Below are 72,089 nucleotides of genomic sequence, written 5' to 3'. Positions count from 1 at the left end.
CGGTTGTAACAGGCCCGGCGGCCCTGGGGGGCCCGGCGGCCCTGGGGGGCCCGGCGGCCCTGGGGGGCCCGGCGGCCCTGGGGGGCCCGGCCGCCCGGGCCCTACGTGTAGCGGCGATACTGCCGCCGGTGCAGTTGCACCGGGGCCCGCACGCTGATGGGGCCCATCGGGTGGCCCACGCACTTATGGCCACCCGATGGGCCCCATATCTTCAGGGGCCCGGTCAGCGCTGTGGCTGTTGTATAGCACGACCGGGCCCCTTTAAAAAAAAAATTGCCTGCCGATGAAGAGGGAGAGCCAGCCGACGGCCAGTCCCATCAGCCCCAGCCAGCCACCCTCCTGCAAAGACAAGGTAAGAAACAGGAGGGTGGCTGGAAAATGAGCTGTGTGTGTGTGTATGTCTGTCTGTATGTATGTCTGTCTGTGTGTATGTATGCATGTCATTATGTGTGTATGAATGTCAGTGTATGTATGTCTGCATGTCACTATGAATGTGTGCATGTCTGTCTGTCTGTCTGTATGAATGTATGTCTGTATGCATGTATGTCTATCTGTATGCATGTCATTGTGTGTGTATGAATGTCAGTGTATGTATGGATGTCAGTGTATGTATGGATGTCAGTGTATGTATGAATGAATGTATGTATGCCAGTATGAATGTATGTCTGTATGTATATCTGTATGTATGTCTGTATGTATATCTGTATCTATGTCTGTATGCATGTATGTCTACCTGTATGCATGTCATCATTATGTGTGTATGAATGTCAGTGTATGTATGTCTGCATGTCATTATGAATGTGTGTATGTCTGTCTGTCTTTCTGTATGTATGAATGTATGTCTGTATGTCATTATGAATGTGTGTATGTATGGATGTCAGTGTCTGTATGAATGTATGTATGCCAGTACGAATGCATGTCTGTATGCATGTATGTCTATCTATATGCATGTCATTATGTGTGTATGAATGTCAGTGTATGTATGTCTGCATGTCATTATAAATGTGTGTATGTCTGTCTGATACCGGAGAAACTGACGGAAGCCAAGCACAGAGAGATGGACACAGGTTTTTTCAGGAAGGAAGAGATTCTTTATTGGATCACCGATCGGGACTCAGAGGGACTAATGTCACCAAAATACAGCAAGTTCTGAGCCCCGGACAATAGTGCAGGCTCCTTATATAGGCACATAACTCCTCCCATATTAAGCTCCACCCGCACATTCTCTTGACCAATCAATACAAATAAGAATTAACTTCCTGCTTGACCGCATGGCTTGTCCAGCACAATGGAGGAGGGGAATACTACATCCTGTATTCTTGCACATGCTCCGTACACTACTGATCGTATCTTGCCTCGTGCAACCAACTGATCGATACGTCAGCATATGCACGTACACATGCCACGTGGTAATCTCGGCCTACTAAATTTATTTTTACCGAGATTCCACCACATTCCCCCCTTTGATGCCTCTTGATATTTCACAATTACTTGAGGCATCACTTAACCTTAGTTTGCATACACCGCAAGTTACCTTGAACCAGACTAGACTTATCTTATGATGTGAATCTTCAACACTCATCTTCCTGCATTGGTTCTCCCTGGTCTAGAGCCTTATATTTATAAATTGCCATTATCTGTGCAGCAGCCTTCCTCTCTGCTATATTTTCTATCAGGCTTTGCACAGACCTAACTACTAAGGGTATAAGACACGGCAGGAGTAGACACAACATTAAAATCAGTAGGACTCCACCTACCACTGCCTTAAGCCCTCCAAACCACTCATACCAGCTACCAAACCAACTACTTGGATTATACCCTTTCCATACCTGAGTAGTCACATGCGCTAGTTTAACCATATGGCTAGTAAGCTCAGCTATTGCTTGCCCTTCGTCATCTATTTGAAGACAGCAATTGCTCAGGTTAAACTTCCCACATACACCTCCCTCTACTGCCAAAAGGTAATCCAAGGCTAATCTATTTTGGTATACTGCTGTCCTCATCCTGGTATTATGCTTCGCTAGAAGATTGAGCGCTTGTGATGTCTCATTAGTAATAATCTCAACCACTGCCTGTAATCTTATAATACGGTTGAGCATATAAATAGGGGTTCTATAACCAAAGGTACCATCTTCTGCCCACGTGGCTGGCCCATAGTAATCTATAATACGCTGGGGAGGCCATTCATTATCTTCCCAGGCGCCTATCTCTATGGGTCCCCTTTTCTTCCTATGATTCACATCATACACTTTAACACCTAAAGTCTCACCTGTTTCAATAGGTAACAAGAAGAAGGATGGTTTGAGCATACCCAACACACATGCCCCTTCCCAGTCCTGTGGCAACTCCGAATAGGCTTTCTTACCACAGATCCAGTACAAATTTGCTGGGGCTCTCCAGGTAGATGTGATGGATAGGTCAAACCACACATCCTTTAAATTGGCGTATCTAGCAAACGGGTTAGATGGTTCTGAGACATTTGAAGCCGACCACCAAGTTGTATTCTTTGTATCATCATCATAAGCTTTTTGCCCTAGACAAGTTAATTCTCCTACAGAAGTATTATACATCATTCCTTTCCTTGCTATGCAAACATAACCTATGATGGAGGTCTTTAATCTCCACTCAGATTTACCTCTAACACTCATATGATAATCGGCTTGTGTAGTTATTAATTGGTCAACTGCCTCAGAACCGGACATTACCTCCTTTGCTTCCCAAGGCCATTGGTCTCCCATGTTAGTACCTCCACACACATAGCAGTTGGTAACATTAAGACTACCGGCAATACTTTCAGCTAAATCAATAAACAGGTTTTTAGCATTATGGGGGATCTTATTATCTATGCTCATCTCTTCATAAAAGGAATGGTATACTTGATGAGTTTAGGAGGATACCGTATCAGTCTCTATCCCTATAAACAATACTGTCCCAGGATCTAAACCCGTCCCATATATTTGAAACCCAAATAAATTACCATATTTATCTAAGAACTTGTCGGGGTTATTTATAAGTATTGCATTCCATAGACTTACAATATGGGCTGGTAGGCAACTTAGTCACAATCATGTCCTTGTCTACTGTCTGTCCCCAAGTTGCCCACCCCACACAAGACCAATATGGGCAAAAGTTATAATCTCTATTTGGGCATCTAGGACTCACATATTTATTTTTACTACTGGGACAAATATATTTATCGTTAGACCCATACGTCCTCTCCCATCTAAGATCCCCACATACATTCCACGGCTTTCTACCACTTGATATCGCCTTACACGCATCAAATAGCAGAACACCCGAAGAATGTACGGATTCTAATACCGTCTTATTAATTAGGGTCCCCTGAGGATCTCCATTCCTGAGAGTTAACCAAATTGTACGAGGTTGATACTCTGGACTGAAGCACTTAGGTTCTCCTACTCCTAAATGGCACACACTATATTCTATATTTAGGTATCTACATCTCGATACATCTCCTTTACACTCGTATTGTGAATGCCAAATTAGGGTTTGGGAAATATGGTTACCTGTTCTTGTAGTCTTAATGCATACCTCACAGCTAGGAGTGTCGGTACCTCTACCTTCCTGAATATAAAAATACACATAAATAAACATTATCAAGAACACATCTTTCGTCGTCATCCTCAGTCTTCGTCCGTGCGAAGGCACCTCAGCTTCCAGGATGTAAGGGCTGCAGGGAATGGAGTTCTGCTCGTCTTCACAGGGGTCCCTTCGGGACTTTTCCTGGCTTATATACTATACGTCGGTGAGCGGACAGGCTTTATTATGGCCCTCTCACTCACTTACCAAATCTCTGAAACAATAAAATTTGTAATCCACAAGGTTCCTCGTCACTCCGACTGAGTCGTGCGCTTTAACCGGATCTTGCAGGGATTCTCTGGATCTGCTGTAACTTGCCAAGAATCGACTGCTGCTGGTTTAACCCTGGAGTGATGTATCCACGGAGTCACTTCGGCTACTTTTATGGCTGTAGGGGTAGACAAAAGAACAACATAAGGACCTCTCCACTTGGGCCCTAACGGTACATTATTCCACTCTTTAATCCACACTTGGTCTCCTGGGTGGTAACTATGAACTGGGGGATAAATATTCACAGGTAATCTATCTTGTACCCATTTCTGTACCTCCTCCATAGTCTTACCCAACTCTACAACCTGCTGCCGGGTAATTCCTTCTCCCAACTGACTCAAATCCCCCCTTAAGTTACCAAGTACGGGAGGTGGTCGCCCATACATGATTTCAAAAGGAGAGAGGCCCATCCTTCTGGTAGGTGTACTGCGGATTCGCAATAGAGCTATGGGCAAGAGAACGTTCCACTTAAGTTGGGTTTCCTGACACATTTTAGCCAACTGATTTTTAATAGTTCTATTCATTCTCTCTACCTTACCAGAACTCTGGGGTCTATATGCCGTATGAAGCCTCCACTTTATACCAAGCATATGAGTCAGTTGTTGTAGGCACTGATGAACAAAAGCTGGACCATTGTCCGATCCTATAGAGCAGGGTAGTCCATATCGGGGTATTATTTCTCGTAGCAGGAATCTCACAACTTCTCCTGCTTTCTCTGTACGAGTAGGACATGCTTCTACCCAGCCTGAATAGGTACACACAACCACCAGCAGGTAGCGATGTCCACCCGATTTAGGCATCACTGTATAGTCAATTTGTAAATCGGACATGGGGAGTCCCCCCATAAACTGGACTCCTGGTGGCTTTACCGGTCCTTGCCTTGCATTATTTTTAGCACACGTTACACATCTTCGTACAATGGCCTGAGTCAAGTTGGACAATCTTGGTATGTAGAAATGTTTTCTGAGAGATTCTTCTGTGCTGTCTCTCCCAGAATGTGTCCCGTTGTGATAGTTTTGGACAATTTCTACCGCTAGTGATGCTGGAATGACTATTCTTCCATCTTCTAACTGATACCATTTGTTCTCCAAATACTTTCCAGGTTCAGTCTTTAACCACTCCTCTTCTTGAGCTGTATAAACTGGAGTCCATTGAGACAGTGGAGTTGGTATAAGAGCAGCTATATGCCCCACATACTCCTGTCTTCCCGATTCAGCGGCACGCTTAGCTGCACTATCTGCCATCCGATTTCCTTTGGTTACATCACCATCTCCTTTCAGATGCGCTCGACAATGTATAATACCGACTTCTCTCGGCTCCCACACTGCTTCCAATAGTTGTAGGATTTCAGCTGCGTACTTGATTTCCTTGCCTTCTGAATTCAATAGTCCTCTTTCTTTATACAAAGCTCCGTGGGCATGAGTGGTTAAAAACGCATACTTGGAGTCCGTGTAGATGTTCACTCTTAAACCTTCAGCCAATTGTAACGCTCGTGTCAGTGCTATCAATTCTGCCTTTTGTGCTGATGTTCCTTTTGCCAGTGGCCGAGCTTCTATCACCTTGTCTATTGTTTTTACTGCATATCCTGCATAGCGGATCCCTTCTTTCACATAACTACTGCCGTCGGTGTAATATTGAACATCGGGGTTCTGGATGGGAAAATCACGAAGATCGGGTCTACTTGAAAATACTTCATCCATTACTTCCAAACAATCATGTTGGCTTTCAGTAGGTTGTGGCAAAAGGGTAGCTGGATTTAAGGTGTTTACAGTCTCTAAATGCACTCTTGGGTTTTCACACAACATTGCTTGATACTTGGTCATACGGCTGTTACTAAACCAATGATTTCCTTTGTAATCCAACAACGTCTGTACTGCATGTGGGACTCGTACATAAAGTTCTTGACCCAGAGTGAGTTTATCGGCTTCAGCTACTAGCAGGGCGGCTGCAGCTATGGCTCTTAGACAAGGTGGAAGTCCGCTGGCCACTGCATCCAGTTGCTTAGACATGTAGGCAACAGGTCTTTGCCATGATCCCAAGTACTGTGTCAATACTCCCACAGCCATTCTTCTTTGCTCATGTACATACAGGTAGAATGGTCGTGTGTGATCAGGTAGACCTAATGCTGGAGCACTCATCAAAGCCTTCTTCACATCTTCAAATGCCGTTTGCTGTTCTTGAGTCCATAAGAAGGGGTCGTGCTCTGTACCTTTGATAGCTGCATACAGAGGTTTTGCCAGTATCGCGTAGCTGGGAATCCATATCCTACAGAAGCCTGCTGCCCCCAAGAATTCTCGCACTTGTCTTCTATTCTTGGGTATCGGTATTTGGCACACAGCTTCTTTTCTCTCTGGCCCCATAATTCTTTGACCTTCAGAGATATGGAATCCCAGATATTTGACAGTTGGCAAACACAACTGAGCCTTCTTTCTAGACACCTTGTATCCTGCCTTTCAGAGAATGTGTAGTAGATCGTGCGTTGCTTGCTGACATATTTCCTTTGTAACTGCTGCTATCAACAAGTCATCTACATATTGTAACAATACACACTCTCCTGGGATGGACTCGAAATCCAATAAATCTTGACTTAGAGCTGAACTAAATAGGGTAGGTGAATTTTTAAACCCGTGGGGCAGTCTTGTCCAGGTCATTTGGCGCTTTGAGCCCGTTACAGCGTTTTCCCATTGGAAAGCGAAGATACATTGACTTTCTGCGGCAATTCGGAGGCAAAAGAAGGCATCTTTGAGGTCTAAGACTGTAAAATAAGTAGCCCCACCCGGAATTAAAGCAAGCAGGTTATATGGATTGGGTACAACTGGATGTATACTAACAACCGCATCATTGACTGCTCTCAAGTCCTGCACAGGTCGATAATCATCTGTACCGGGCTTTTGAACAGGCAGCAATGGGGTGTTCCAGGGGGAAGTACAGAATTTTAGGATACCATACCGTATGAACTTATCCAGATAAGATTGGATGTTCTTCTTAGCCTTCTGCGGGATGTGATATTGTCTTAGGCTCACTGGATAAACCCCAAGTTTTAGTTCGATTTTAATAGGTGGAATATTGCGGGCCAGTCCTGGTGGGTTGTTCTCTGCCCAAACTCCTGGTATGTTGAATAAGGATTCATCACTCCTAGGGTTTTGGCTAGAACGTAATCTGCGCTTGTAACTTAGATAGCATATCACGTCCCAGCAATTGGACTGGACATTCAGGCATATAAAGGAATTGATGTTTTACTACGTGGCCTCCCAATGTACAGAGTCGACTTTTAAGAACCGGTTTTGCAGCACTTCTTCCAGTTGCTCCTATTACAGTAATAGTTCTTCCAGATGGAGGAGCAACTAGGTCAGTCACCACCGAATGTTCAGCATCAGTGTCGATCATGAACGCACTCCTTTTTCCCCCTATTGATACATCGACCATAGGCTCCGCTCGACCAAGGGGGATGGAGCCCGGTCGGTATCAATAGTCCTCCATGACCATGTCAGCCAATCCTACAAAGTCCCTACCTTCTCTATCGCGGGACCTTTGCGCTGCTGGATAGTACCTATCTTCCCTTACACTTCCTCTGTTCCCATTACTCCCTCTATTACCATTGCTCCCTCCGGGGCCTCCTCTACCTCTCGCTCTGCCTCTAAAGTTTCCGGAACCTGTCCTAGGTCTGTCTCTCTCATACTGTTCTCTTCGCGGACACTCACTTCTCCAATGCCCTTCTTCTCTACAGTATGCGCACTGATTTCTACTCAGAGGTTCCTCATTCCACTTACTATCGCCTCTATCTGGGCCCCGTCTATCTACGCCTGCGATCGCTACCGCTAGCATATCTGCCTTTCTACGCATCTTGCGCTCTTCCTCTTTCTTAGTCTCTGTTTCCCTGTTCATGTATACTTTATTCGCTACCTCCATTAGTTGGGTGATAGACATACCTGCAAACCCTTCTAACTTCTGTAGCATGCGCTTAATATCTCCGTAAGCTTGGCTGACAAAGGCGGAGTTCACCATTCGGGAATTATCTGCGTCTTCCGGATTAAAGGGGGTATACAAGCGGTATGCCTCCAATAATCGGTCATAAAAGACACTGGGCGCTTCATCACTTTTCTGAATCACCTCAACTGTCTTCGACATATTAATGGCTTTCTTCCCTCCGGCTTTCATGCCAGCAATTATAGCGTCTCTATAGGCTCTGAGTTGAACCATATCTGCGCCATTTACATTCCAGTCGGGATCGGTGTTAGGATAATGTGTTGCGGCCCATGCTGCTGGATTGGCTTGATTCAAAGCACGGGCTCTATCCTCTAGCGCTTTAATGGCCGCTTGATTAATCCTTGTCCTTTCCTCATTATTAAACAAAGTCATTAATAACTGCTGGCAATCAGCCCATGTCGGATTATGTGTCTGAACTATCGAGGTGAACAGATCGGTCATAGCTTGTGGTTTCTCAGTGTACGAGGAATTGTGGGTCTTCTAATTCAAGAGATCGGTAGTCGTGAACGGGACATATACGAAGACTGGGTCAGCATGTACCATTTGACCTGCGGCATCGATATAGGCTGATCCGGGATTCAGACGAAGAGGCATCTGATAATGTTTTAATTGTTGGGTACCGGTCAGTTGTCGGGTTAGTATGGGGCTACGTGGAGGGGCGTCAGTTATGGGTTCCAGTCGGGGGGAAATAGGGCATGAGGATGTGGGAGCTTGATTTTGGGAAAAGTTAGTAAATAGAATACTCCCAGCCGAGCTAGAAGAAGCTTGACCGGAAGTTTGAAGTGGCGCCAAATCAGGATATTTAGATCTAACGGGGGTTGGTTCTGGTTCCGGAAGGGGAGGTTTAATACGAGGGGGGGTGGATTCTGTACTAGAGGAGGAAGCGGAAGTGGATGAGGGCAATGAGGGGAGGGGTATAGAACTTCCTGCATTCGTGTTACCTCTTCCTGTAGGGAAGTAAGGAGGCGGCAAAGGGATCTCGGACTCAGGGGGCGTGTCCAAAATGGGCCTAACCACAGTCCTAGTGGACAAACAAGTCCTGGCCACCATGAGGCGACATTGCTCCTCGTGGCATATCTGAATCCATTTTGGCGAGTCATTTACGGCCTGTCTCCAACAATCAATATATGGAAACTGTCCGTAAAGTTCAGGCCTACCTGACACAGCCACGTGTACACGCTGTATCAGGGTTGGATCCAAACTACCACGTGGCGGCCATGCCGCAACCAAAGTAGGCCACTCCCTAGTGCACAAAGTAACCAAACGTACAGGAGACATTTTAACCCCAAAATCACATGTTTTGAATCCCTTTTTAAAATTCTTTACCATACAACCTAAGGGATCCGGAATCGTTGACTCCGACGCGCCCATACTTATCAATGGAACGTCGTTGACAACGAATACTATGCACGCGTACTATTCAACAGTCACACCCGTTTCCTCTGGCAACAGCACCACGTGGTACGGTTACCAAGTGAAACGTACACAATAACACAATAAACACTCAGGGAATTCCCGTACACACACAGCTGTTACACCAGTCACTAGATAATCAATATTATGCCCTTTGGCAAAACTATACAGTCACCCACGCTATAATTCTCTATATATGAATTACCCGTCTATAACACACCCCAGTAACATCGTCTTTTACAAATAGCGGTTACAGTACGGTTAGCATAGGTCAAAGCACAATTTAAGGTCACAATACAATTATTAGTGGTTATGGTGTTAAACATGCAATGGACGACAGTGATTAGTACTTATATACAGTGTCAGTAAATATACAGGGTTATGGTACCGTGCACTATGATACAGCAACACACTATTAACACTCTCGCTAGACGGCTGAGAGCGCGCTATCTAACAAGATATACACTTTACTAACAATCTTTAACACATTTACAATTCCCAACTAAACTATTGGCCAGTACCTTGATGGACTACCTAAAACTATCTACATCCGTTTTGGTTAGCCACACTGCCCAAGCACCACATATAGCGAGCTAGAGGACCGAATTTACACAGACGCCTCTTAGTCGATTACTATCAAAAATCTAGTGGGTTCCAAATTTACACGCCTTCCCACTTAGCCAAGATAGGTTGAGAGCTAGCGAACCGAATTTACACAGACGCCGCTTAGTCTCCCGGTCCCTCCGACCTAGCGAACAAAATATACACCCTAGAACGCTAGTCTAGACAAGACACCGGTGTCCGGCTAGGGCTATTTACACCAGAACCCCGCCTGACTAACCAAATCAAACGGTCTGACTAAAGAGCGGTGCGCCTTCGCTCCTTCCCTCCGACAGAGCGGTGCGCCTTCGCTCCTTCCCTCCGACAGAGGGGGCAGATTCCATACACAATTCAAACCCCTTATGGGCCTACCGCACAATCGGTATACCCCTAGTGGGTCTGCCGTCTAAAACAGCAGTTGTCTTACCTCCTCGTTCCTGAACCTGAGTTCACACTCATCGACGGGGACACCCCAGCACTTCTTACGTAGAGGCCGATGATCTCCTGGACAACAGACCAGTGGCGCCGAGACGAAGGGAGGTCCACGCAGAAGTTCAGGGGTGCAGCCGTAGAGAACGTGGGCAAAGATAGACCGTCTCACGCCTCTGCCTCTCAGCTACCGTTGAACGATGAGCTTCCCGGCCAATGCACCAAATGATACCGGAGAAACTGACGGAAGCCAAGCACAGAGAGATGGACACAGGTTTCTTCAGGAAGGAAGAGATTCTTTATTGGATCACCGATCGGGACTCAGAGGGACTAATGTCACCAAAATACAGCAAGTTCTGAGCCCCGGACAATAGTGCAGGCTCCTTATATAGGCACATAACTCCTCCCATATTAAGCTCCACCCGCACATTCTCTTGACCAATCAATACAAATAAGAATTAACTTCCTGCTTGACCGCATGGCTTGTCCAGCACAATGGAGGAGGGGAATACTACATCCTGTATTCTTGCACATGCTCCGTACACTACTGATCGTATCTTGCCTCGTGCAACCAACTGATCGATACGTCAGCATATGCACGTACACATGCCACGTGGTAATCTCGGCCTACTAAATTTATTTTTACCGAGATTCCACCACATGTCTGTATGAATGTATGTATGCCAGTATGAATGTCTGTCTGTATGTCATTATGAATGTGTCTGTGTCTATATGTCCTTATGCATGTGTCTGTATGTTATGTTATGTATGTTAGTATGTGTCTGTCACTATGTACGCCTGTGTGTCTGTATATGTGTGTATGTCTCAGTATGTGTGTGTCAGTATGTATGCCTATATGCGTATCAGTATGTGTGTCTGTTAGTATGTATCAGTGTGTGTGTGTGTGTATCTGTGTCCTTTTGTATCAGTGAATGTGTTTGTGTATGTGTGTGTATTCCTGTGGGCGGGATTTGGAGGCGGTCTATGTGGGCGGTTTTGGAGGGGGGCCCCCAGGGGCCCAGACCCTGAGCTCAGTTCGGGGCCCCAAAATTTCTGGTGGCGGCCCTGGCCATAGCAGCTTGAATTGGGCCTGTCACATACTTAATTCACTACAATTCAGAGTTTAGTGAATAACGCTAGGAGTTACTCAATAGTGGAAACAAATTGTTTTGTTTTTTTTGCAAAATAGCAATTAAAAGGCTTTCAAACTGCATTTGAGCCCTTGCTCAAGATGGAATATTTTAGGAAGAGATGGCTGCATAGTGAAACATCTGCTTGATTGTGAATTGGACATTCTCTCTCTCTCTCTCTCTCTATATATATATATATTTATTTTGAATCAGATGTGTTCGTTTATATGTAGGGGTGGGGGGAAATATTAATCAGATAAAACCGTTATATTGCTGTTACTGGACTTCCAAATTGTTAAAAAAGAATAAAATAACAAAAATTCTTCTTTTGTTTTTTAAAACATATTAATTATAAACAAAATATAAACATTTAATTGAACTTTCTTATTTTTATGTTCGAAAAAGTTAAATTCAAAAGTTTAGTTACAGAAACCATTGAAGGCATTGTCCAGTGACAGAGGTCATCACTCACATAACGGTGCTGAGAGCAAGCCTTTCCTTTATTCCCATTGGCTAACTCCATAACACCAGCCGCACGCTATTGGATGACATTCACTGGAATCCTCCCTCGCCTTCATTGGCTGCAGAGCTTTATCCACACGCATTCTCATTGGTTAGAATTTCTCTTCTCGCCATTCTATTGGTTGCAAACAGGATACGTGTTCTCTGATTGGCTGTAGCGCCTCCTCCCCGTGATGTCAACTGTTTGTGTATCAGCTCCGAGGACATTGTCGCCGTTGCCGGTGTTTGTGGTCGCTGTGTGTCTGTGCGCGGCTCGCCTGGAGGAAGTAGCGGGCAGTCCAGTCCAGCCCAGCCCTTAACACGGTATGGCCTCTGTGGACTCAGCCGCTGCGTCAGACCGGGACCTGCTGGAGGCTGAAGGGGCTGAGGCCTTCGGGACCCCCGAGCACTCCGAGGGGCGGAGAGGCGGGAGGAGTAAGAGGGGCCAGGTGAGAGTCCGGTGTGTGCTGCTCCCATAGCTGTAGGACACTCACTGAGTACAATAACCCCGCTCAGATACACTGGGGGGCTGCAATGGTACCCCCCAAACCAAGAGAATGACCTCAATCCTATTAAAGAGTGTATTCTGGCTGCTCCGAATTCCCATTGTCCACAATTCTCATTCTAGAATTAATTAGAACCAATGACAGAATTCTAATACTCAAGCCCCCTGTATTGTATTCGTTATAAAGCGCCTACATAGTCCCCAGCGCTGTATTATTTATTATTATTATTATGATATTTATATAGCGCCATCAAATTCCGCAGCGCTTTACAGTGGGTGGATGAACATGTAGTTGTAACCAGACAAGTTGGACACACAGGAACAGAGGGGTTGAGGGCCCTGCTCAATGAGCTTACATGCTAGAGGGAGTGGGGTAAAATGACACAAAAAGGTAAGAATAGTATTAGACTAGTGACCGTTGCAGAAGAGGAATCAGTCAGGAGCTATTAAAGGGAAACTATAGTGTCAGGAAAACCACTTGGTTTTCCTGACACTATAGTACTCTGAGGGTGCAACTCCCGTGGTGCTGATCCTTTTCCCCAGCTGGGCTCGCTTACCTCTCCTCCCCCGCCGACGTCAGCATCCTTGTCTGACGTCACCGGCGCCGCGCATTCAAAGTGTCCGTAGGAAAGCATTTTTCAATGCTTTCCTATGGACGCTCTGCATGATTGAGGCATAATATGCCTCAATCATTGCCGATGCGCCTCTAGTGGATTTCTGGAAGACAGCCACTAGAGGCTGGCTTAACCCCAGATGTAAACATAGCAGTTTCTCTGAAACTGCTATGTTTACATCAGGTAGGGTTAACCCTAGAGGGACCTGACACCCAGACCACTTCATTGAGCTAAAGTGGTCTGGGTGACTAGTGTCCCTTTAACAGTTTAATTGATACGCTTTTATGAAGAAGTGGGTTTTTAATGATTTTGTGAAGGAGTGGAGACTGGGTACGCATCTAACGGAGGAGGGAAGCGAGTTCCACAGGAACGGTGCAGCCCTCGAGAAATCTTGAAGGCGAGCATCAGAGGTGGGCAGATAAGTAGTTATCTTGCAGCAAGGCAGACAGGAACAAAAAGTGTTGCCGGTTTATATAAATAATAAGCTTGCGTTATTGAGAAATGAACTGGGATACAGGCCATTCAGGGGAGACAAGACTGGCGCTATTCTTGATAAATTTCCCTTTAGTCTTTATTCATACAGCAGCAATATATTTCACAAAAATGACCTGTCAGCATAAATGGATCATATTTAAGGACCAGATCACATTTTAGACATACTTGCTTAGAACACAGAAGACCACTCCCTCTCACTTAGAAGCATAATTAAAGGACCACTATAGTGCCAGGAAAACATACTAGTTTTCCTGGCACTATAGTGCCCTGAGGGTGCCCCCACCCTCAGGGACCCCCTCCCGCCGGGCTCTGAAGAGAGGAAGGGGTTAAACACTTACCTTTCTCCAGTGCCGGGCGGGGAGCTTTCCTGCTCCTTCCTCGTGATGTCATCGGCTGAATGCGCATGCGCGACAGGAGCCGCGCGCATTCAGCCGGTCGCATAGGAAAGCATTTACACTGCTTTCTTATGGACCCTGGCGTCTTCTCACTGTGATTTTCACAGTGAGAAGCACGCAAGCGCCTCTAGCGGCTGTCAATGAGACAGCCACTAGAGGCTCTGGAGGCTGGATTAACCCTCAGTATAAACATAGCAGTTTCTCTGAAACTGCTATGTTTAGAAAATAAGGGTTAATCCTAGAGGGACCTGGAACCCAGACCACTTCATTAAGCTGAAGTGGTCTGGGTGCCTAGAGTGGTCCTTTAACACATTTTATGAAAAATAGAGACAATAGATGCTGGCTCCACACCTGATTTGCCTCCTTTGCAGACATCATCAGTGATGACCTGAGCCAATCACAATTCTTTCCAATAGGAAAGCATTGGATTGGCTGAGATTGTGCTAGTTTGCTCCTGCATTCCTTCATCCTCCCCTTGTCAGTGAACTTATGGCTCCAGCAGTCTTCTCCATGGGAAGCCTCTGTTTGGAGTTAAAGTGGGATGTTTTGCAAAGGCTCCAGACAGCAGGTCTGCAGCTCTTACGAGCTGTTGTTTTCATATACCCCCAAAGAAAACATGCAGAATGAAAAATACATTGCATATTTTTCATGTAGTTATTGCTACGAAATTGTAATATAACATAACAAACGGTCCTTTAACCCCTTAGTGACCAGACCATTTTTCAACTTCTTACCGTTAAAGGAGCGCTATAGTGCCAGGAAAACACCAGTTTTCCTAGCACTATAGGGTTATTAGGTACCCCTCCCGCTGGGCTGAAGGGGTTAAAACCCTTTTATCCGCTTACCTTAATCCAGCGCCGGGCTCCCTCTGCGCTGGTGACCTCTCCTCCCCGTCCGACGTCGCCTCCCGAGTGGAGTCAAATGCGCATGCGTGGCCAGAGGCATCTAGTAGCTGTCAGGGAGACGGCCACTAGAGGCTGGATAAACACAGCAGTGTAAACATAGCAGTTTCTCTGATACTGTTATGTTTTAAGCTGCGAGGTTAAAACTAGGGGGACCTGGCACCCAGACCCATTCATTGAGCTGAAGTGGTCTCGGTGCCTATAGTGGTCCGTTTAAGGACCAGGGTTGTTTTTACATTTCTGCGGTGTTTGTGTTTAGCTGTAATGTTCCTCTTTCTCATTTACTGTACCCACATATATTATATACCGTTTTTCTTGCCATTAAATGACCTTTCTAAAGATACTATTATTTTCATCATATCATATAATTTACAAAAAAAATTATAAAATATGATGAAAACATTTTTTAAAAAAAACACACTTTTTCTAACTTTGACCCCCAAAAACTGTTGCGCAAAATCTTTGACCCCCCCCCCAACATACCCGTGCTAAATGGCTTTTACATTTTTTTCCTGGGTTTAGAAATACCCAGTGTTAACATGTTGTGGTTTTTTAGCTTTTTTTTTGTGGAAAGTTATAGGGCAATAAGTACAAGTAGCACTTTGCTATTTCCAAACCACTTTTTTTTTTCAAAATTAACGAAAGTTACATTGTAACACTGATATCTGTCAGGAATCCCTGAATAACCCTTCACATGTATATATTTTTTAAAAGAAGACAACCTAAAGTATTAAACCTGGGGGTATTTTGACTCCTTTCATGCAACCATTTTACCACCAATCTACGCCAAAAAAAATAAAAAAAATGGTGCAATGGTGGACAGACAAGTAGTTAACTTGCCCCAAGCCAGACAGGTACAAAAGGTGTTGCAGGTTTATATATAATAAGCTTGCGTTATTGAGAAATGAACGGTGATACAGGCCATTCGAGGAGAATTATCAAGACAAGACTGGCGCTATTTTGGGTGCAAAGTGCTAAATGTTAAGACATTCTATAGGGGCCAACACAGTTTCCCAAGGCTTTGTTTTATAAAAGTTTTAGAGTTTCTCGTAGAGAAGCATTATTTATTTCTTTCTAGCATTTTTCCTTTTAAAAGGGAAGTCGAAGTACAGTAATCACTACATCCAATGTAATGGTTATGTTGCTTTTAAGCTGTGGGCACAATCCCCCAGGCTTGTCTCAAATCTTTTTCAAAGAGATTCACTAAAACCTGGTGTGTCCAGGCTCCAGAAGCCCACCTCCTTGCTTGCCATCTTGCTAATGTGCAACTTACACTTGCATGTTGAGAATATAAATTTCATACATATTTTGATTGCAGTGAAAGGCTTAGTGTCTGCTGTGCTCAGCCTATCACCTTTTTAAAAAGCTTTTTTTGTTCCGTATTGTCATAAAGGATCACTATAGTGTCAGGAAAACAAAGCGGTTTTCCTGACACTAAAGTGCCATGAGGGGGCCCCCACCCTCAGGGTCAACCCCTTCAGCAGCTTACATTATTCCAGCGCCGGGCTCCATCGGCGCTGGTCACCTCTCCTCCCCATTCCTAGTGGAGCGGAATGCGCATGCGCGGCAAGTGCCACTCGCGCTTTTCAAAGAGTCCATAGGAAAGCATTTCTCAATGCCTTCCTATGGACGCTCTGCGCAATGGATGCGCATCCAGCGTCGCAGATGCGCCTCTAGTGGCTGTCCAGAAGACAGCCACTAGAGGCTCGATTAACCCCAAATGTAAACATAGCATTTTCTCTGAAACTGCTATGTTTGCATCTGAAGGGTTAAAACCTGAGGGACCTGGCACCCAGACCCCTTCATTGAGCTGAAGTGGTCTGGGTGACTATAGTGTCCCTTTAAGGATACCACCAACAATGGATATTAACGTCTCCTGTAGTGGTTATTATGCAAGGACTACTTTAGCTTGGTTTCGTGGTAATGTTTGCCCCCCTTACCTTGGTCTCCACTGGATTGCCATGCTCCTTGGTGGTGCAGGGATGTACTTCCGGCATCAACATTCAGTGGCCGAGAGCATCAGCTGACCACACTCAGCCACTGACTGTCATTCTGTGCAACAAAATTTAAACAGAATTGACGTTGCCCAGCCTGCCACTCTAGTTACTCGGCTGGCTGATAACACCCAATGACACTGCTGGGGGTGAAGTTACACCTCCAGCAGTAGAGGGGTTAATCTCCGTTTGTACATTGTTTCAATGTGAAACACTGCACATAAAGACTGCAGACACCATGGCCAGTTAAAATTACTGAAGTTGTCTTGGTGCTTGGAAAATACTTTTTAAAGGGAAACTATAGTGCCCCTTTACCTCCCCATACTGTAGAAGGGATTAAAAAACACCTTCTGTCCCTCTGTGTGGCTCAGGGTCTCCTCCACTTCTCCCCTGCCGATGTTAGCCGGCGGAGGAAACCTAATGGGCATGCATGTCAATGGCCGTGCTCGCGTTATACAATGGGGATTCGGGTGACGTTGGATGTCCTCATGGATAGCGTGACGACGTCTAGCGTCAGTTGTCCAAAAGTCTGGTAGACAGCCACTATAGTGGAATTTTACACACAAAGGTAATTTTTTTTTTCAGTTAACCAATAACTGCAATAATTACCTTTTGCAGAGTTAAGGGAAGTCGGAATATGCACTCAGACCACTTTAATGAGTTGAAGTGGTCTGGGTGCCTATAGAGTCCCTTTAAGAAATAGTATGATTTCATAAGGTAGAAAATGAAGTAGCTACAAAAAACAAAACAAGAATAAGTCTAGTAGAGTGAGGGAATGTACCGTAAGTTTTACCAAAGGACAGGGCAAGGTCACAAGAACAGCTAAAGGGATATGAGAGGGGTGAATGTGCAAATTAGATGTTAAATGCTGCTTGCGATAACTTTCCAACTTAGGTTAATTATTTTAAATTGTGACCACAAAGGCTTCATGAGAAGACAAATGTGTGCTCTGAACAGTGGGAGGTAAGATATATTTAAGTTTAGTAATACTTAGAGGTTTTTATAAAAATAATTCATTTTCTCTAGTAATCCCCTCTGTGCTGTCCACCCCAAACGTACCGTCCCCACCCCACCCCCCTGATCCTCCTGCCTGATATCCCTTCCCCTTAACAGATAGTGCTTGTAAGTTTTCATGGTGCTTGGAGTAACCGTTTAATAGGTCTGCCTATTTTTACTGTTTTTGCCAGATGTAGAGACTGTACATGTTTTCTGTACATTCCCACCAGTGATGTTTATTGTGCTTTATCAGAAACATAGTCTGAATGTGGCAAGCCTGCTGCTTACTGGAACAAAAGCCTGTTTATCTATAAATAGTAACTTCAGTGTCAAGGATAAAGGCCTCATGTAATCCACACAGAACCTAAAGATAAGTTTGCTTTACCCCCCATGTTTGAATGCTTTTTCCCTACAATATATGTAAATAATATTTGTCCAGAAAAACTTGATGGATATAGCAACTCTCATTAAAGGGATAATGTAAACACCATAACCATTTCAGTGTGCTATGATGCCAGCAGTCCCTTGGCGCTGTACCAGGATAAGCTGTCAAACTGTTCTACAAATGGTTTTACTCTTAACTGGCTCTGTCAGGCCTCCACTGTCTTTCTGACTTGTACAGCTATGTGAAAAGTTGAAGTTCATAGTTCCTCAATAGTATACAAATTTTAAACATAATTTATTGTAGCTGTTTTGCTAGTCACAGAGCTGTGTGCTTTTTAATTGAAGGCTCCAAAATCCACGCTCTATTACTTGGGAAAGTTGTCAAACTAAGCAAAGTTTGCATTCACATTTGCTCCAGCATGACTGTTAACATTTGCAAAGTTAGCAGTGGCAGCAGGCTGCAGAGCAGTTGTAGCAAAGCCCCAAGGTCACCGAGAAGGTCAAACAATTTAATTTCTAGAGGTTGATGGTGTTGATGCTGAGGCTGGTTGCATGAAACAGGAGACTGACTTGGGGGTTCCCTTGTTCAGCTGCAGTGTTGGAGCGGAGTCTCCCAGGATTATTTTCAGTGGTTTGATTTCAGGAGTACTGCTTGCGCTGCTAGCAGAGGATCCTGAAATCGATGCATGGACAGCGGCCACCACTCTTCTGAAGGAACGTACCACCGCTTTCTCTTGTACTTTTCCTGAAGGAATTCTTTCATTTTCTGTGGGTCTCAAAAATCTGGGAGTGAAGATGCTCTATCATCAAATAACCCAAGCCAGATCTGTTTACACACATGATTCCCTTGCTTCTGAAGAAACTCTATTTCTTGCTGTGTAAATGTGGTCATGGAGATTGAGTTAACTTTATGGGCTGGGTTTAGACTGCGCAGGAGGTGCACACGAAGGCCCCCGCCATCATGTTGGCGTAGGTCGGGCCAAGTTGGTCATAGCCAAAGCACTTGCGGTTGTCAGGGAGACTGGTCATCTCTCGGAGGAGCTTAGGGTGCTTCTCCTCCTGCTTCCGCTTGGCGCTGGTGGCCATGCTGGGGACATAGGGAGGGCGAGAACCATATTCTTAATGTCTCTTCAATAAATTAGTGCTTACGTATCATAAGGGAAGTCTCTCCCTTTTCTAACCACACTGCTATTGGAATTGTATCTCCATCAAAGGCCATGCCATCGTGGTGCATACATTATGCCTCTTCACTTTTCAAGCTAGTTGAGCTGCCTGTCGGCACATGTAAAATATGGATAGATACAGCCCTATAATTTTCTTTGGGATAATGACGTTTTGCAAGTTGTAGTCTGCATGCTTTGTTTCCAAACGTATCAAAACCGCATTGAATTCAGTGACGAATAGAATGCACAAGGTCTTACTATGGGGATGATCTGGCAAAAGTAAATAACCTGAGGAATGAGGCTTAATTTAACAGTTTATGCAGCCAAACCACATCAAGTGTACCTGCCAGTATTTTGATTTTTAGACATTGCAAGGAAATTGAGAGCTTTATTTGTCTTTGGCAAGGGTACCCATTAGTCTAAATGTGCGAAGGAAAACTAATATTCTAAATAAATATATTGTAAGCTGCAAATTTGTGGGTGATTATATATATATATATATATATATATATATATATATATATATATATATATATATATATATATTAGAGATATATAGATTTTTTTTTTTTTGCCAGCATCTTGTTTGAAGGTGTTCCTGACATCCACACATTTCATTGGTGACATGTTAATTTTTTTACATTTTATTTTTGCTCTACTAACTGGTATGAGAGGGCAAGCGCATAAAGTTTAGGACATATACAGCAATTTTAACCTCGCTGGTGGTCTGATTTATGTCAATATTTTCAAATGTTAAAGCGGTACATTGTTTTATATGGAAATTTGTTGTTTCATGTTGTAGGCTTGTAATTCTTAGGAATAACTCACTTAAATCTGTCCAAACAAAAGTCTAGTAGACATCCCGGGTGTGATAAAGTTTGAAACACGAAATTATAATATAATTAATAGGTCATTATAAAAAATAATACATTTAATATGTTACCAAACTTAAAAACACTGACATTTATCCAGACAAGGATGCAGTATTACTAGACACTGCATATTGGTTTAGTAAACGTCCCGGGTATGATACATTTTTTTAAACATGGGACTGCACAAAGTCCGACATCACAATCAGGACAATGGAACCTGGTTTCCTTTCTGATTTTCTTTCCATTGTCATCTTGCTTTGAGCAACAAACCACACACATCCTTGTAGGTGCTGACTTTTTCTAGGTTGGTGGGATGAAGTCCATGAAGTGACGACCAGTCAGGCTATTCCGGGTTTACAACGCCAACAGCACGATGTTCAGCTCTGTTCATAGCCATTGATGGTGTTTGGTGGTTCACAAAGATAAGTTCGGCCACTTTCCAAATGACATTAGAATGAATCACAGGCTTGTCACTTTTTTTTTTTTTAACAAAATGTAGGCATTCTACATGCATCGCTCAAGAAGATGCTTTAAGATCTTCTTGTAGTACTTCTTTTGCTGATTCCTCATTGCTGAGTAGAATGTCATTGCTTGGTCGGCTCTGTCGACACCTCCCATGGTGTTATTGTAGTCTCTCACTACTTGTGGCTTCATGATTTCTTTCCCACCTTTAATGCGTACCATAACAGTAGAGATATTATGAACTGTACTCATTAGGAACACATCTTTCTTGTCACGCCATCGCAGTGCCAGCATTTTGCCTTTTTTTTCCCCAGGCAACCATTTCTCCAGTCTTCAGCTTCTTATTGCCAAACATTGGCAGCATGTCGCGCCGGTTAGCACTAACAATTCCATAGGTATCTGTTTTTTGTTTTGCAGAAGAAACTCCTGAAGTTCAGGAGATTTATAAAAGTTGTCAGTTGTTACGCAATAGCCCTGATTTAGCAATGGCTCAATGAGTGAAAGAACTGAAGATGTTGCCATTCCATAGTTGCTGTATTTTGGATTGAATGTTGTTCCTTTTCCAGTGTAAATGACTGAATCTCAAATTTAGCCAGTTGACGATTTGCATAGCATGTATAATTTTACGTCAAATCGTGCTCTTTGATGTAATGTATTGTACCCACCTGAGCCTTCCCTTGTAGGCTATTAGACTTTCATCTATGCTGATGTCTCTTTCTCGCACATAGCTCCATTGGAAATTCTTTAGAATCATTTGAGATACTTCCCAAACTTTCTTTAGTTTTGGTGCAGGATGAGTAGTTTCATCAAATTCTTCGTTGTTTTCGAAGTGTAAAAATGTCATGATCAGGGAAAATCTGTACTCTGACATGACCGTACCAAAGAATGGAGTGGCAAGTAATTTATTAGTTGTTCAATACCACTTCTGCAGGGTTTCACCACCACTCCCTGAAGTATTATTAGTCCCAAAAATTTCCAAATGTCATCTTTGGTCACTGGTTCCCACTTTCTGCTTCTTGAAAACTTCTGATGCAGAGTAGCTAATTGTTGCTCTTTGTACCGGTTTGTCTCAGTAACTATTTTTTAAAAACCTCATCGGTCAGAAATAATTGTAAGTATCCCAGGGGGTTGTTGTGTTCAATGTCTACTTTCTTTTTATTTTTTTTTTGTCAATCTTTATTTTATTGAGGCAAGTGGTTATGGTGGTACAGAATGAAGAGAGGGAGATTTGCAGGGGTCATACAGGTGAGATACATCATGACTATTTACAAAATCTCGTAGGAGTATCAGCCTCATTTTATATTATATAAACACGCTGGAAAACAAATTATATAAACACGCTGGAAAACAATAAGTTGCGTCACATTAACATGGTTTCATGCTAGGTTAATTAGGCATTGAACTTCGGGTAACAGGAGGAGGTACATTTATGCTTATAATGCAGTTTGCAATCTTATGTTACGTCGATAGGTAGGGAATAAGATTAACACGATTTACTCACAGGTTACAGACTGAGGGTGCAGACCCAGAAGAGAATTATATACTACTGATACATTAGTTTGCAAGTTAAGTAAATGTCGGTTATGACAGGTAATTTAGGCCGGTCTAGGGTAAATGAGCCTATACCATTATAATAGGAGAGACTAGAACCTGCTGATTTAGCTCTGTGCTGACTATATTTATCGTTCTATGTTGCTAGCTTGCTTAAATCCGGTTAGGTCTCATGTTGAATGGGCCCTTGTTCTGACACATATAAATTTAAACTTAAAATTACAACGGCATTAGAAAAAAGTGATAAAAGAAAAAGGGAAAAAAGTAAGGAGACACGGGCTCTGCTTTACGTATTGTGAGGTAATGTTAGTCACAGTCAGCCAATGCCGCTCGGCCGTCTTTTGCCTGGTTCCCGCTGCTCTGCTCTCCTACCCTGGTGTGTCCAGTCGCAGATTGAGGAGGGTGAGTTAATATCAGTGTAAGTCCCAGGTAGGAGGTTGTGCTGGTCTGTAATCAGGGATTCGGCTCTCCGTGGCTTGCAAAGTTCGATGTAGGGCTGGGGTCTGTATCCCGGCAGTTTTCCCCTCTGTGTTGCTGATGGCTTCGCTGGGCTCAGTGTTTTGTGCGCTGGAAGGGTTCTTACCACAGATGCGTGTTGCCGCGCCCTTTGAAGCTTGCGTGGGGTGGCATGGAGTTTGGCGGTCGGTCGGGAGCTAGTCAGTGGTGCCCTCCCGCTCCGGGCCCGTTGTAGAGCCGGCACCTTGCGGCCGCGGACTCGGGGGCTATCAAAGGCCGAGTCCTTCCCTTTCGGGGTAGGTCTGGAGATCCTGGGGTTGAAGGTATGCCGCCTTCGGCGTACGGGTCTCCGCCTGCGTGGCCGATGCTCCGGGGTTGATCCCCTGGTGGCCCTAGGCCCAGATGGGCTGGTTTGGAGTGTCTTGGGCTGTGGTTGCACGGCTTCGCCCGAGGGCAGCCTGGTTCCGCTCCGGTCTGTGCCGCCATGTAGGCCCTCCGCATCACCGCTCACTAGTAGCTGGGTTCGCTCAGACTTATGTCGGGCCGCGATCTTAGCCCAGAAGGCGTCAAATAGTTTGTCTAGGCGGGTATTAAGGGAGTCAGGCGTGGTGGGGCTTCGTAGTGAAGGCCCCGTTTGTCCACGAGGTTGCTTGTCCGCCATTTTAATATCATGGATTGCTTGCAAGTTTGGTGCTGCTAGTTTCTTCTGGGTTTTGCCAGTCAATGTGTGTGGGACCGGGATAACCCCCACCGGTCCGAAGGGGGGGGGGGGGGTAGTCGTTTGCTGCGGGTGCTGCGTGCGATTATGGGCTGGGAGAGCGGCCGCCTCTCCGTTGCCCTGCTTAGTATAGGCCCCAGTCCTTAGCTCGGTCATTCCTGCGAGTTTTCCTGGCATATAAGGTGTCCCCTTGTTCGCCGGTGTCTGCAGAGTAAGAAGCGGTGAATGAGGAGCCAGTTTAGTTAAGTTTGCCCCCAATTTTAGCAAGTTATCTGCTTGAGGCCTGGGAGCTCTAGTTTCATGCGACTGCACTGCTTCCCAGTCAGGCCACGCCCCCCTCAATGTCTACTTTCATACCAGATGCTCCAGAAAATGGGAATCTTGGGGGCGCTGCTTGATCCGTACCACAGTCAATAGAGCACCACGTTCGCACATCACTGAGCTCAGTTGCAGAATCGTCGCTGTCGTCACTTTCAGTGTCTGATGACAAATTAAACCCATTCATTTTCAAATTTCTCTTGGATTCTCTATAATTAGCTTAAAGAATGTTGTAATCTACATTGCAGAGCCTCATATAGCAGATATATGTTAGAGGCATATACAGTATCTCACAAAAGTGAGTACACCCCTCACATTTTTGTAAATATTTTATTATATCTTTTCATGTGACAACACTGAAGAAATTACACTCTGCTACAATGTAAAGTAGTAAGTGTATATACCGTATATATGTATAATATACTAATCAGATAATTTAATTACCTTATAATATATTATACATAAAATAAAAATATGTAATGTCAGCATATCTTGATTAGAGATGTCGCGAACTGTCTGCCGAACCGTTCGCGAACATTTCGCCGGCGAACAATAGCGTGTTCGCGGCGAAACGAACATACGCAATTTCCGGTCCGCACCCTTTGAACCGGAACCTCACAGTCAGCAGACACATTCCAGCCAATCAGCAGCAGACCCTCCCTCCCAGGAAGTGTCTGCTGACTGTGAGGTTCCGGGCCAAAGTTCACTCAATGATGACGTATAGGGGGCAGACCGGAAATTGCGTATCTTCGTTTCGCCGCGAACACGCTATTGTTCGCCGGCGAAATGTTCGCGAACGGTTCGGCGGACAGTTCGCGACATCACTAATCTTGATATATCTCTCTATCTTTATTTTTAGATATATATATATATATATATATATATATATATATCTCAAAAATATTTATATATTTCTAATATAGTGTGTGTATCTATACCTCTGTGTGTGTGTGTATTTATCTACTATATTTACATAATTCATTTGACTAATTATAATTCAAGGCACCTGCCTGACAACCCAAGCAGAAAGTCCATTGAATTTATAGGGATACTGTAGGCACCCAGACGCCTTCAGCTCATTGAAGTGGTCTGGGTGCCAACTCCCATCACCCTTAACCCTGCAAGTGTAATTATTGCAGTTTTTATAAACACTAAAACCTGTGATGATGATGATGATATCATCAGTGAAAGTGCAGTTTTTGTGTGAAAAATGCAAAAAACAAAACTAACTTTGGCTAGCGTTTGGACTAAGTGACTACTACAAAAGTCTGGACTTACCCAATTCTGAATACCCTGGGTTGTCTACTTTTGTGAATGGTATGCCATGATGTGGGTAATTCTCATTTCTTTGCTGCCATATAGTCTCAAAGGCAACATAGGCTTCGCAAACCAATCTGGCAAACTGAAATAGGAAAGCCCTATATTTGTCACTGTAAATTTCCAAAACCCCATAAAACCTGTACATGGGGGTACTGTTTTACCCATGAGGAATCCCTGAACATAAATGAGTGTTAGAGCATTAAAACCTATATTTACAATGATATCCTCCTTTAAAGTGCAGTTTCTGTTTGGAAAATATGCACACACAAAAAAATTATGAATGCTAACTTTGGCCAGTGATTGTGACTAAGTGGCTACTAAAAAGGCTGAACATACCCCATTCTGAATCCCCATGGTTGTCTACTTTGGTGAATTATATGCCATGATGGGGGTAATTCTCATTCCTGGGCTGCCATATGGTCTCAAAGGCAACATAGGCCACCTAACCAAACTGAAATGGGAAAGCCCTATATTTGACCCGGTAACTCACCAAAACACCATAAAACCTGTACATAGTGGGTACTTTTGTACTTGTTAGACATCACTGAATACAAAAATAGATGTCATTTATTGCAGTACAAACTAACAGTATTATGAAATTAACAGTTAAAATGCCATGCAGAACTTTAAAAAAATATATATTTTATTTTTCAAGATCTTTAATTTTATTCATATTAAATTATGTTTCATATATAAATATTTGATATGAAATAAAAGCCCTGTTTCTCCTGAACATAATGATATATAATATGTGTGGGTGTACTTAATATGAAAGAGTTGAATTATGGTTGAACAGACCTATAGCGCAAAATCCAGGTTTTGTTTACGTATTGTTTTGATCACAACTTGTACAACGGACTCCGTCCTTAAGTGGTTAAATTGTCTAATCAAAGAAAACTGAAAACTTAAATAAAGATATATAAAATGCTAAAATAATTCAGGACAATACATAAAAAGTTAACCAAATTCCAATTTTTTTTTGGGGGGGGGGGGGGTTCTCTCTCTCTCTCGTCCAAAATTGTATATCTGTTATCTCTTTTAGTTTTTCTCATGACTGTTTTTTAAGATAGTCTCTTAATGTTGCTATTTTTCAGATGATTCCAGTATGGGAGAACAAGCCCTGTGGTGCTTCGCGTAGTCTTGTTAGGAGAATTGGATCTCATCTGCCGTTAAAGCCCTGTCCCAGAGCCTGTTTTGAGGTAATCTAGAGAGAAACTATAGTGTTAGGAATGCTCAGTTGCACTAACCGAAACGAAGTATACAACTTTTGAAATTATGTTTTGCTTAGTGTCAATTAAAACTTTCCTCAAAGATACCTTTTGGTTTAACACAAATATTCAAATTCTATTTCTATTTACTACAGTGAGAATTCAAAGGGACTTTCAAATTTAACATCAAAATAGCTGACCTGGAAAAACTCTCTAATCCAGTTATGCTTCCATTTTAGCTATATTGGGTTGAAATTTGAAATTCACTTTGAATTAACCCCTTCCCGCTGAGTGACGGACCTGGATCCGTCATGGCGGGGAAACTGTTAACTCCAAATGACGGACCAGTTCTGTCATATGGTAAAGTTAATGCTCCTCCGGCTGTCAGAGCGAGCACATGTGTTGCAGGGACTGGGTTCAGTGTGAAGTGCAGGGAGACGGATCAGTGATGATCTTCTCCCTGTTAAAAAAAAAAAAAAAAAAAAATTAAATAAAGTTAAATTAAAATCCCACCCCCTTTACCTATTTTAAATAAAAATTAACCCCTTCCCTGCCAGTTGATCACTGACTACAGTGATCAATTGGCAGGGTATACATTTTTTTTAACCCCTGAGGGTCAACAGGGGTTAATTTTATTAATTAATTTAAATATATTAAAATTGTATATTTAGCTAGCTGTGGTGGGTGGATGTTAGCGGGGAATTGGGGAATTTGGTGTTAGGCTAGCTAGGGGTTAACGTTAAAAAAGTAAAAAAAAAAATGTTTTTAAAAAGTTAATTCCCACCCTCCTTTACCCAGTCCTCATAAAATGAACCCCTTCCCTGCCAGTTGATCACTATCTATAGTGATCAAAATACAGATCACTGTATTATACTGTGATCCGATATTTTTTTTTTTAACCCCTTAGGGTTAACATTTTTATTTTTTTTAACCTTCAGGGGTTCAATTTATTTTATTAATTTAAATATTTTAAAATTATATATTTTGCTAGCTGGGGCGGGTGGGAGTTATGGGAAATTAGGGAATTTACTGTTAGTGCTGCTTACCACTACACCTGGAACAAACTAGAGAAAAAAATTATCCCACGCTAAGGTTCAAAATACACCTTTTGAATTACCCCAGGGTGTATTCTTTAATACATAGTATGTGTTTGTGGGGAAGTTTTAATAACCAACCATCTAAACTACTCGAAAATGAACACAGCGTAAAACTGAGCTGAGTCTCAAATGTGCCCCTTCAACATCCACATATACCTGGCAAAGGTAAATGCAGGGGTATTGCTGTACTCAGACGACATAGCTGAGCAACATATGTATTATTATGCAGTCGTAGCACACATAAGGTTTGCAAAATATACTGCGCAAACTCACTTTGTGTGTCAAAAAGGCATAAAAAACGCTGATTACCACTACACTTGGTACAAGTTAGCGGAAAAACTATCCCACGCTAAGGTTCAAAATATGCCTTTTGAAATACCCTGGGATGTCTTCTTTAAGAAATGGTATGGCTGGGGGGCGTGGTTTGCAGCCGAGCGAGCTGGACGTGTCCGGATAGAGCTCCGCTGAACCACGGTGCCAACGGCCTATATTAGCAGAGATATACTCGTATAACTTACGGATTTAGGTGGGTGACCTGAGATGGATAGGCGGGTCCAGAGAAAGCAGCAAAAAAAATCTTCGGAACCGGGCGCTACGGTGTCGGAAATGTTTGCGGCCTCTCGCGCCATGCGCATGGCCACTCAAGATGGCGGACGGGATGGCCGGGGGACGCCTCACTCACCATCCAGCCCGGGGAGCGGAGTCTCTTCGGTGGCCCTGGAAACCGACACAGGCCAAATTCTGGCGAAGCTGGCGGAGGTTCGGTCCTACCTAGCCACGGAGATTGCCAGGAACACGGCCGAGGTCAAAACGGAGATTCAGGCCTTGGGCGTCAGGACAGCTGCCCTGGAACAGCGGATGGAGTCTACTGTGGTAGCCCACAATGCAGCTGCAGGGCAAATTAACGTCCTGACGTCCCGACTATCCCAAGCCGAGTTAGCTATCGAAGACCTCGGCAACAGATCACGGAGAAACAATATCCGTCTTCGCGGCCTGCCGGAGCAGGAGGGGGAGGGGTCTCTCCTTGAACTGGTGGTGAGCATTTTTAGACCGCTTCTCCCTGACATACCAGAACATCTGTGGCATGTTGAACGGGCCCATAGGGCACTGCGAGCCCGGCGGATGGACGACAGGAGGCCAAGGGATGTGATCATCAGGTTCCTGTCGTTTCAAACCAAAGAAGCTATCATGACACATGGTAGGAATAACAAGATAATGTATAATGGGGCTGAACTGGCTGTTTACCAAGACTTAACGCCTGCTACGCTGCAGAAACGGCGCGAGTGGCGCCCTATTACTGAACTTCTACAGAGCAACAACATTAAATATGCTTGGGGCCACCCTTTCCGATTGATGGCGTTTAAGGATGGCCGCACCAAAATCTTGCTGGCTGATGGTGACCCGGTGCCTTTCTTGCAGGGGATGGGTATTCCGGTTCCAGTGGATCTGGCGATACAGGCTACTTCGGCAGGCACCTTGACTCCTCTGCCTCGTGACTGGCTCACGGCGGGAGAGTGAGGGAATCGGCTTATTTGGCGATCTACCGATTCGGATGTCCGTAGCTATGGGCTCTCAGGTGTTCAGGGGGGGCTCTCGCTGTTTGGGTGGGTAGATCTGGGGGGTTCCCTGATCCTTTTACTTGTTCCCTCCTCCCCCCCTCCCCTCCCCCCTCTCCCTTCCCCCCCTCCCCCCCCTCCCCCTCCCCTCCCCTCCCCCCCCTCCCTTCCCCCCCCCTCCCTTCCCTTCCCCCCCCCCCCCTCCCCTCCCCCCCATACCAAGGCCCTGGGTCGGCCCGACCCTATTTGTTTTTCAAGCTTCCCTTTTTGTTGGGGTTGGGACATCTTTATGGGGTGGGCTAGGGCTTACTTTCACTACGGCCTGTCATTTTTGGGCCCGACGAGCTGATGGGTGTGAGTGCTGTATTTTAGGGGCAGAGGTGGCCGTTCACATTCGGGACAACGCTTCTCTCTGGCCCTGGCCCTCCCACCGTCACACACTCTCTATTTGAGCGACATTGACAAAACTTAGGTGGCTTTGGATTTATTCTGTGCGGTGGGCGGCGGGTGGGGGTTTGCGCTAGTTATTGGGGACCGGCAGGGTAGATTTTACTTGTTACATAGTTATCGGGATATACTCCAGATGAGGTTATTTTTCTGCAATGTGTGTATGTCGGGTTGACCTGGGCGGTGGGAGCCTGCCTACGCGGCGGAAAGGGGTCATGTATTTAAGTTTAGGTTTATGTTGTACTGTGTTGGGAGGCTATCGCCCCCCCCGCCCCCTCTCCTCCTTTTTGTCTTTGATGGGAGGTTCGGGTTGCCGTGGGCGGCGGGTTGGCTTTTGCGCAATGGTTTCGGGTTGTATGTACTAATTCAGATTTTTATGTGATGTTGGGACCCCTAGCTAAACTTGTCTGGCTCTGCTCCGGGCGGTAGACGGCTCTCTCCCTACTCTCCAAGTTTTTCATATCCCGGTCCTGTTTCTGGTCGGGTGGAGGTGGGGGGCGGCGGGCGGGGTTCTTATTTGGGTCATGCTATATTACTGTTCAGGATATGCTATGGAATCATGGGTCTGTGGCAGGGAGTTGGCCCTTCCCCCCCCCCCCCCCTTATCCCCTGAGCCGATCGATCGGCCGTGCCGCACTAGAGGGCCCGGTGTATGAGGGGTTGCCCACTGGGGGAGGGATGGCTTCGTTGCTTCTGAAATCATGGTTGCGGGGGTGGAGTCGCGGGGGTTGGTTGTCTGCCTGGGCCTTCAGGTAGATTCCTGGGGGGGAGGCTGGCGGGGCGGCTTTTAGCTGCGGGGGCAGACCCCTTGGAGTTGGGGTTGGTAATCCGCACTGTCACCCACCTAATGGTAGTATATTTAATATCTCTTAATTAGTTGACATTGGCACCCTTGTGGTGCATTCTGTTGTTGGTCTATGTTCCTAATCCGATGGATCTTCATGGAGGTTTTGAGGAGGACGGAGCTTACACCCCAGACATGCCTGGCTATAGGTAAGACCAGGCTTATTTTTTTTATGTTCTATTTTTCATTTTCTCTTTTTCTTTCTGTCCTTTTTTCTCCCCCTTACTTCCCTTTTCTTATCCCTTCCCTTGTGCTATCCCCTCAGGAGGGGGGAACGGGTGAACCTAACTGTGCCACGTACTATTGTCCTAGTCAGTTGGGCCTGGGCCTATTAATGTTTCTGAGCTACGTTATGACAGACCGCGCCTCTTGGCCTCAGGGCGAGCTGGCGCATGGGTTTAGCTGGACAACATGTAGAATAAGATGCCTCTAAAGTTATTATCATTGAATGTGAAAGGCCTTAATGCTCCGAACAAGCGCCGCCTTATGTTTCGGGAACTTAAGCGCCTTAATCCTGATATAGCATTCCTACAGGAGACACATATCCCGGCTGTAGCTAAGCTGGCCTTGAAGGACCATACCTTTCGGACAGCCTATGAGTCCAGGGCTTTAAACAAGAGAAATGGGGTCGCGGTGCTTGTCCATCATAGATGCCCGATCAGAGTGGGATCGGTCCAGGCGGATCCAGGAGGGCGTTTTATTTTAGTGACGGGGAGTGTTCATTCGCACCCGATACACCTGCTTAATATCTACGCACCGAACGCCCCCTCCACCGATTTTTGGGAGGACATGGCTCGATTGGTGAATTCTTTACCGCATGGCATGGTGATAGTTGGAGGCGATTTCAACGCGGCTCCATGTCCGGCGGTGGATAGAGGGCCATGCAGGGGACTCCCTCGATCCCATGGGAGAGGGGGACAGGATAAACTGTTATATGACTTTATTCGGCGTACGGGTCTTTTGGATATCTGGAGAGCACATCATCCCGATGTTCGGGACTACACTTTTTATTCTGCTCCCCATGATACCTACTCGCGGATCGACCTTTTTCTTGTGAACCCCCATGTGGTGCCCAAGGTATCCGGCGCCACGGTGGGGTCGATAACCTGGTCGGACCACGCGGAGGTCACAATGACCTTGGACAATTTGTGTACGGCTTCTCCGTGGTCTTGGAAGCTGAATACCTCCCTGCTCCAGGACCCGATCGTGGTGGAGAAGGTTCGGGGGGAACTGGCAGAGTATTTCGCTAGAAATACTGAGGTTGGTGTCCGTCCGCCCACGGTGTGGGCAGCGCACAAGGCGGTTATCCGGGGTGTTCTAATCCGAGAAGCCACCTTGAAAAAAAAGAGAAAGGTTCAACGGTTAGCGGCGCTCCTGGAGGCTCTTGGAAAAGCAGAAACGAAACATAAACTTAACAATTCGCCTCGCACACTAGCTGACGTTAAAGCCTTCCGGGCATTAATACGCGAAACTCTCCTCGACGAGACGGCCAGGGCTATTGTTTGGTCCAAGCGAACTTATTACGAAAAAGCAAACAAAATGGATACACTATTAGCAAGGTCTCTCCGACCGAGACAGAGAAGCACGCACATTACGAGCATTAAAGATGCCTCGGGCACAGGCCATACGGACCCCTCTAAGATAGCTCAAGTCTTTACGGAATATTATTCCAAATTATATAACCATTCTAGGGGGACTGGCAATGACCCCTCTAAGGAAACTGATGACACCCGCTCTTTCCTCTCCCGATTGTCCCTCCCGGCCTTACGGGGTGCAGACTCCGAGGCCCTAGGAATGCGGATTTCGGCTGAGGAAATTGACGCGGCTATCTCCTCGTTAAGAGGCAACAGGGCTCCGGGCCCTGATGGCTTCGATGGGGGTTACTATAAGATCTTTCGGGAAGAACTGACTCCCCATTTGGAGAAATGGTTCAACGATCTATTGGAAGGGGGCGCACCGGATGGAGACATGTCATTGGCTGATATTGTTCTATTGCCAAAGCCAGGTAGGGATGACTCGGTGCCGGAAAATTTCCGCCCTATCTCTTTGATCAATCATGATTGCAAAATCCTGGCAAAAGTTCTGGCTCATAGGCTGAACCCCTTGCTGCCAGGCCTAATACATCCGGACCAAGTGGGCTTTGTCCCAGGTAGGCAACTGTTCGAGAATACTAGGCGCAATGTTGACCTCATCTGGCGACAAACCGCTAGGGACACCCCAACCTTGATACTATCACTCGACGCCGAGAAGGCTTTTGACAGGGTGAAGTGGCCGTATCTGTTCGAAGTACTTCGACACTTTGGCTTTCCAGCCCCGTTCCTTACATTGATTAGAGCTATGTACACGGATGTTAGGGCACGGGTAAGGATAGCGGGGGCCAGGTTAACGCCTTTCAGTTTGGGGAACGGTACCAGACAGGGCTGCCCTTTGTCGCCCCTGCTGTTTGCCCTTTCCTTGGAACCCCTTTTGCAGGCTGTCAGGGAAAACGCGGATATCAAGGGGGTTATGGTTGGAGGGCAGAAGTATGTCGTGTCGGGCTTTGCTGATGACATTCTGCTTACTCTGACTGACCCATTGGAATCTATGGAGGCATTGACGCTGCTGCTGGATGTGTATAGTGGAATAGCCGGCTATAAGGTTAACATGGCCAAGTCGAGCGTGCTTCCGGTGAGGGTGGGAACCGCGGAACTAGACCTTATAGGACGAACGTACAATATACGTATAGCGAGGGATTATATTACGTACCTTGGAGTCCGACTTACGGCAGACCCTGCTCAGCTGTTCCAACAAAATTACGCCCCTATGATGCGAACACTGATTGACGATATGGAGAGGTGGGTGGATAAGCCGATCTCTTGGATCGGCAGGATCCATTCTGTCAAGATGAATGTCCTCCCCCGAATCTTGTTCCTGTTTCAGGCACTCCCGGTCCGACTGACTAGAGCGGACTTGGGCGCGCTTCAGAAGGCGGTGGGTAAATTCATTTGGCAGAATAGGAGCCATAGGATCTCACGTAATGTTCTTTATAGAGCGAAAACGAGGGGAGGTTTGGGGCTGCCTAACCTTTATTTTTACTATCTGGCAGCCCAACTGACCCAGATAGCCATGTGGCACTCCCCTGTCGGGGAGAGGCGATGGGTTGATTTGGAATCTGCTATCTTGGGATCAGATTTGCCACAATTCTACATGTGGGTCCCTCGGGACCGTAGACCAACGACCCATGTAGCATGCCCGGCTATAAATAACTCTATAAAAATATGGGATGCAGCAGCTTTAAAGTATGGCTTGTCTCCCCATGTGTCCCCTTTGACCCCTTATTTGAGGAATGCGGCGTTCCTACCTGGGATGGAGGCGAGGGACTTTCGAGGTTTGGAGGGCACTGGGGTCCAGAGATTTTACCAACTTTATGAAGGCGGATCGCTTGTAACATTTGAGGAATTGAAATCCCGAGCCCCTCTACGTCCGTCTGACTTTTTCAGATACCTCCAACTAAGGGATTTTGCCCTGACCCCGGAGGTAAAAACGGCCGCATTGACCCCGCTCACGTTCTTTGAACGGATGTGCGTGAAAGAACAATTCCCGAAAGGTCTGATTACTAATTTATACGCACATCTAAGCACGACCACGACTGAGTGGGGGGATTTGACCTACACGGCCCACTGGGAGGCAGACTTGAATGAGGAGCTAGAAGGGGTCGAGTGGCAGGAGATTTGGGAGGCCGCGGCGGCCTCGTCAATGTGTGTCTCCCTGCAGGAACAGGCTTACAAGACCATGTTTAGATGGTATACCACTCCGGTAAAGCTTTACAGGATGCATAGGGCGCCCAATGATCTGTGTTGGAGAGGTTGTGGCCAAAAGGGGACTTATCTTCACATGTGGTGGGATTGCCCTGAGATACGGAAGTATTGGAAATTGATTGCAGACCTGCTACGGGATATTTTTGATAGAGAAGTCCGCCTAGACCCCTGGGTCTTCCTCCTGGCCAGGTCCATGGATGATTGGACCAGGAATGAACAGAAACTGGTACTTAAGGTGAACTTAGCTGCTCGGAGGGCTTTGGCACAGGTCTGGCTGCAAAGGGGGATCCCCTCGCGAGACCTGGTTATTCAAAAGATTAGAGATAATTACCTAATGGACAAGCTGACAGCGCAGGTCAGGGGTACATTGTCTAGATTTGAAAAGGTCTGGGGCCCGTGGATAGAGAGTGGAGTCGGCGAATAGGTGATGGGGTGGGGGGAGGTCTCTCCCCCGGCCCCCTGCGTCTCTTGCCGGCCGTCATCCCCTGGCCTTGTTTCATCCACCCGGCGCTCCTTCGTAGGGACGAATGTTGCTAATTGCTCGAGTTCCATTGTGGGCCTGGGCCGCGTGACTCTGTTGGGGTCGTGGCGATTGGTTCCCTGGTCTACCCCTTCCTGACCCCCTCCTTTCCCCCTCTTATACCTTCCTCCTACCCCTATCTCCTTTATCTTTCCTTCTTGGAAGTTTATGTGCTTCCACTTTTCTATAAGTCACCTTCTTCTCGGTCCTGACCGATAATAGTGCTCCTTTATCGCCAAGTAGGTGAGCTCAGGTGAGCAGGTGTGGAGTCTTAGGCGGTACTGGCGTAATGCTGGCAGATACGTGCTGACGACTCTGGGGAAGTTTTAGGCTCCCTCAAACATTCTGATCCCACCTGTACTTTATATGGGTAAATACATATGAGCATGGTGTGAGAGGATACGGAACTTGATAGCTGGTCGGATCACGATAATTTTCATCTTTTATATTATCTCTCTTATAAAAAACCCTGGCGGGGCACTTTCAGAACTTGGGATATGACAGTCTGCACACGATTTACGCATGCACTCGGAGAATACCTTATTACACTGTTTGTTTTTCTCACTTGTGCAATATCGGATGTATGCTATATTACCTTGTGTCTTACTGTATTGTGTTGTTTGTATCATTATTGGTGCTCTGCCTGGATATAAATAAAGAATTTAAAAAAAAAAAGAAATGGTATGGCTTTATGGGGTATTTGGATTATATAGCCTGGTAAAATACTATAAAATGGGGCATGGACACAGCGTAAAAATTCAAAGTTTGGAGAAAAAAACTGGAATGACTGTGTCTCAAATGTGCCCCTTCCATGGCCACATATACCTGGCAAAGGTACTTATGGGGGTATTGCTGTACACGGACGACATAGCTGAGAAACCTACGAAGTATTATACAGTCGTAGCACTGTGCAAACTCACTGTGTGTCAAAAAGGCAGAAAAAATGCTTATAACCACTATACGTGGTACAAGCTAGTGGAAAAATTATCCCACGCTAAGGTTCAAAATATGCCTTTTAAAATACCCTGGGATGTCTTCTTTAAGAAATGGAATGCGTTTATGGTGTAGTTGTAATATGTAGTCTGCTCAAGTGCTCCAAAGCGGGACATGGACTCCTCAAAACCCTCCATATGCATTCCACCAGAGCCAATTGTGTGAATTGATTCTGCATCATGTTAATTGGTTCTGCATATATATATATATATATATATATATATATATATATATATATATTCCAGTAGTTCGTTCTCTCCCTCTCTCCCTCTCCCCTCAAAAAAATATTTCCTGAACCCCCCATACCAGTACCCCTGTTGGTCGTCACTTCTCTCAGACTGGTCACTCCATCCAAAACCTCAGGATTAAAGTTCTTAAAGGGAATTTCCAAGACTCTCATGAAGACATTTGAGATGAAAATGATCACACATTTCAGCACCAGAAATGAAGGACTTAATGTAGACTCTGGCTTTCTCACACACTACCAAAACTTTATATAAACCCACATCTTAATGTCTTATATAGTTATTTTTCAATATGCTTGCTTCACCTTTATTGGATCAATTTATATACATACATACATACATACATACATACATACATACATACATACATACATACATACATACATACATACATACATACATACATACATACATACATACATACATATATACAGCTATATACTTGCATGCACTGCTGGCTTATTGACTCCAATAAAAAAGGTATCTTTGCATACTGCAATAAGCTGGGAATTTGGCATCTTATATAAAATATTATATATTTATTTGTACTTTCGTTTTGTACATAATTTATTAGTGGAATACGTACTGTTAGTACATGATATATTCTTTGCATTCCAGCTTTTTATCTTGTGTACTTTTTAGTGAATAAAAATGAACTGACCAGTTGAAACTGCTTAAATTTTGTTTACTTTGTGGCAGTAAGTAGCATGCATCGTTGAATACCTGTTGAGGTTTTGAAGTATAAAGTTATAGAGATATTTTGGCCGTAACTATAAAAGATCTAAATTTAGAGTTCTCATTTAAAATATGTTGTGAATGTAAAGTTCATATTGTTCACATTATTTATTCCTGTGGCAGGTTAAATTCAAACCTGCATACAAAATTACCACAAATTATCATTCGTTATACAACTCCTACTTAGAGCAACCAAATACAGTAAATGCTTGTGAAAGACCATTGAAGTAAACACACTCCGTTTCTGGCAGATCCATTCCATCAATGGCTTCTCGATTTTGATTTCAATGGTTTTCAAAACAATATAGTTCTAAAATAAATTGCTTTGAATTTTAAGAGTTCTGTACAATGTTGTGTGAATCTGGCAGTTTTTGTTAAGAAAAGGAAGACAATGGAGGGTGTGAATACTAGTGGAGTAACAATGGGTTACAGCAAGTAAAATAAAGAAGCAAGAGGCCGAATAAATGAATGAACCTAAGTTTAATGAGGTTAATGTTCTTCCAATTCAGCTGTAACGGGTAAGATATAGCCTGTTAGCCTTTTGAGGAATAGAGGACTTAATGGGCTGTACCTGCTTCAGAAAAGAGGGGTTAGGAAAAAGGATGAAAAGGTAAGGGTTGATGGGGAGTCTGAAATGTCAACAATCAGAAGACTATTTGAATTAAGCAGGAGTCTATTGCGATGTGATAAAGCTGTCCTTTCCACAGGGAGATAAAATCAATCCACAGTAGCCATATAGTATGAAATGTCTGCTCTCTCAGAGAGGCCATAAGGGGCTCTGCATGATATAGGCGCAACTTTAGAGACCAAGTGTTTAAGGGTTTGGGTGCACTGTTGGCTCCAGAGGGAAGACACCATAGTAAGTATATTTGTATTGACTTTTTGTATTTTGAAATTGAGGAAACTAATGGGTTGTAGCAACATGGTCATAGACTGGAATGGGGTGCAATGTCTCGCTATGGTTAAGAAATTAACTTTTTACTCAGGACCTGACTCCGGCCACCATATGGGCCGCTCATAAATCGGTCATCAGAGGTGTCATAATTAGAGAGGCGACCAGAAAAAAGTTAAGAAAAACGACGCACTTAAAATCCCTTTTACGCGACCTCCACACCCAAGAACAGAGACACAAAACTAACCCCTCCCCCGAAGGACTCACAGCCCTACAAATTACCAGGCGCCACATTAGGGAAACCCTACTAGATGACGTAGCTAAGGCAATGACCTGGTCCAAGAGAAATTTCTATGAACAAGCCAACAAGATGCACACGCTCTTAGCGCGCACTCTCCGCCCGCGGCCAAAACAAAATCATATCACGGCAATTAGAGACCGCGAAGGTCGAACAAAGACAGCACCCACCGACATAGCTCAAATATTCACAGAATTCTATCAAACTTTATACAACCACACACCCACAGACGCAGACATGACCCCACACATGCAGGACGAGATTAGGCAATTTCTACATAAACTCAACCTCCCGAAACTGACCCCTGCACTCACAGAAACCCTGGGGGAAGAATTTACAGCAGACGAAATCGATAGAGCCATCACTAGACTTAAAGGACATAAAGCCCCGGGCCCAGACGGCTATGAGGGCAGCTATTACAAGACGTATAGGGAGGAACTAATACCCCACCTGCTAGGATGGTTTAACCACCTGATGCAGGGCGGACGCCCCGACCCAGATATGTCAACAGCCCACATTGTATTAATACCTAAACCGGGGAAGGACACGTCATACCCGGAACATTACAGGCCCATATCATTGATCAACCACGACGTAAAACTATTGGCTAAGATACTAGCAGACAGACTGGCCCCACACATACAAGGACTAGTACATCCCGACCAAGTAGGATTCATCCCCGACCGCCAACTGTTCGAAAATACCAGACGTAACATCAACCTTATTTGGACACAGACGACTTCACAAACCCCTACGCTCGTTCTCTCTCTTGACGCCGAAAAGGCGTTCGATAGAGTTAATTGGGTTTACCTGTTTGAACTTTTACGACACCTCCAATTCCCAGATACATATATACAAACGATCCAAGCCATGTACACCGACGTCAAGGCACTCATACGGATCCCTGGCGCCAAGACATCCCCTATCACCCTGCATAACGGCACACGCCAAGGCTGCCCACTATCGCCCCTCCTATTCGTACTCACGTTAGAACCCTTGCTGCAAGCAATCAGAACAAACAAGGCCATAGAGGGAATAACAGTGGGCGACCAAACATATAAAGTTTCGGGATATGCAGACGATGTCCTTCTCACCCTTACAAACCCAAAAACTTCGATGACGGCTCTAGACAGGGACCTAACAGAATACGGAGCCCTCTCAGGATATAAAGTCAATTTATCGAAATCCACTGCCCTCCCAATAGCCATGACGGCAATCGATACGATGCACATTAGGAATCACCACCACATACCCATAACACATACCGCGATTAAGTATCTAGGGATACATTTGACGGCTGATCCCCGAAAGCTGTACGGAGCTAACTACACCCCCCTTATCAGGACCCTGGACGCGGACCTTGACAAATGGACAGATAAGCCCATATCCTGGATAGGGAGAGTGCACACAATCAAAATGAATATACTCCCCAGGCTCCTCTTCCTCTTCCAAGCCCTCCCCATCCCCGTCACTAAAAAAGACCTGGCCCCCTTACAGAGGGCTATCGGAGACTTTATATGGCAGCGCAAACGACACAGAGTGGCCCGCAACATTCTATACAGACCCAAAGATGGAGGGGGGTTGGGGTTGCCCCATCTGTACAACTACTACCTAGCGGCTCAATTGACACAAGTGGCCTTGTGGCATTCAACACCGGGAACCCGCAGATGGGCAGACCTTGAAGCTGGCTTCACGGGAGCCGACTTGCCCCAATTCTACATATGGGTACCCAGAGAACACAGGGCGATCTTACGCACAGGCTGCCCAGCCATACTGAACTCCCTACGGGTATGGGACTCCACGGCCTTAAAATTCAAACTAACCACGGCCCCCTCCCCAATGATGCCTCTGTTTCGAAATAGAGCTTTCTTACCGGGTATGAGGGCCCAAGATTTTAAAAACATAGAGGAGGCGGGGATACAGAGGGCGCTACACTTATATGAAGGGAACCAATTGGTGACGTTCGACAAGCTGACAGAAAGGACCAGGCTGGGCCCCTCAGACTTCTTTAGATACATGCAAATACGAGATTTCGCACAACATAAATTAGCAAAAACGGCAGCAACCACCGCACTCACAGGCTTCGAGCGAATGTGCCTCAAAGAAAACCCCCCAAAGGGGTTGATATCTAACCTCTACGCACACCTATGCACAAACAGCTCAGATTGGGGTAGCCTCCCCTACACCACACAGTGGGAAACTGACCTAAATGAGACTCTAGAGGGCACAGATTGGAGGGACATCTGGGAAGCGAACAAAACTATCTCGATATGCGTCACCCAACAAGAGCAGGCCTACAAGACCATGCTGAGATGGTATACGACCCCGGCAAAACTATATCGCATGGGAAAAACCCCTGACGACCTGTGCTGGAGAGGGTGCAGGCATAAGGGGACTTACATCCATATGTGGTGGGAATGCCCTAAAGCACAGGCTTTCTGGCGAGATGTAGGGAACCTATTACAACAAGTATTCCACAGGCACATAACTATAGACCCATGGGTATTTTTGCTTTCGAGAACTCTAGACGATTGGCCTAGGAAGCAACAAAAACTGCTTCATAAAATCACGTTAGCGGCCAGACTTACCATGGCACAGGCATGGCTTAAACCAGAAATCCCCCAGGTGACTGCAGTAATTCCTAAAATAAAGGACATACGGGTTATGGACGACCTCACAGCACGAGTGAGAGGTAATATAAAATCATACGAAAAAATCTGGGAAATGTGGATGGCTGGTGACTGGGGCGCATAAGTAGACCACACTAGGACCACCCCACTGACACACTGCCTTCCACCGCTACCACACTTGACTGGTAAAAAGTGAAACACCTCCTGCACGGCGCTCCGATGCTCACCATGGGAATCCGCTCCCTCCCCCCCCCCCCCAGACTATCCACCCCCCCCCCCCCTCGGTTAATTCATACTAGAGATGATGAGGGACAACAGACTAAGTCCACTCATCAGCAGCATCGGGAGGACTTACTCATTGAGCATCCAGCCAACGAGCAGTGTTTGATGTTACAGAGGTGGATACCCCACGCTCAGAGCACAGGTCTGGACTACGTGGCTCGTCCCTCCGGGCTGGATACTACATGGTTTAACCGATTATACTTAGACACCTCTATAGCGTGCACCTTTAATATGTTCTTTCTTTTTGTCGTTCTCCTTTTATGATTATTGTCGTTTCTCATTGTACTATTTCTATGTACAATGTATATAATGTATAACAGTGACACCAATTAGCTAACACTAACGAATCTGAGAAACTATACCTAAACCGCGGACGCGGTATGTTCCAGAGCCAATTGTACCCATACCATTGTCAACAAAGGAACTTGTAATGTAACTGATGATGTGTTATACGCAGAAATACCAATGTCACTCTAAAAATAAAGAATTTGAAAAAAAAAAGAAATTAACTTTTGGCTTCCAAAAAGTGTTTTTACAACCTTTTCTATTTTGTATAAGTATAATGAATGTTCCTTTGTTTTTTGTTTTGCAGGCATTGCCAAGTGGATCAGATTTATATTTCACTGATGCACCAATGGTTCCTACACTGGCAGATATAAAATGGATAGCTTCAGATGATGATGAAACCTATGCAAGAGTCAGGTATTGATTTTTAGGATTATAGCAGCCTGCATCCAAACACATCTATGAAAAATTACATAAAGAACTACTGACCAAATAATTTTTGATTTACAAATATGACAAACTGATTCTTAATTGTGATGTGGGTCTTGGAGAACTGACTTAAGAGTTGACTTAACTGACTTAAGAGTTGCCTCCTCCCCTCCCCCCTCTCCCTCTCCCTCCTTTTCTATAAAGAGACACTCCACTGCCCCCTCAAAAAAAATCACTGTTAAGTAGATATACCCAATTGAAAACTATGTATGCGTTTAATTATGCATTTTCTGTTTCATTGGGTAATATCTGAAACCTGCTTGCAACACCTGCAGATCTCTTGTCCGAACGCACCACATAGAGGTACATTGGGACAATGGATTTCTATGAGGAGATGATGATTGTGGCATATGTACATTAGGCTCAGCATGCTTTCCTGGTGGAAAACTTTAGATTGCCTGTTATAATCAGTACTGCCAGGGGTGGAGCGCCTGTGGGCATGTGTTCAAAGGTAACTTAAAACTATTTTACTTTTTCATGGAATCCTGAATCCAACTAGCTAGGAGTTCCTTTAAAGTTAGAAATAACAAATTTGTATTTCTAATATTAGAATGCTCCTTAATAGGACATGTCAGACTTGGAGTGACTGAAATAATGTGTAAAGAGATATAGGGGGGGAAAAGAAATATAGGAATATCTGCCATGTAATGGCGATTGGTTGAGTGTGGGGAAAATGAGGGTTAATAAATAAGCCTTTTCAATTTACTAACTTGACTATCTTAACCAGGAATACAATTTCAAATAATTATCCTCCAAATACTGCTCTAGGTTTTCACTAAACTGCTACCATCACCAATACTTGTATGTTGTGTCTTCGGTTACCCCTAAAATGTATACTTCCACAGCCTGTTTACACAACATATGCATACGCTGCTACTACATTCGTAGTGAGGAAAAATTACTAGTGGTGTTTAATACAAAACCAATTAATATAAGACACATGAAAATAAAGTAGCAAAATGAATAAAAGAAATCTAGCTAGCCTTAAAAAATAAAAACACTTAGCCACTAGAGGTGGAGTAAACCCTCCAAAATCTCTTTAAATCTATACTTTCCTGTGTTCCTGTGTTGTGGTGGGCTTAACATGGTATGGCCATATGGTGGAACTGAATCCCCATATTTATTTGCTGAGATAGGTGATTTGCAGGAGGCTTGTAAAATGTAAAACTGTATTTTTGTGTGCGCTATGCTCCTTAATCTTCCTTATTTTTTCCATTATTACCGCTATGGAATATAGCAGACATCAGTTCCATCAGTCACACAGATTTGGTACAACTAGGTGCACATGAGAATATCATGCAAAATATTCACTTAAAGGGACACTATAGTCACCAGAACAACTACAGCTTATTGAATTTGTTCTGGTGAGTAGAATCATTGCCTTCAGGCTTTTTGCTGTAAACAGTCTTTTCAGAGAAAATAAGGTGTTTACATTACAGCCTAATAATAACTTCACTGGCCACTCCTCAGTTGTCTGTTAGAGATCCTTCCTGGGTCATGGCTGCCTAAAATGCATCCAAACATTCGGTATCTCCTCTCTCTGCATGCAGACACTGAACTTTCCTCATAGAGATTCATTGATTCAATTCATCTCTTTGAGGAGATGCTGATTGGCCAGGGCTGTGTTTGAATCATGCTGGCTCTGCCCCTAATCTGCCTCCTTGTCAGCCTCAGCCAATCCTATGGGGAAGCACTGTGATTGGATCAGGCTACCACTTCTGATGATGTCAGCACACTGTTTGTTTTTCTGAGTCTTAACAGCATGCAGAGTTATAGCTTCAAGCTTGAATACAGTAAGATTTTTACTATATTTATGGAGGCTTGAGGGGCACAGGGGGCCTAGATGGTGGTTTTAACACTATAGAATCAGGAATACATGTTTGTGTTCCTGACCCTAAATTGATCCTTGAAGAATAATGGATGCAGATTTTGTTATGGTCACAGAAAATCCTGGAACACTACTAGCATTTCATCCACTTGTCCCCTCAAAGGAAGGGTGGCAATAATTTCTCTGACTGTATAAAAGAGACCCACCACAAATCTATGTAAAGACATCGTAATTCCTGTAGCTCCACATGCAATGCATAGTTACAGCTTGCAAGCATGAAGTGGCATGGTACTTTGGCAGTGGTATCTTTACTTTGTAGATAAATCAAACTAGTATATTTTTAGACTTTGTTAATGTACTTTTCTGTTTTTTAGGAGTGATGCAAGGCCACTGAAACACAAATGGAGACCAAGTCCACTTTTGGTGATGCAGCGAAACTCATCTGTTCCCAATCTAAAACTAAAAGAGGAAAAAATGTATTGTTTAAAGAAAAGCGGTATGTCATTAAACCGATCTCCAGATCTCCAAGACGAACTGAGTCTTCTGAGAAGTCAGATTGCTAGAATTGTTTCCGCAGATGCAGGTATTGACCTATGATTCTGTATATCTTGAGCATAGTGTAATATTTTACCAATACTGTCTTTCACATCACAGTGTAACCATAATGCACGAGTTCTGTGGCGTACAAACAGTTTTACATTTGCAGGGGATAACAGGAGATTTCTGTTAAGTGCTAACCCGTTAATGCCCAATAAGGGCCTAGTTTTTGCATAAATGATTTAGTTCCCCTGGCAGGGGGGGGGGTACCGTGAGTAAGCATGCCACTTGGGTCTGGTGATCCGCAGGATGTTCTATGCTGCACTGCAGCGTAAAAGTTTGGCTTCCGTAGGACGGCATAGAATGTCCTACGGCATTAAAGAGGTAAACTAGAATGGAAGAGTTTTCACACAGACCACTGTTTTCAGTCTGAACTTACCATTATTTCTAATTGATGTACTTTACTAAGGTCACCCAGGTTAAGCCAAAAAGATTGATCCCTGCAATTTATTAGTTGCAGGGATCAATAAAAAGTTGAACTGTTAAAATTAAACATTTCTAGGGGGTGTAAAACTCCATGCTGCCTTAGCTCATCCAATGTCTGTGTGTGAGGCTGGACAGAAAGTGGAAGGGATCACTGCCCGTCTGCTCACAAACAGCCTCTCAACCCTGACAGGAGGAGCATGGACAGCAATTAGTGATGCCCATTGTATAACTGCTCCTTCACTTCTATTATTAATCATAGGAGAGTGAGTAATTTGCAAGTAACCCTTCATTCTCCACATGCCTGTAACCTAAATATTACTTTTTCCCCCAAATCCAATTCACTCCTCTCAAAACTTTCCTTGGTTCCAAATTTAAGCACTCAAAGCCTAAACCTAAAACAAAACCCTTTACCTTAATCCGAGGTATCTCCTCTTAAAAAAACTGAACACCCCATTTACCCCAATACTAAATGTAACTCCACTCTAACCCTTATCCTAATAGATGTTAACACCCCTATCCCTCAATAACCACCCCCAAGTTTTATTTTAATCCTCTTATCATTAAACACCATATGTAATCTAACTTTGACATTAACCCCACTTTATCCTAACCAATTTTATTATAGTTAAACTTGCATACATTTACACAGCTGCACACACTCAACCTTACTCAGAGATTCAAACAGAACACATTGCAAGAGGAAATATGCACATACATATATTCAGTTGTCAAATTTTAATATTTGTTGTGTGTTTTTTATTTATTTTTATGTTGCAAGGCAGGGGGCACCTTAGAATTTTGTGCCTACATGTACATCAGTTCCTGTATGAACAGGCATGTTATGTGTAAATTTTATATGTAAATGAATTAATGGCTTGTTTTAGATATACTCTCCAACATGTCACTATTATACTTTTCTTCCAGTTTCTCCGCATGTACCATCAGATTCACTTCCTGGTAATGTTGACATTGATGCATCCCTTCCTGACTATGGAACATCTTTCCAGTCTAACACCTCATTTGTAATTAGTGATATCACAGAAGAGGATGAATTGGATGTTTCAGAGTATTCATCAGCTTCAATGATAGATTCTTCAATCAGTCAACAGCGTCAAATAGAGGCCAACATGTCTGATGAGGAGGAGGACTCTCTTTGTCTTTCAAAATCAAACAGTTTTGCAGACATGATGGGAATTTTAAAAGATATTCATAGGATGAAACTGAACAGAGACTGGTAAATAGATTTGAAATTTTAGATGTTACATGATTAAGTACGTAAATGAAATAAAAAGTTCTGATATTTGCTGTTTGTATCAAAACCTTATTTTTTTTTTTTATTTTTTTTTTTTACCAGGTCCAACAGAAGCCAGTATTTACATAAAGAAGAAGATCCCATCAATCTTATATCAGAAGTTTTAAAGCAAAAGTTTGCATTTAGTGATCAAGAGGATATTAAAAAGAGCATTTAAGTTCTCTAAAACATTTTTCATGATCAAATCTCTCTAAAAGGTCACTTATTTTGTTATGGAATACCTCAAAGATAAAGATGTTTGTATATATTTTCTTCTTTTCTGAATTGTTTAGGTAAATGTATTTATGAAATCAAGGTGGACACTTTCCTCGATGGAAAAATGGGTCAAATAACCTACAGGTGAAATAACGTGTCCAGTTGGCAGGGTTTCATGTTGGCATACATAATAGAGCATTACTTGTTAAAAGTATTCATGGGTAGACCATTCTGTTTGGGTTTTTTTTTTATTGGTGGGGGAGGCGGGTGTAAGTTGCTTAGGAGTGGTAATTGGAAACTATTGGTACAACTATTTCAGTAGCAGACCAATTTTCCTACTACCGTGAGAAATGCAATAAGCAACCAATCATGGATTCAAGTCCAGGAATAACTTTACACATGATTGTTAAATTGGAATTTGCCCGGAACTATAAAAATGTATGCCATAATAGAATTTGGAAATTCTAAATCTTGATATCTTACTTATCTCTACTTTTTCCTAAACATTATATTTCCATAGTCTGTTCCAAACAATCCCAGTTTCTTGTTAAGACTTGTGTAGGGCAAGGATTTGTTTAATAAAAATGGGGGGGAGGGTGTTCTTTCATCTGTTCAAATGAAAGAGTGTAAATGGAAAATCCTGAATATGAAAAATGTAACTGCAGCAGCCTAAAACATTAACTAGGTTTAGCAATAAGCAAACCGTTCTATTTCATGCCCTGAAAACTTGCATTCTGAACTCTGATGTCAACAATTTGCATGTCTCAGGGTACAATTTATACAGTGGAGAAACATTCTAAAAGTGGATTAATCACAGTGAAAACCATTCATCTGCTTGCCCCCTCCCCCTTTATTATGATGATGATGATGAATTTTCTATATTTTCAGAATGCATCTAAAGGATGTATGGGCAATATGCATTTAAAGAATGGTGTGGTGATCTAAACAAATATTTTGAATTTGACATAATTCCTGATAGGCTTATACACATATATTTACACTATATTATTGGCAAAAGCTTCATGTAGGAAAAGTATTATATGCTGCATAATTCTGCCAATACTTTTTTTTAATTTTTTTTTATTTACATGACTGTTTCCCCGTCAAGGTACTGTTACAATTAATAAAACCACACAAATCTAATTAAAATATTGCATAGAATGGTTTGTCTAGTGGTTCAACAATGCAATAATTTGGAGTCTATTGCTTAAAGTATTATATGTTGATACAGAAACTATAGGCATAGATTCTAATACACAATCTTAAGTTTAATTTTATTTTTTGTTTAGTGTGACATTGTTCTTTAAATTAGCAAGCAGATGAGTTATCAGAGCAAATCCAAAGCTGAAATATTTTCATTTTGTGTAGACTTGTTTCTTAGCTTTTGTGCTCAGATAAGTAATACAATTCAATGTGATATATTGAACTTCAGTGATTACCAGACGATGCAATAAGTAAATGTTTCACTCACCTGAAAGTTGCTTCCCTGTCAGAATTGGTGGGTTCTCCCAAAATGAACAGTAGGCAACTGTGTGGTTTTTACTGTATTATGAGATCCTGACCTAACTATTGTGGGAGTGCACAGCGAGTGTACCTCACCCCCAGGCTTAGTCCTAGTTCATTCTTGTGCTACAGTAAACTTGTATATGTCCATAGTGCAAGCCAACTGCATTAATATGTAAATATGAAATTTTATTTTCCCTAATGCACAAGATTTACGGTCTGATCTATACACTTCTGAAACAGCCCTCTCATTTAACAACTGAATGCTATAGAGCACCTAATGGTAAATAAACTGGAAAACTAGATTGCATATATTTTTTAACAATCAATGTAAAGGCATCCTGGAAAGCTTATCATTTTTGTAATCTGACTATCATTTTCCCAGAATTTGCATCTGGCTTCATGCCAATCCAATGTTCATGCATTATCCAAAATACAGAACAATTAAATATATAAAGGGACACTCTAGACACCTGAAGTGTTTTGTTATTTATATAGCGCCAACAAATAATGCAGCGCTTTACAATGGGTGGACTAACAAACGTAATTGTAACCAGACAAGTTGGACACACAGAAACAGAGGGGTTGAGGGCCCTGCTCAATGAGCTTACATGCTAGAGGGAGTTTATGTGTGAAGAGTGTCTTCAGACAAGAGCTCTGTAGGTTTTGCAAGCTGGTTTAGACAATTCCCCCCCCCCCCCCCCCCCCATTCCAAAGAAACAAATACATATTTAAATGCATGCATGTTTTTTGTTTGTTTTTTTCATTGGTGTGTAACTACTAAACAGTGATATTGTTATTTATTTTTTCTATTTGTCAATCTCCCTGTTATCAAGAGGTCAACCAATACCCAGTATAATCTTTCATTTTTAAAGTGCTAATTTAGTTCAATTTTAAATTTGTATTCAGCTGTTTATAGAAGCGATTGTCACGGTGTGGTTTACTTTATTTTTGCTGTGCAGTTTTTTGATTTCCTAAATACCCCATAAATGTTCAGCTTGCAGGTAAGTGATATAAAGAAATCTGGTCAAAGCTTCACATTCTTTCTATTTAAGGGTATCACTTAGGAGGCAAAAAGAAAATAAAAACGGTGGAGGATTATTTAACCTTTTAAAGTGCAAATGTGCATTTGCACTTTAAGGGTTAAACAGTGCTCCACTGTGTTTTATTGATTTAATAATCAATGTAACAGAGTAGCAGGTAATGACGATTTTGTCAATCCACCAAATTTATGTGTTTGTATTTACCTAAAGTGGACTTGTCACTTCCCAGGATTTTTTTTGTATAATGCTTGCTAATCCCAGTATTTAACGTGTGTATTTTAATGAGGTTTGAAAAATAAAATAAGGTGTATAAAATTCACATCTTTTAGTCTGGCAACTGGGCCATTCCTTCTTAGCTCCTGCCAGTCATTGTTATAAGCTCTGTCCTTTACACCTGGCAGTCAACACAGAAAAACGTACACAAAAAGAGAATTTAACTTTCCATGTATTCTCCTAATTTGCAGTGTTTTGTCCTGGGTTTGCCTTATCTGAACTGGATTGTGATGCAATCTGATAAATCCTTAAAAAAAAATATATATATATTAACGGTTAAAGAAAAGCTCCTTGCACCTTAAGAACTACAGTGCCCTGGTGCTCCTAGTGTAAACAGCCAAACCGTTTGGTAAAGGTCAGACTTCTTACCTGGGGTCTGTGAAGTGGAAGACCTCTTTCATTCTGGTGCTGGGGCTCAGAAGCTTTAACTTGGGCTAGCTAGCTGATTGACTGAGAATAACAGTATAGGCCTTTGCTCAGACAGAGCTTTTGGCTTCAGAATAGACAGGGAGGAGAGCCTGGCACACACAGGTAATACTAGGTTAGAAAATGGTCTGACAACGTACATTAGGAGGGCACTCCTAGCTCCATAGTGCTTTGTCTTTTCCTTTAACCCACAATGGTTTTTATTCAATGGTGTAAATTCCAAAGTGACAGTTCCCCTTTAATAATGCAGGCCACTGTAAAGTAATGTTTTTTGTTTTTTTTTTATATCAGTAGAAGGTAATAATTCTAAGAATGTGTGTAAATATATATATATTTTTTTTCTATTTGTGTCTGCAAGGTTGCAGTAGTTACAAGATTTGCTTTCTATGGTGGGCATTTGGGAGCATATATTATCAACAACTGCTTTAATTCTACTATAACTGCATTTGCACGAGAATACACTTTTTACATGCACCGGTGTCAATCTTTTTAAATTCCCTGTATGTTTAAACACAAACAGTGTCCTTATCGAAATGTCCATGAGAGTGTGCTAGTTCTGTTCTATCTGAAGGGCTGGATTACAGCCTGTGTTACTTGCTGACAAAGCAAAGCTACAAAAATATATTTGTTGGTCTGTTACACCTGGTATGTTGTAATGAAAATGCAATGTTTGTATGCAAAGTTCAGGAAAAAATAAATATAAACAAATAAAAATGCCATGTCTTATCTTTTCTCTATTTAAAAGTTGATGCTCAGAAGAAAACACCATAATTAAATAAGAGACAAGTGTTCTAGAACAGTGGTTCCCAACCCAGTCCTCATAGACCACCAACAGTCCAGGATTTATGTATTTCACTGTTTTATTATATTGGAGATATTGACAAAACCTGGACTGTTGGTGGTCCATGAGGACTGGGTTGGGGACCATTGTTCTAGATGATATCAACCACCTCATTCGTTAAGAACTATGAAGTGGTTGAGATGAGTGAGTTTGATGTGCAATTAAGGAAACCCAAGTTAGATATATATTATTCCACAAGGTTTTTAAATGTGGGGCTGTAACTGCAAATAAGACAAACTATTAGAAGTTATAACACAAAAGAGAAAGGGGTGGAACAGCGCTAAAGTACTGATCAGAGGGGAAAGGAGCTGCACACCTGAGGGAAAGGGCAACCCTCAAAACCCTTCAATAAATCTAAGAATAGAAAACAACAAAAATACAGGGTGCGCTAGGGAATGGGAAGAAGTACAACAGGTAAGTCTGAAAATATACAAGGAGGTCTTGAGTAGGTCTTCCTTGGTTCTTGATGAGGTCCTCAGTGGTTGATATGAAAAACAAAATAAAATACCAATAGTGCACAACCGTTAAGGATGGTGTCACGAACAACACAGAGGAGAAAAATGCCAACTCACAATCGGTAGAGCTATGCCCAGCTCTAGGTAAAACAGCATACAGTGGTATTTGAAACTCCCCACATGTAGGATATAGTTGGACAGTAGACGATTCTTAAATATATTGTACAACGACTAAAATGCGTGTCAGCATATAAAAGACATAAAGGAGAAAAAGCGGACCAATGGTACAATAACGTATGGCACCTGCAACTACAGACAAACACTGAAGTCCTGAGAGTACTAACTTACAGTAAAAAGAGCTATAACCAGCTCTAAGTAAAACAGCATACAGTGGTATTTAAACTCCCCACATGTAGGATATCCTTCTGGTGACGTATGGAGTGCAGGATTTATGAAAGACAAAAGCACAAACAGGGGCTCATAGTGTTCTCAGTAAATAAAATCGTGCTAAAAGGTAAAATAAAACGTACTTACAATGTATAGAGCAGCCACACTGCTCTATAAACCAGGCGTGAGTGGAATAATCCCCACCTATTTGTGTGGCTGAGGGCAGTGTGTGTATGACTGTGTGCCCCTATCTGTGAGTTAGTGTTTGACTGTTACACTGTAGTACACTGTAAGTGTGCAGAGCAGAAGTAGCTGGAAAAGCTTATAAAGGGTGCACACAGGGAACCTGGAAAGGGTTAATTGACCTAATTGCTATGGGAAGCTAGCATGATGCGAATTAAGGAGAAAAAAAAATTAAGGAGAAATATGGAATTTTAATTTGGGAGGGTGTAATTGCAAAGAAATAAGGACTTCCAATGTTTGCAGTAAACTGCAGGCCTATGTGATTATTAATATTGTTTAGGGAGGGGGTTAATTTTCAGGAGGCTGCCACCAGAAACTCCTGTAATTGAGCTAAGCCCAGCCATGTAGGGCCTCGCTGATTGGTTAAGAGCTTCAGCTAAGCGCTGTCAGCCAATGAGCAAGCAATGTGTCTGAAGTGTGTCTCCTGCAGACACAGTATGTCCGCATTGAGGGATTTGAGGTCTCTATTAAAGGACCACTATAGTGCTAGGAAAACACTCGTTTTCCTGGCACTATAGTGCCCTGAGGGTGCCCCCACCCTCAGAGTCCCCCTCCCGCCGGGCTCTTACCTCTTTCTCCAGCGCCGAGCGGGGAGCTCTCCTCCTGCTCTCTGCCTCCTCGGCTGAATGTGCATGCGTGGCAAGAGCTGCACGCGCATTCAGCCAGTCTCATAGGAAAGCATTCTCAATGCTTTTCTGTGGACGCTGGCGTCTTCTCACTGTGTTTTTCACAGTGAGAAGCACGCAAGCGCCTCTAACAGCTGTCAATGAGACAGCCATTAGAGGCTGGATTAACCCTATTATAAACATAGCAGTTTCTCTGAAACTGCTATGTTTATAGAAAAAAGGGTTAATCCTAGCTGGACCAGGCACCCAGACCACTTCATTAAGCTGAAGTGGTCTGGGTGCCTAGAGTGGTCCTTTAACCCCTTAAGGACCAAACTTCTGGAATAAAAGGGAATCATGACGTGTCACACACGTCGTGTGTCCTTAAGGGGTTAAAGGACCACTCTAGGCACCCAGACCACTTCAGCTTAATGAAGTGGTCTGGGTGCCAGGTCCCTCTAGGATTAACCCTTTTTTTAAATAAACATAGTTTCTGAGAAACTGCTATGTTTATAATAGGGTTAATCCAGCCTCCAAATCCTCTAGTGGCTGTCTCACTGACAGCCACTAGAGGCGCTTGCATGATTCTCACTGTGAAAATCACAACGAGAGCACGACCGGCTGAATGCGCGCGCAGCTCTTGCCGCGCATGCGCATTCAGCCAAGGGAGGATCGGAGGCGGAGAGGAGGAGGAGAGCTCCCCGCCCGGCGCTGGAATAAAGGTAAGTTTTAACCCTTTCCTCATCCCAGAGCCCGGCGGGAGGGGGACCCTGAGGGTGGGGGGCACCCTCAGGGCACTATAGTGCCAGGAAAACTAGTATGTTTTCCTGGCACTATAGTGGTCCTTTAAGCAGGTGTCTCTTTGTAGGGATATTAAGTCCCCGACCATTATAAGTACAGAGCCTCACGGTGGTTGCGTAGAGTGTAGCTTTGTGTGATGCATTGTAGGGTCTATTCTTGCGAGAGCCACCACTCTCCCCAGCAATATCAAGCCGAGTGATGGTTCCCTCTTTTTGCCTAATGGTGATCCCATGAGTTTTTAAGGGTTGGATTCCGACCCTCTGGAGCCAGGGATCTTTGTGGGAGAAGCGTGCCATTGTGGGAGTATCCACGTGCCCCCCAGAATTTTGTTGAACATAGTGAACATAACATATATGAATTTAACAAAACTTAACTGTAACAAAGGTATATACAGAAACCAAAAATGCCCTATATGTGGCCAGGCACTGCATCTCCGTGTCTTGGGGCTGAAGCAAAATTTCACCTCCTGGTGGATCCTCCACCTCCAGTACTTCTCGTGGTTTAATTTAACCTTATATTGCCCTATGAAGGCCATCTGGCCAGTGTCGTGTAAGGTCAGTATGAAAAGTAATCGTCTAAAATGTGCGGGTGCCCTGAAATTATAGTTGGCCAGGAGCGCATTAGGGGTTGTATTTAAGTCATTGGAGCATTCCCTTTCATCCCTTCTGTCCGTCATCCCTATAGGCAATGTGTGTATTTGTCTAGGGCCCTTCCGTGGGTCTCTCTTTCCGTATCTCTTACCGTATCTCTTACCTCATGCCCTCATTAATAATACATGTTCCATACTCCCTCTTATAAACATACCCCGTAAATAACAGCAATTTCAGTTACGTTACCTAACCTTGGTTACATCCTAGCGGTCATCGGACCGCCACCCCTGACATGATCAAAGGGAGAAAAACAGGAAATAAGGACTAGACAGAAACATATAGGATAGAACACCTATTACTTGTTACATGATGTTCTACAGCTCTTAATTGTCTAGGGGTATATTCACTAAGCATTGGATATAGATAAAGTATATTATTGCAAATAGCTGACATGTTAACCGATTTTAAACAGACTGACAAGCCGGTCATCTATAGCTTAAGCCCTGGGTAAATATAGGCAAAGTGTATTATTCCCAACAAACCCACCGGTGGTAATCTAGTGTGGGGTTGACAATATGTAGACTATCTAGTGGAGACGATAACGCCCACTGCATGGTGTTTCCCAAGTGCCGTGTTGTTGAGTCCCATCTGTCTAGCAAACAGAGTCTCTGCAATTAGGATTCACCATTTATGAGTGTAAATCTTAAAGGTGGTCAGTTCATTTTTTCCTTTGCCTTCCTCCAATCTGGGGAGAGTCTATTAGCGTTCTTCCCAACGTTTTGTTGCTCCAGCACGCCAATGTCCCAGGCTGCAAGGACCCGGTTTCCGTCCTCCGGTGTCTGTATGACTGTGGTTTCCCCTCTCCTGTTGATGAGGAGCTTTGTTGGATATCCCCAGTGATGTGGTAGATGGTGTTCTCTCAGCTTCTGGGTTATGTCCCTAAAGTACCTCTGGTGTTTCAAAGTGTAAGCTGAGATGTCAGCATATATTGCAACGCTTCTGTAGGCAAAGTGTATTATTCCCAACAAACCCACCGGTGGTAATCTAGTGTAGGGTTGACAATATGTAGACTATGTAGTGGAGACGATAACACCCACTGCGTGGTGTTTCCCAAGTGCCGTGTTGTTGAGTCCCATCTGTCTAGCAAACAGAGTCTCTGCAATTAGGATTCACCATTTATGAGTGTAAATCTTAAAGGTGGTCAGTTCATTTTTTCCTTTGCCTTCCTCCAATCTGGGGAGAGTCTATTAGCGTTCTTCCCAACGTTTTGTTGCTCCAGCACGCCAATGTCCCAGGCTGCAAGGACCCGGTTTCCGTCCTCCGGTGTCTGTATGACTGTGGTTTCCCCTCTCCTGTTGATGAGGAGCTTTGTTGGATATCCCCAGTGATGTGGTAGATGGTGTTCTCTCAGCTTCTGGGTTATGTCCCTAAAGTACCTCTGGTGTTTCAAAGTGTAAGCTGAGATGTCAGCATATATTGCAACGCTTCTGTAGGCCTCTGGCATGCCTTTGCTTGTTCTATTAGCATTGAGAGCGGCTTCTCTTGCATGGAAGTAGTGCATAAAAAGTAGAACGTCTCTCTGCGTTTCAGGGGGTAGAAAGCTAGGTTTCGCTGTGCGGTGTATCGTGTCTATCATGAGCATCTCTTGGGGCCAGTTTGAAAAGGCCTGTAACATAGGCCATGAGGTCAGGTGCACCCACATTTTCCGCTATGCCCCCTATGCACAGGTTTTTTTCTGCGGGCCCGGTCTTCTATAACTGTCCACTGTGTCTGCCAGTGCATTAGGGGCTTCATCATATTCTGCCAGTTTGTCCTCTACTTGTGAGGTTCTTGTGCCCAGCTCCTGCAGATCCTTACGTATTGTGGGGATATTTATGGGATAATAATAGTAACAGAGAGAATTACCCACTATTTTAATTCTCAGATCCAAAGATCGTTATCATTATAAGTGAAATGTATATCATATAATTAAAATCACAAATTGTTTATAAAAATAGATAATTTTTATTTTGACATTTTAGAATAATAATAATAATAAGTAACATGTGTGATAATAATCAATGGAAATTCAGTATAACATGAGTATGCAATACAATATGGTAATATAAAAAAAAACATCTCCTAATGGTTAACGCAGTTTAGAATCTACACATAAGCCGTCAAGAAGATTTATGATGGGCTTCACAGAGACAAAGAAAGTTTCACATAGAGACAGAGCTGCAGCGTAAAGCCATAAAAACTTAGCTGACAGAGTAACCCTTTCAATGCTGGCTAGACCTCCTAAGTAATTAAGATCTACTCTTATGTAATTTTAAATAAAATAACATTTAACCAGTCATTAGTCATTTCCTTGAATTCATTAAATGAGAAGTCTACATGTTCTATAAGCTGATATTTTTATTTTTATTTGCCTAAACAGATATTTAATCTTATTTTATAGCAAATCAATACAGCTGGATAAATGTCACGATATGCTAACATGTGATATGTCACAGAAATAAACACTTATCCCAATTTCATCTGCAGCTTGAAATGGTTATAAATATATATATTTCTTAGTTAACTAAGATTTCTGAATATCGAAATCTGATCGTGATTTTATCCAGTCATATATCATGCTACTAGAAAATATTAATTAATTTAAATTAATTAATTGAAGCCAGTATATTTACCAGTTAATAGATATTCTCACCAGATGTTCTCAGGTAGCTAAGTGTCCAGGAATGTTGCTCTGTCTTTTCTTTCTTAGCCTGCTTCCGACTCTTTTGCCCCCGACTGCTTTCTCCTTGCATCTGCCTTGATTGCCCTGATTCTTTGAATGTCTGAATCTCTGAATGACTGAATGCTTGAATGACTCTCTCTCCCTTTGTATTAACTTTTTAAAGGGAAAGTTTCTCTGTTCGTCAGTGGCTAATAAACCAATCACAACACTATAGGTGTGGTTCCTTTCTAGATAATAAATTTAGTATTTGGACTGTAGATGGCAGTCTCATCCCACTAAACATATCTATCCAGGAAAGAGTTAACTTTTCCTGGTGGCTATTTTGACGTCATTTACGTTATCTATATGGTTGCTATAACTCAAATTTTGCTCGTCAGATCAAACGGTTTCTTGAATTTTCTTCAGACTATGTGTCTGCAAATTCTGCTATAATTTCTAATATGACAGTTATAACTAAGTATGACCTCAAAACTTACAATGGGACTTTGTACATATAGAAAGTAACATTTAATTATTTAATCTTCTCTGTCACCTATGTCTGGGTTTAGAATTTATTCTATTCCATTAGCATTTAGACAGTCTGTCCATCCCCCGTTCTCATTTCTTATCTCTAGGTTGTATATACTATGCATTCCATTTAGCTCTGGCAAGTTTTAGAGAAAGGATAGAAATTTTGTGTCTCTTTGTTAACTTGAAAATAACAAAAATGGAGTCTGGTCTGTTCATAATGACTTCAGAATATATACTTTGTATTTCTATCATAGCACAAAATGTCTGCCGATATAAATACCCTGACAGTATATCTTTCATAGCTGTGTCCAACTTTTTTTTGATTTTCGTAGACATTTCGTCTAGTAGCGTTTTTCAGCATACTGTGTGCCAGCATGGGGTCTGGCTCCGTGAGCTGCTCCATGTGGTCCGCGTTTTAGTCTGCGCCATCTTGGGCCTGGTCATGCGGCTGCTGGGTTTTGTTTTGTCCGGGTCTGGAGGCAAAAAAAATTGTTTTTACGGACCGCTCCGTGGTCCTCTTTCCTCTAGGCTGCGACATGTCTGGGATATCAATGTTGTCTTAATTGCTCATTTGATGCTTTCAAGGAGCAGAGCTGCTAGCACATGCGACCACTCCGATCCCCGGACAGGACACCGGACAGGCTTCCTTTTTTGTTTAATTAAAATCACCATCGATACTTGCAAGTCCTTTGAGTGCACCCTTGAGATTATTCGGATACATTTGGAACCAAGGCGACTTTATTATATACATAATCTACCGTATATACTCGAGTATAAGCCGAGTTTTTCAGCACATTTTTTGTGCTGAAAAACCCCAACTCGGCTTATACTCGAGTCAATAGTCTGTATTATGGCAATTTGCATTGCCATAATACAGACTGGGGCTGTGGAGGCTGCAGAGAGCGTTACTTACCTTTCCTGCAGGGTTTTTCTTACTCCTCCCTAACACCAAACCCGCTGTATTCACAGTGACACCAAACCCGCTGTATTCACATTCTCGCGAGACTTACAGTGGGAGCTGACAGAAGAGCTGACCGGACGGCGCGGAGGAGGAGGGAGCTGACAGGAGCTGCAGAAAAGGTAAGTAACGCTCTCTGCAGCCCCCCTCTCCCCCCCACTGAACTACCAATGACACTGGACCACCAGGGAGTAAGAGCCCCCCTCCTTGGCCAGCTAGCAAGCAGGGAGGGGGGACGAAAAAATAAATGAAATAATAATAATTAAATAAAAAATAAGAAGAATAAATAATAATGAAAAAAAATATTAAAATAATAAAAAAATAATAATAAAAAAAAATAATAAAATTGCCCACCCCCCCACCACTGCAACACACACACACACACACTGCATACATACACACACACACACTGCATTCATACACACACACACTGCACTCATACACACACTGCATTCATACACACACACACTGCACACATACATATACACACACACTGCACTCCTACACACACTGCACTCATACACACACACTGCATTCATACACACACACTGCATTCATATACACACGCTGCACTCATACACACACTGCATTCATACACACACACTGCATTCATTATACACACACTGTAAATAAATATTCAATTAATATATTTTTTTTAGGATCTAATTTTATTTAGAAATTTACCAGTAGCTGCTGCATTTCCCACCCTAGTCTTATACTCGAGTCAATAAGTTTTCCCAGTTTTTTTGGGTAAAATTAGGGGCCTCGGCCTATATTTGGGTCGGCTTATACTCGAGTATATACGGTATATTATTATAATCTACATATATAAAGATATATAGATGGATATATATATATATTTTTTTTTTTTCACTATGCATTAACCATTTACTGAATTTTCTTTCCCATCCTAATGATCTGATCTACTCAGGGCCGCCATCAGGGCATGACAACCATAATGGTTGTCATGGGCCCGGCGGTCCTGGGGGGCCCGGACTGCTCAGGGAGTCCTGGGCCCCACATTTAATTTGTGCACATATAGATAGCGATTATCACTATCTATATGTTCACCTCGGGCCCCGGCTACCTGTAGAATGCAGACGGGGACCAGCCAGCACCATCTTAACTCTCCAGCTGCTCCTGCCTGTAACTCTCGCGAGCTCCGCGGCCGGCAGGTAATTGATCATTACCTGTGTGCCTCATAACCAACAACTGTAATGCTCCCTTTAGTGTATCTTATGCCCCCTTTTGTGTCTTACAACTCTTACAACTCTTTGTGTGTCCCTTACTTCCCCCCAATCCCTGTGTGTGTCTTTTTTCTCCCCAGACCCTTGTTGGACTGCCTCCCCAGTCTTTTATGTGTCTATTTCCCCATGCATGCCTACTTACCTCCTGTCATAGTGTGGCCTTGCGCTCACAGCGAGCAACTTCCTGTCAGACCGGGTAGAGGATAAATTAAACCTACATTAAGTGGCAGTAGGGGGAATGCAATGCGCTGTGCCACCGTATAGTAGCATTAGCTCTGGTTCTATGTTTTATCCACTCCCTCTATGAGTCAGCCATAAGGGAAAATGCAAATGTAACATGAAAAATAATAATTATTATTTTATTTTTTTTACTTTTATTTTTTAATGTTTAGAGGCTTGTTAGAATCTGTTCAATAATTGTGATATTTTGTAAATATAGTTATTGTTTTTAATGCTTGCATGCATCTCTGTGGGGATCAAAGTCACTCTATGGGGAATGTTCAGCATCTTCAATCAAAGCGTGGAGAGCAATGGCGGAACTCCCGTATGGGGGCCCATCTTTGACGAGGGGTCCGGTCACGCACCTTGGTCCTTAACAGCACGACCCGGGCCTTGGTCTGTGAGAAGCTGCAGTGCTGGTGGAAGGAGGAAGTGAACACAAGTTACTTCCTCCCCGTGTACAAACGAGCCACATGGGAACCGGAGAGGAAGGAGTCTGAGAGCCAGGATCAGAAGAGGGAAATCCTGGCACAGACTCACATCACACTCAGCTGAGTTATCTCAGCATTCAAACTAGAACACTTAGCTTAAATACATCCCTACATTCAAAGGCAAACACTACACACAAGTAAACTACTGATTACAAATGACAGCAGTACAAAAAACACTACACACAAATACTCCCCTACATTCACACACATACTCTCATTCACTCATACGCTTACATTCAAACATGCAAATACTGATCAGTGCTAAGTACATTCCTGCAAGGATGAGCAAATGATAGATCCCCAGTTGGCAAAGCATTGTGGGAGTTGTTTGACAGACTGAGATCTAACTTTTTTCCATCCTTGCAATAGGGGGGCCCAAACAAATTTTGCACCCGGGTCCTCTCTACTTTAGTTCCGCTACTGGTGGAGATGCTGAACGTAGACGCTGTTCACATTGCAACAATTTAATATGAAGCACATCTAGTGTGGCTGTCTAAGTGACTGCACCTAGAGGTGTTTCTAGGCTGCAATATAAACATTGTAATTTTTATAAAAAGGCAGTGCTTACATTGCTAAGTTTGCAGGTACATGATATAGACCCCAAAACTGCTACATTAAGCTGTAGTGGTTATTGCCTTTTAATGTAAATGTTTTGGAGGTAATATATATATTTATTTATATGTTGTTAACTGTGATATCAATATAACACCACCAGGTGGCAATCTAAACATATGTTTCCATTTGTGCCCTAAAACACAGTGTGAATTTCAAATATCATGATAATGATCAAATATGGAGTAATGTTTCCTTAATTGTGCATGATAAAAAGCAATTAAGTATTTCCATGATGAACAAGAGGCAGCGGTCAAGTCCAACTGTCTAAGTATCTTCACAAGGTAACAGAGCGATGACTTTTAATATCCTGAATGATATATATTTTGGTGGATTTCCAATGTACACTTTATTGATACTGGCTCCTGCATTCAAAAACACAAGCCTCAAGATATGCCTTATATTTATGGTCTGCAGTTTTCCACTGCCTGATTACACTTCACTAGACGGTGCATTGGACACTACGTCCCAGGCCCAGACTTACCAAGCTTCCACGCGAGCGCTTACCCAAAAACTTCTAGACTCCCACCAGCTTTATGACTGCTGGCGAGTTCTACACCCTACTAAACGTGAATACTCATACTATTCGCACTCCTCATGCTCATACTCAAGGATTGACTTGCTCCTCATGCCACACAGATTCTTAAACCTGGTCGGTTCATGCGATTATGGCTCAATCACATGGTCCGATCATGCGCCACTTTCTCTCTCAGTCACGATCCCTTCCCTCCACCCCTCTAGGACGCAATGGAAACTCAATGACACTTTACTCAATTCTCCAGACATACGGGACCAAATTGAAGTCTCCTTAGGCCAATACTTCGAGCTCAACACACATCCAGACTCAGCCTTTCCCATGATCTGGGAAGCGCATAAGAGTACGATAAGGGGGACATTCATTCAGGCAGCCTCTAGACTCAAAAAGCAGAGGGAATCCCGCACACTCACTCTGACAAGGGAAATCAGGAAACTGGAGGAAACACATAAGAACGACTTAAATCTGGCCTCATACAAGATTCTAGTAGAGAAAAGGACCGAGCTAAACACAATCCTTAACGTTTCCACTAAACACGCTCTAGCTAAAACAAGATGTACATTCTACGCACAAGGTAGTAAATGTGGGCGTCTTCTGGCCCACGCATTAAAGAAACAAAGGGAACATACATTCATAGCAGCCATTCGAAATAAGGAGGGCACACTGTCACACTCCATGACAGACATTCTCAAGGAATTTAAAGAATTTTACTCTTCACTATATAACTTAAGACAGTCCCCCCCTGAGGCCACAGATATCCATGATTTTCTCTCTCAGAGGATACACAACACCATACCACGTAATGTCCGAGACTCCCTAGAACAACCCATCTCACTAGACGAATGCCTACAAGCAATTAAACACCTCCCGTTAGGGAAGAGCCCTGGCCCAGATGGGCTGACAGCCAAATACTACAAGACGTTCGCTAATTTACTGGCGCCCCACTTTCAAAACTCGTTCAATTCTCTACTCAAAGCAGACGCTCTCCCTCCACAGGCTTTGAACGCAACAATCACACTACTTCCTAAACCTGGGAAGGACCCGACCCAATGTGGCAGCTACAGGCCGATTTCTTTGATAAACATTGACCTGAAGTTGTTCACAAAAATCTTAGCCAACAGGCTCCGCCCACTACTACCTGGATTGATTCATGCTGATCAATCAGGTTTCATGCCCAATAGGGAAGCCAAACACAACACCACGAAATTGCTGAACCTCATACACAAAGCCACGAGAGAGGGATGTCCCAGTCTACTCCTGTCCATTGATGCTGAAAAAGCGTTTGACAGGGTAGATTGGACTTTGCTATCTCACACCATACAACACATGGGATTTGGTCCGAACTGGTTGAAGTGGTACAACGCAATATACTCCCACCCCACAGCTAATATTCGTGTCAATGGCCAATTATCAGAGCCGGTAAAAATAACAAATGGCACTAGACAGGGGTGTCCCTTGTCGCCTCTGCTCTTTGTCTTGGTCCTGGAACCCTTCCTACAGGGAATCAGGGACAACACTCGTATCAGAGGCATCACAGCAGGCAAAGAAGAGCATAAGATTGCAGCATTTGCTGACAACATGCTCTTTACGCTTTCGGACCCCGTCACATCAATACACCATCTAATGGCTGAGATGGACTCATACAGTAAGATTTCCAATTTCAAGGCCAATCTCAGTAAATGTGAGATATTGCCGCTCCACGTCACCACACATGATCAGGCCTCCCTACAAAAAGACCATCCCTTTATTTGGGCCCCACGCAGTATTAAATATCTGGGGATCCATCTTACAAGAGAAGCCTCCCAACTATTTGAGAGTAACTTCCCCAACTTGATGAAAGGCATAACCTCGGATCTCAGCACCTGGAACAAACCCCAATTCGGTTGGTTCTGTAGGCTGAACATCCTAAAAATGAATGTCCTACCGAGACTATTATATGTCCTACAGGTATTGCCAATAATGCTGCCGAAATCGTGGTTCACGATGGTTCGGAAAACATTTACAAACTATATCTGGGCACACAAACACCCGAGGATCGCATACTCACTCCTTACGAGGCCGAAAGACGAAGGAGGCCTTGGCCTCTCGGACATAGAGCGATACCACCGAGCTATCCATCTTACCCGACTGTATGACTGGACGAGCCCACAGCCTGCCACACAGTGGATAAACATAGAAGGTACCTTTTTCAGGGCACCCATCTCCACAATACCTTGGCACAAATCCGGGCAATCACTATTACGACACGCTCCCCACCCCACCATCTCACCGACCTTACACATGTGGGCCAAGACAAGAACACACCACACAATTTCTCCATACCCCTCCCCGCTATACCCGCTCACCCACAACCCTTTATTCCAACCGGGAGAAGACGGGAAGGCATACAAACATTATCACACATCAGAATTCATGCACTGAGAGTCATAGTGCAATTCAATATTTCCAATACAGACAACTCACCCATTTTATACGCACGGGCCCGCTGGCCCACAAACCCTTTCGGACGCACACACAATTTGAACTACTGTGTACCCATCACACTCTGAAGAAAAAACTCATCTCAGTGATGTACTCAACGATTACACAGACACTACCCCACCACTTACCTGCATTCACTGTTTCTTGGGAAAAGGAACTAAACACTACATTCTCACCAGAAACATGGCGCACTATCTTTAAGCAAATCCACAGGTCTTCTCGGAACACCCTAACCCAAGAGAGTAACTACAAAAGGATAGTAAGGTGGCATTATACGCCGACAAAACTAAAATTCCTCTTCCCTAACCACTCCCATCACTGCTGGAGATGCCAGGCATCTGAAGGCAACACAGCACACATATGGTGGACTTGTCCAGTGATCACTCGTTACTGGAAACAGGTTCATGGAATATCGCAATCAGCTTTGCAGACTCATATCCAGTTCACTCCAGAACTATTTATCTTTCTAATCCCCCCCCGAAACACGCCTAAAATGGTGTCAGACCTCCTAATTCACCTATTGTCAGCAGCAAACCAACTCATACCAGCTCTGTGGAAACATCCACAACCACCCTCTATCCGCGAATGGATACAAAATGTCGAAAAGACTAGGGAACTTGAGGAAACTTTCCACTCTCTCGCAGATACTGTGAGGAACTGACTCTGCTGGGTTTTGAACCCTGGTTTACATGCTGCTAAACCTCTTCCTTACCACTACACCAGCCTGCCTTTTGCAAATGTACCTGAGATCTGGTAACCTTGACTCTATAAGCATTGGTATCAGTGACAAGTCTCTTCAGCTGTGTCTGGTCATGTGTCTGGTTCTTGGCCTATAAAAGCCACTTCCTGTCTCTGTACCTTTGCCAGATTATTGTGGTTCCTGTACTCTCTAATCAAGCTTGTTCCTGTTTCTCCTACCTGTTGCTGGTTTTGGACCGTTTTGACTTTGCTGCTTCTCCTTCCCACTGACCTCGGCTTGCCTCACTACGATTATCATCTCTCTGTTCCAGTCTCCCATCTCTGCTTAAGACCAGAAGGCCACTCAAGGCTCAGGGGCTCAACCACCTGGGTAACGAGTGGCTACCTCTGGCAGAAAACATTGCTGATCTGGCTACTGGACTCCAAAACTTTGTAACATCAATATCATTACAGATACATATCATCGCCACCAAACAAAGTGACAACCATGGTGTGACTACCTCAAAAACAGCACAATATAATTGTTGTCCTAAACCAGGCTTGAACCTTGAATCCCTGTTACACCACATACCTTCTCCCTCTTCCCTCCCCATACCCCCCTCCCCCCCCCCACATCCAGACATCCTGGGAATTGTCACTGCAGGGCAGGTACTAGCAGGGGACTTTTGTAACATACCCTGTGATATTCAACCGTTGTTTTACATTGCAATCTAAAATGAACCACTAGTGGCATGACCACGTACTCGCTATAGAATTATCCGTATACAGCGCATTCTCCTGTCGAAACACTGTTAAGAGATGTAATATTTTTGTTATTCAAGATCTTTGTTACTCAACATATTGTCATCCACTGACTGACTCAATGTATTCTAATGTAGACCACTTTTTCTGTGACATATTGTTGTACATGTTCTAACTCTCAATAAAAAATGTAAAAAAATTAAAAAAAAAAAATACACACACACACACACACACACACACAGACAGACCCATACATGCAGACATACATACAGACACATGTAGAGACACACTCACAGACATACACACATACACTTACAGACACACGAATACACATTCAGATACACACACTCTTACAGACTGTCAGGATCGGGACAGGGATCCAACACGCAGAGTACAAACAGTAGCCAGATACGTATACCGGACCTTAGAATGGCCGGACTAACGTAAGTAGTACAGTATAGAATGGTCAAAGACAAGCCGAGGTCGAGGGTAACAGAAGACAGGTAAGCGAGAGACAAGCCGAATCAAGGGTAACAGAGATAAGCAGAGTAAGGTAAACAAGCCGGGTCAAAACCAAAAGGGATAATAGAATACACAAGCACTGAGTGACTAGAACAAGCTAGAACCACGACAGGGCAATGAGCTAATGAAAGAAGCTCTGTTAAATACCCTGTTCAGAGCAGTAACCACGCCTCCGAGGCGTCCTGATTGGTCCTGCAGCAATTGACTGACAGGTCGTTCCGGGGGAGTGTCCTGATGACTACTTCCTGCCTAGATGCTGTAAAAGGCAGTCACTCCCTCGCGGCCGGCCTAGCATGACCGGATAGACCGCGGGGAAGGGAGCCATCAGACCGTCTGGATGGAGGAACAGCTAAGTCTCTACCTCTTTCGGAGGTAGAGACCACAGGTACCCTGACAGTACCCCCCCTCTCAGATACGCCCACCGGGCGGAATGAACCGGGACGAGATGGGAAGCGAGAGTGATACGCCCTGCGGAGACGGGGAGCATGAACATCCTCCTGAGGTACCCAACTCCTCTCCTCAGAACCATATCCCTTCCAATCAACCAGATATTGTACTCTCCCCCGGGAGATTCGAGAATCAATAATAGAGTTAACCTCATACTCCTCCTGACCCTCCACCTGAACGGAGCGAGGAGGGGCTATTGTGGAGGAAAATCTGTTACATATGAGTGGTTTCAGCAATGAAACGTGAAACAAGTTCGGGATGCGTAAGGTATTAGGAAGAGCTAAACGATACGCAACTGGATTGATACGGGTCAGCACCCTGTAGGGTCCAATATAACGAGGAGCGAACTTCATGGAGGGCACTTTTAAACGGATGTTCCTCGTGCTCAGCCATACCCTATCACCTGGAACAAAGACCGGAGCCGCCCTTCTACGTTTATCAGCGTGTTTCTTGACCAACATAGAGTTGTGCACAAGGATTTGTCGAGTTTGATCCCACAACTTCCTCAAATTGGCAACATGAACATCAACCGACGGCACCCCCTGGGAAGGAGAATCCGAAGGAAGAATAGACGGATGAAAACCATAATTCATGAAGAAGGGGCTTGAATGAGTAGAATCGCAAACGAGATTGTTGTGTGCAAACTCCGCCCAAGGAATCAAACCGACCCAATCATCCTGGTGTTCAGAAACAAAGCATCGTAAATATTGTTCAATTTTCTGGTTGGTACGTTCAGCAGCTCCGTTAGACTGAGGATGATAGGCAGAAGAAAAGTTTAATTTAATACCAAGTTGAGAGCAGAAGGACCTCCAAAAGCGGGAAACAAATTGGGAGCCTCTGTCCGATACAATTTGAGAGGGTATCCCATGTAGGCGAAAAATCTCCTTAGCGAATATCTCTGCCAATTCGGGAGAAGACGGGAGTTTAGGCAGGGGAATGAAGTGTGCCATCTTAGTAAACCTGTCAACCACGGTGAGGATAACAGTCTGTCTTTTAGAGATAGGTAGATCGACAATAAAGTCCATGGCCAAACAGGACCATGTTTTTTCTGGAACCTCCAAGGGGTGCAGGAATCCACATGGAAGCGTATGGGGTTGTTTGGTTTTAGTACAAACTTCACATGCAGCGATGAACTCCTCAATATCCCTCCGTAAAGCAGGCCACCAGAAGTCCTTAGAGATCAACGCGTAAGTTTTGCGAATACCAGGATGTCCCGCCATCTTGCTATTATGTAAACACTGTAAAAGTTCCAGTTGAAGAGCAGGAGGAACGAAATGACGGCCCGCAGGAGTCTGTTTAGGTGCTAGATGTTGCAACTTAATGATCTCGGCCAGTAATGGAGAATGAATCCTGAGATTCGAATTAGCAATGATATTGCATTTTGGAACTATAGAAGAAAGAACTGGTTCAGGTACAGTAGAAGGTTCATATTGGCGAGATAATGCATCGGCTTTAGAGTTTTTAGAACCAGGTCTGTAAGTCAGTACATAATTGAAGTGAGTCAGGAATAAGGACCAACGAGCTTGTCTAGAGGATAAGCGCTTAGCCTCCCCAATATAGGACAAGTTTTTGTGGTCCGTCAAAATCGTAATAGGGTGTAGGGTCCCCTCCAACAAATGTCTCCACTCCTTTAAGGCTTTAATGACTGCTAACAGTTCCCTTTCCCCGATGTCATATCTGCTCTAAGGCCCAGAAAATTTCTTAGAGAAGAAACCACAAGGGTGTAACGGTTTATCCACCCCTAACCTTTGAGACAGAACAGCCCCAACTGCTGTCTCAGAGGCATCGACCTCAAGCAAGAAAGGCAGAGTCGTATCAGGATGGACTAGAATGGGAGCCAAGGCAAAAAGTTCCTTGAGAGTCTTGAAAGCACCAAGAGCTTCCTTAGACCAGAACTTAGTATCAGCCCCTTGTTTGGTCATATTGGTAATAGGCGCAATGATAGAGGAGTATCCTTTAATGAAGCGCCTATAGTAGTTGGAAAAACCAATAAACCTTTGGATAGCCTTGAGTCCTTTGGGCAAGGGCCAGTCTAAAATAGATTGGAGTTTTACAGGATCCATTTTAAAACCTTCCCCAGAAATCACGTATCCAAGAAAGTCTACCTGAGACTGATCAAAACTGCACTTCTCCAATTTGCAATATAGACCATGTTGCAGCAGCTTGTGTAATACCTTTCTGACCTGTCTATGGTGAGTCTCAATCTCCTTAGAGTGTATTAGTATGTCGTCCAGGTAAACAATAACACAATCATGCTGAAACTCCCTAAGTACCTCATTAATCAAATCTTGAAATACTGCAGGAGCATTGCATAGTCCAAATGGCATAACAGTGTATTCGTAATGGCCATACCGGGTATTGAATGCCGTCATCCACTCGTGACCTTGCTGGATTCTCACCAAATTGTAAGCCCCTCTGAGATCTAACTTGGTGAAGATTTTGGAGCCCTTAAGACGATCAAATAACTCGGTAATCAGTGGGATAGGATAGGCATTTCTGACAGTTATTTTATTCAAGCCTCGGTAATCGATACAAGGTCTCAGCGTGCCATCCTTCTTCTTAATGAAAAAGAACCCAGCCCCGGCCGGAGAAGAAGACCTCCTGATGAATCCCTTTTCTAAATTCTCCCGAATATACTCCTCTAGAACCGAGTTTTCCTGAACAGACAAAGGATATACATGGCCCCTCGGAGGCATAGTGCCGAGTAGAAGCTTAATCTTACAGTCAAATGACCTGTGTGGAGGCAAAGAATCGGCATTCTTCTTGTCAAACACTGCCCTTAAGTCTAGGTAAAGGTCTGGTATTTGTCTTTCTGTGGACTGAGTAGGATTCTCCGGTATGTTAATATTAGCTAATGGAGAAACCTTGCACAAACACCGATCCTGGCAGCCCTGGCCCCACGAGAGTATCTCTCCTAACTCCCAATCGATAATAGGGTTATGTTTTTTCAACCATGGGTACCCCAGAACTATGGGAACGGAAGGAGACGAAATGAGCGTAAGAGATAAATTCTCCACGTGTAGGATACCAACATTTAAATCAATGGGTATGGTCTCACGAAAGATAACAGGGTCTAGTAGTGGTCTACCATCTATGGCCTCAACGGCCAAAGGTGTCTCCGTTAGCTGGGATGGGAAATTGTTCTTACTAGCAAAGGCTTGGTCGATAAAATTCTCAGCAGCACCGGAATCTATCAATGCCATAGCCCTTACTACTTCCTTCCCCCAAGTTAAGGAAACTGGTAGCAGAAGCCTGTGATCTTTATAATTAGGAGTAGAGGACAAAATAGAAACACCCAAGGCCTGTCCTCTAGAGAGACTTAGGTGCGAGCGTTTCCCGGGCGGTTAGAACAGTTCGAGAGTAAATGACCCTTGGCTCCACAATACATACACAAACCCTCTCTTCTCCTGTGCTGTCTTTCCTCCTCAGAGAGGCGGGTATACCCTTTCTGCATAGGTTCAGTAAGCAAAGATATCGTGGAGTCAGGACTTGGAAAAGCGGGAGCTAACCTAAAAGAAGGTCTCTGGTTCCTCTCTCGAGTGTTCTGTCTCTCTCTTAGACGTTCATCTATACGAGAGATGAACTAAATTAAATCCTCTAAATTCTCAGGGAGTTCTCTGGTAGCAACCTCATCAAGGATTACATCAGATAGGCCATTCAAAAATACATCCATATACGCCTGCTCATTCCACTTGTTTTCTGCCGCCAGAGACCTGAACTCTAGTGCATAATCCACCAGTGTTCGGTTCTCCTGTCTCAAGCGCAACAGTAATCTGGCTGCATTAACCCTTCTACCTGGAGGGTCAAATGTTCTTCTAAAAGCAGCTACAAATGCGTTATAGTTATAAACTAATGGGTTATCGTTCTCCCATAGTGGGTTGGCCCATCTCAGAGCTTTCTCAATGAGTAGGGTGATAATAAATCCTACTTTTGCCCTATCTGTAGGATAAGAGCGAGGTTGCAATTCAAAGTGGATACTAATTTGGTTTAAAAAACCACGACACTTCTCAGGAGCCCCACCATAGCGTACTGGGGGGGTAATGTGAGAAGAAGCACCCACTGTGGCTACCTCTAGACCTGAACCGACAGGAGAAACAGGGGTATTACGTATCTCCTCTGGTGGGTTATTGGCACAAGCTAATAGAGCCTGTAGCGCAAGCGCCATCTGATCCATTCTGTGATCCATGGCTTCAAACCTAGGATCAGGAGCAGCCAGCTTACTGTTTGTACTTGCAGGATCCATTGGCCCTGTCAGGATCGGGACAGGGATCCAACACGCAGAGTACAAACAGTAGCCAGATACGTATACCGGACCTTAGAATGGCCGGACTAACGTAAGTAGTACAGTATAGAATGGTCAAAGACAAGCCGAGGTCGAGGGTAACAGAAGACAGGTAAGCGAGAGACAAGCCGAATCAAGGGTAACAGAGATAAGCAGAGTAAGGTAAACAAGCCGGGTCAAAACCAAAAGGGATAATAGAATACACAAGCACTGAGTGACTAGAACAAGCTAGAACCACGACAGGGCAATGAGCTAATGAAAGAAGCTCTGTTAAATACCCTGTTCAGAGCAGTAACCACGCCTCCGAGGCGTCCTGATTGGTCCTGCAGCAATTGACTGACAGGTCGTTCCGGGGGAGTGTCCTGATGACTACTTCCTGCCTAGATGCTGTAAAAGGCAGTCACTCCCTCGCGGCCGGCCTAGCATGACCGGATAGACCGCGGGGAAGGGAGCCATCAGACCGTCTGGATGGAGGAACAGCTAAGTCTCTACCTCTTTCGGAGGTAGAGACCACAGGTACCCTGACACAGACACATACACATTCAAACACATACACTTACAGACACACACACAGACACACACTTAAAAACACACACATACACATTCAGACACTTACACATACACACAAATTATTATTAAATGTCCACCCAGCCTCCCTTCCTGGAGAGCTGGCGTGGATCTGTCCCTGGGGTCCAGCAGGGCTTCAGTTCGGCGGGCGGCAGAGTTCCTGTCAGACTGACGAGGGAGCTGTGTTCTCTCGGCTCTGCTCCCTCGTGGGCTGTCTACTGATGACGTCATATTCCGGATCTCGGCATCAGCAAACGGTGTGCGAGGAAGCAGAGCAGAGAGAACACAGCTCCCTCACCGCGTCTGATAGGAACTCTGCCGCCTGCCGGGAGGGGTCCATTAGGTGGTCAGTGGCAGGGGGAACACGGAGAGGGCGGCATCTAGGCGGCCCACGATTGCAGGGGTCATGGCTGCGGCCAGGTTCCCTGCAGTGAGGGGCCTGGTCACAGCTGCAACCCCTGCGACCGTGGTAGGTATGCCACTGACCTATGGAGTGAGTGTGTTTGTCCAAAACCTGGATTGATGCATTCAAAGTCATATCAACAAGTAGAGGTACTCATTTATATTGCAGTGTTATTTAACTGTGCATCCACAATTAACCTTTCAAAAGATACATACCTGGTGCGTACTCTGAGGTAACCTGGTTGAAAACTTCTCACAGTCCTGGACACTTCCAGAAAGTAAATAAATATGTAAACTCCTCAGGTTCACTATCCCTTGCTATCCGTAAAGTGACTGACATAACCAGTTTTAGCAATCCACAGCTACATAAAAAATTGTTATATTGTTTTTTCCCTGTTGCGTAGTTAAGGTGTACATAAAAGAACATATGAATGCCATATCTAGCTTAAAAACATAAAAATTACTTTTTGTGTATATGAGAGTTTGAGCAATATTGTGTGTATATATATATATAAGAAATACAAAAGTTCCTTGCACTCACGCTTGGTGTATAAAGGTATGCCTTATGAGGCTTGCCGGGTGCCAGTCTTTCAGGGAGGTAAATTGTAGTTAGTGAAGTAAGAAAATACAAATGGTGTTTATTCCATCGAAAATAGAAAGTAGAAGATCGACGTTTCAGTCCACACAGGGACCTTCCTCAGGATCAAGTGATACAAACATTGCATAAAAATATCTCAAATATATAGGACATTACATTAATTTGAAATGACTTACCCCAGGTGATGGGCATATTCGCCGGCGTTCACCGCTGAACACCGCGCATGTGCGCACTGCCGTGTGACCCCACGTTAACCCGCGGTCCATGCGTAGTGACGCAACAACCACGCCGTTGCCACAGCAACGTTTGCAGCTATCGCCATGGAACCGCTGTGGAAACAAAGTTACAGACTACAGTGCCCGATCGTGAAAAAATATGTGTCAAAAGAGAAATGAACTAAACTAAATAATAAAATGATGCCAAAATTGACTAGTTGCAGGTCTTGGGCTATGGGTACTTTGAGAATAGGGAGATGGAGTACTATAACTTTATCGTTTTAATTTTTAAAGAAAGGGGGAATATATCCATATCTACCCCTCATTACACATTTAAAGTGTAGGACCCTTATTGTCCTGTCACACTTCAGCTTGGAGATTACTCCTTTAGCTTAATGTCAAAACATTTAAAAAACAAACAAAAAAAAAGGATAACGTTCTCTAGACCTGAATAAACTTGTCCAGTGTTTCCAAATCTAAAGTAATCCCCTATTTTTAAGCCCTAAGTTACCTGACTGAACCATTAAGTCCAAACCCAATTGGGCATGGATATCCCCATACAAGTAAAAAAAAAAGGCGGGTAAATCTCTATGTAGTGCTGGATTAGCTTTAATGTTAACCAAACAGTGGTCTTAAATTATTAATCACTGTTGTGGTCCTGCTACTTAACCAGCCTATATATCAACAGGTCTCTCTTTTTTTGCATTAAGTATTCATACACCTTAATGTCTATACTAGATCAATATTTACAAGCATTATTTACAAAATACTTATTTACATTATTATTGCAAGCATTAAATCAGATAAATGAATGATAGGATATAATTTCATTAAGGCCTCTTGGTGAGACAGTGTCCAGTCTGAAGATCCAGAATGTTTCTCTATTGAGTAGTAACCTCCCTCTATCACCACCTCTCCGTGGT

General features: G+C 43.7%; 1 protein-coding gene across 1 annotated transcript; it reads left to right on the top strand.

Annotated features, from left to right (window-relative positions):
- The first annotated feature begins 12,125 nt into the window (after positions 1–12,125).
- On the top strand, positions 12,126–46,182 carry MTFR1L (mitochondrial fission regulator 1 like). The gene is made up of 6 exons (XM_063444555.1): positions 12,126–12,379; positions 26,170–26,274; positions 41,212–41,321; positions 43,596–43,804; positions 45,169–45,478; positions 45,599–46,182. The coding sequence occupies exons 1-6, from the start codon at positions 12,257–12,259 to the stop codon at positions 45,711–45,713; spliced, it is 972 nt and encodes a 323-aa protein (XP_063300625.1). The 5' UTR covers positions 12,126–12,256; the 3' UTR covers positions 45,714–46,182.
- The last annotated feature ends 25,907 nt before the right edge of the window (positions 46,183–72,089 follow it).

This window comes from Pelobates fuscus, chromosome 1 (assembly GCF_036172605.1).
Source record: "Pelobates fuscus isolate aPelFus1 chromosome 1, aPelFus1.pri, whole genome shotgun sequence".
In the NCBI taxonomy this organism is placed as follows: Eukaryota; Metazoa; Chordata; class Amphibia; order Anura; family Pelobatidae; genus Pelobates; species Pelobates fuscus.
This window is presented reverse-complemented; position numbering and strand designations above follow the sequence as displayed.

Coding starts and splice junctions, on each gene's coding strand:
- MTFR1L (XM_063444555.1), top strand. CDS start 12,257: ATGGCCTCTGTGGACTCAGCCGCTGCGTCAGACCGGGACCTGCTGGAG. Junction 26,275..41,211: donor GTCCCAGAGCCTGTTTTGAG/GTAATCTAGAGA, acceptor TTTGTTTTGCAG/GCATTGCCAAGTGGATCAGA. Junction 45,479..45,598: donor ATGAAACTGAACAGAGACTG/GTAAATAGATTT, acceptor TTTTTTTACCAG/GTCCAACAGAAGCCAGTATT.